Source organism: Phragmites australis, chromosome 16 (assembly GCF_958298935.1).
Source record: "Phragmites australis chromosome 16, lpPhrAust1.1, whole genome shotgun sequence".
Lineage (NCBI taxonomy): Eukaryota > Viridiplantae > Streptophyta > Magnoliopsida > Poales > Poaceae > Phragmites > Phragmites australis.
Genome location: NC_084936.1, coordinates 26,718,955 through 26,791,043, shown reverse-complemented (window position 1 = coordinate 26,791,043; position 72,089 = coordinate 26,718,955). Strand labels below are relative to the sequence as shown.

The following is a 72,089-nucleotide window of genomic DNA, read 5'->3' as shown; positions in this document are numbered from 1 at the left end:
AACGGACAATAGGATCGTCTCTTACTGGATATATATTAAAATAACATAAAAGAAGCACCGGGGAAGTTTAGCAAAAAAAAAAAAAAAAACAAGAAAACCTAAACAAGTTAACCTAAATAAGCAAACCATTGTTCCATAAGGTTTACATCCGATGAATGACTTGGGCAAATTCCTGCTTGAACTTAGCTTTTACAACCTGGATGGAAGGGTGGATAGCCTTGAAGGCTGTTTGCCCATTAATGCGAATAAAACAACACAACACAGGAAAGTGACCCTATATTGTGAAATAGTGGAGACAATTCCCACATGGGTAACATGAAGGGTTGGGAGAGGTTCCTGGATAGATCGGGTTGGGGGAGGAGGTGAGAAAATAGAGATAAATGTGTGCACCCACTAGTGAATAGGGATACACCAATCTTGTTCTGGGTAGAGTCCCTGCACCCATATTGATTCGATGTTCTGTTTCCAGCATATAAGGATGCTATGTAGTATTGTGGTGTGTGCTGCTAGTTTGGAGACCTCAGCGCTCAAGGACTTAGTTTTCAACTTTCATCAGCCCACGTTGTAAAATTCAGTTTTAGCTTTTAGGTTGACGTCCAGCATCTTGGTGATCATTGTCACTGGCGACACCTTTCTGGTGTGACCACAATTAAGCTGTTCATTCAATCTGATTGCAAGCAGCATATGATGTTAAATTCTGGTCAACAAACAGTAGTAAGATAGAAATAGTCTAAGCAACAACTAAATGAGCAAGATGGATGACATAATGTTCAATACTTAAGAGTTATCTTTGGAAGATGCACATCTTCTGCTAGCACTTATCATGGAAACGAACAGATAACTACAGCCAGAATGAAAAGATCATAATTCACACTGAATCGTTTGATTATGCAATGGAGTCTCTATCCTAGATTTTAGTGAAATGGCTCACTTCTTCTACACAACGAGATCCTTGACTATATTCATCTTTAAGGCAAAGTGAAGCCTAGGAATTTTCTTAAATAATTTTTTGATACAAGTGTGTTGTCAAATAACATTTTCTCTATCGAATGCTTTGTTGGATGTCATAGTCTCATAGTTGAATTCGAGGACCTTTTGAGTTCTGACATCTAACTTTTTTTGCCTTTTAATCAATAATAGTTTTGTAGTTCATCATTATTAATACTACTTTTTTAAACGGAAAATGGCAAGAGAGCTGCCAAATTATATTAATAAGAAGGGGAAACAAACATTTAAGATAAAAGGAAAAAAGAAAGGCTAAAAGAAACCAACAGAGAAAACTCATTGACGGTCTACTCTCCCCTCATGAAACGGCCTAAGTGCCGTGCACCTGCAAAATCGCAGCACATTTCTTCATCTTTAATACAGTTAATACTGCTTTTGGGACCTGTAATTTGACATGCTATGCCTTGTTTTCGGCAGGCCGAAATTGCGCGGCAAGAGGCAAGGCTGAAGATTGAAAGGGAGAACCTGGAGAAAGAAAAGAGCGTCCTCATGGGAACGGCTTCGAATCAGGATAACGAAGATGGCGCCCTGGAGATTACAGTCAGTGGCGAGAAGTATAGGTGCCTTTGGTTCTCCAAGGCCAAGAACTGAGGGATCAGCTAGGACATTACTGAAGTAGTTGCGGATAGTACACTGAATTCAATTTTAAGCCTAGTATCTGATCCAAACTAGATTAGGATCCTGAAGTGTCCCAAAATGAGTAATGGGATCTCTTCTGAGGTGCTTGGTAGCTACTACTAGCCTGTACTCACAGCACCCCTCCTGTTCCAAATTGATGATGCGGACCTGCCAATCAGGTGTCCTGGGTCACTGTAACATGAATGTCTGAACTGATCATCAGAAGACAGGAGCCATATTGGGTTCTAGCGTCTGTTTGCAGACTTCTCTTTGGATCCAATCTGACAGTAACTTTGATTCATCTTGAAGATAAATTCTGTGGAGGTGCCTTTTCATTTTCTAATTTTTTATTATGTATTTGTACATGTCTGTTTCAAAAGGGAAGTTTCAATTTGGATATGAAACAGATTGATTTCATCCTTTTAAATTTCTGTGCTCCTGTAATCTGTCCTGTATTAGACGTTGAGATTGAGACCACTATCTTACGATAACCTGAGGCTCAAATTGTGGGATGCATACGAGTTTCTGCTCTGCTAATGACTGTTACCAGAAAACCCAGAGGCTGCCATCTTCAGATGTTTTATTTAAGTGTGTGATGTGCTCTCCTCAACCGTCTGCCCTGTCATCCCGTTTGAGGATTTTTTGGAATACTCTCGATCCGATCGGGATCCTCTGTAGCCACTGTACATTAGACCCAATGGTTTGGCCGAAGAGTTTAGTGATCCTAAAGAAGGGCGAGATGGCTTCAACGCACTCCTCGAGATCTGCAGGCTGTCTAACGCATCAACGAAGAGGAGTTTGATGGAACTCCCTCCATCGACCAGCACACACCCAATTTGCACATTGTGCACCGTGGGCTTTATCATGATGGGGTATTGTCCAGAGCATTTGACGTATGCGGGGTGGTTGGCCTGGCTAAAGGTGAGGGGGATCACCGATCACTTCAATCGTGAACTCGGACCTGGCATGGTCGCGCATACCTCACGGACAATTGATTTGTACTCCTTATTCGAGGAATACCCCGCTGCTCCTCTAAAGATATGGTGAACCATGTGTTTAATCTGTTGGAAGCCTAGATCTGACTGGTTGGGGTTGGCCCCATCTTCTCCATCATCGTTACGCCTGGGCTTTTGCTCCCCAAGCTTCTGGTCGATGATGCCTCGCACGACCTTACATTCGGTCAAGTCGTGAGTGTCGGTATGGTGGATCGGGCAGTAGCCTCTACCCTTCTTATCGTCCTTCTTCTCGAAGCATCGTGTGGTTGGCTGGTTTACTCGACAACCATGACGTCGGGTGGTCCAGCTTTGCGCTTGTTTTTTTTCTCCTTCTGGCAGCCTCCTTTGGAAGAAGCGGGCTGGTTGGATGTCGGCTGTGGTTTCGCGCCGATCTAGCATTCTCGGTCTTCAATGGCTTATGCGAAATTGTCTGCGCGCTCAAAGAGCTCGGTGGTGCTCTAGACCTCATTGGTGGTTAACTTTTCAACCATCTTCTGGTCTCTGACCCCCCCTCCGGAATGCTGTGACCACAAACTCGCCCGTGATCTTTGGGATGGTATTCTGGCATTCGGTGAAACACTAGATGTAATCTCGTAGCGACTCGCTATGCTACTGACTGACCTGATACATGTCATCCTCGACCCCTGGTCAGGCGTAGGTCCCCTGGAAGTTAGCGATGAACTAGTCGCACAAGTTTTCCCAAGACCTACCCGACCCATGGGGTAGATTCATCAGCTAAGACCGTGCCAAATCAGCTAGGGCGGTTGGGAAATAGTTTGCTATGACCTTCTCGTCACCTCCTGCGGTCTGCACCATGGTGGTGTAGATCTGTAGGAACTCCTTCGGGTTGGTCGAGCTATCGTATTTTTCAGCTAGGACGAGCTAGAACTTGTCCGGCCAGCGCACTTCTCACAGTCGTGCCATGAAAGCGTTACACCCCATCCCTGAGTCTCGGTCTGACCGCCAGCGGCTGTTAAGTCCACATTGATCTTCTTTCTTTTCTCCTCCAGTCTCTATCTCTCCCAACCGAGCACTTCTTCTTTTCCTTTCTCACAAACTCGTGCACTCGGTGGAAACTCAGGGGAGCCCAAATCCCTTGTCCCCGGTCGATCCATGACCATCCCCGGTCCAACCGTAGACTCCTGCACCATGTTTTCTCAGCATTTCCTCGATTTCCTATCCTTTTACCATAGATTTTAAGGTTTATTTTTCATGCTTAGGATTTTAAAGAGAGGATCCATCTTATGAGATATGGATTTGAGATAAAGTTAAATGTAATGGTTTGCTATGGTCTAAATTAGCGATTGAGATCCCCTGACTTCACTCAAATGTGAAGTCAGGTGACTTCAATGCTACAGTATTTGGTGGACAGTAAAAGCGTGCTACAGTATTGGTGAACAGTACCTGCGATACAGTAACCGACTGCAAAATACTGTTCACTCAGACTCAGTGTATTGTGCGTTTCTGACTTCACGTTGCTGAAGTTAGAGGATCTGGATCCCTAAATTAGGCTATGCTCAAAGTTTGATTGATTGGAACTTTAAATTTCTTCGAAGTCCATCAAGTTGGATCTGTTTGCGCACTCGCGATCAGACCACGACCTATGCCGGTCTGGCCGCCAGCAGTGGCAGAAGCTGATTTCTTCACTGTTTCATCTTGTATCAATTCTTTTCCTCCATCTAATTCCTTGTGACATCTTATATGATCAGTGGAAGTGGAAGTAGCTTTAGGAAGAGGTTGATAAAGATTGTGGTCGGTCGGGGTAAGGCTAAGAAAAGATTGGTGGCCTCAGATTCAGTGGATGATCATTAGGACTCCGATTTGATGCCATCTCAGGATATTGGTGAGGAAACCTCATCTTTTGTCGGTAATATTGATCATAACATGGAAGATGCCAGTGATAAGGATCTTGAAATTAATCATCAACCTTATGTTGGGTATAGAAAATCTTGGACTTCAACTGAATATACTAGAGCTAGAAATACCTATCAATATGCTCTAGATAATGATGTTTCTCAACCATATTTTTATACCATAGTGTAACAAGATGCCTTCTATGGTCATATTCTGAATAAGAAAATTTTTGAACAAAAATAGATAGATTGATATTATGTGAGAAGTTAGCCTAGCATGGATGGTTTATCTGATATCTTTCAAGAGCTAGGTCTTTATAAGTTAGTGAGTTTCAAATGTAATTAGAATGTTATTGTCATCAGGCAATTCTATGCAACAGTTGAGATTTCTCACGAGTCTCGGAAAATTGAGTGGATGATAGGATCCAGAAAATATAAAGCTTCATTTAGGGATTTTGCAAGTGATATGAGAACCCCCTATGATCTTGTTTATGGCTCTATTGATATAAATTATGAAGATTGTTTGGCTGAAAATATGTGGAGTGCCTTCTATAAGTCATATGGGGTTATTCCTAGAGTCACACTTAGGACAATGACTAAACTGAAGGTATTGTCCACTACGATCAATAAGATTGTAAGAACCACTTTTGCTCCAAAAAGTGAAAACAATGATGCTATTCGGGATCATTACTAGAATATCATTAATCATATCATGGACATGAGGAAAATTGATGTGATCAAGTACATTTTGAAGGCTATTGATGATCACAGTGAGCATAATTCTAAATCTTTATTTTGCTCCATTTATAATGTCTCTTATTCTCATGAAGACAAACGTTCAGCAAACATCTTGTGATATAAAACATATAGGATACAAGCCTTTTAAAGTGAATCCCTGCATTCTGAATAGAGGTTAGGGAGATCAGGATATTCCTGCAGCTCAGGGAGGTCAGCATGAGGAATCTCAAGATAACATTCCTCCTTAGTGGGCACCTCGAGCTGGTTTCTTTGATCTTTATATGACATCCATCCAGCAGGATTTTCAGCAGAGTTTGGACTCTTTCCAGGCTAGCTTTCAGCAGAACTTCTATCAACCTATGATGACATAATTGCAATCTACTCGTCAGTCTATCTCCCTGGCTCGAGAGGATATTGCCACTCTCAATGATCAGAACCAAAAATTGAATGAAATGTTTCATAACCTTTCTCTTGGATAGCAGTGGCTTGATAATCAGTTCACTACCTTCTCCGATCATTTCTATAGTATCTATCCTCCTCCTCCTCAGGATGACTAGATATTTTGGTATTTGATGCCAAAGGGGGAGAAGTTGAAAGAAGTGAAGAAGACAACTATCTTGCATTACATCTTTGTTTCTTTAAGCATTGTAATGAACGACATTGCATCTTTATTTCTTTAAGTATTGTAATATGATGAAATATGTTTATTTGCTTATCTCCATATTCATCTCTATCTATATGTTCTAGTTTTTGTTGGATGTCTTGAGGAAAATATTCTTTGGTGATCTTATTGATTATATTGATCATATCTCTTTTCTCGGATCCATATATACAAGGTAAACTCTATCAAAATTTTAACTTGTGATATTTGTTTTACTCTAAATCTTATGGGCATATGTGTAGAGGAGCTTACCTTGACATGAGTTTTTATAGCAAATTATCTCTATTTAGTTTCATATCCGTGAATTTCTTACTATAGAAACTCACATTCGAGTCTTCTTTATGATAATCGCTTAAAGTGGACTCAAAACATAAATCACATCACTTATTAGTGTTATTGTCATCAATTACCAAAAAAAGGGAGATTGAAGCATCTAGACTCCTAATTCATGTTTTGGTAATTAATGACAATATATATTTTGTGGACTAACATGTTTGAATGAGTTATGAAAAACTTAGTCATAAAGATATTGCGGAGCTAGACGATGCATGAGTGAAAAACATGAAAATGGCTAGCTCAAGGCAAAGGTATAATTGTAGAGCACTTTATTTTACCGGTGAAAGGAGATTAGAGAAGAGAAATTGATTGGATTGATAGGATAAGTGTCGTACTATTAAGAGGGTTTGATGTGCATTTACTTGAGATATCTATAGTGCCACAATTGGTCAAACTTGCATTTCATACAGAGTGGGAAATTTAGTTTGAGAGAAACCATGGAAAGATTGTCTTTGAGATGTTTCTAAGCTGTGACGGTCTGACCACCGGAGAGGCCAGTCTGACCGCTGTATAAACTTGGTCGATGCTTAGTAGAACTCAATCCCGGTCTGATCGAAGAGTGTGCCGGTCTGATCGCCAAATGAACACAGGGGTTTGGACCCTCTGGTCTGGCTGGCAGTCTGATCGCCGGCATGGCTGGTCTGATTGCCTTGGGAACAGAGAGTTTTAGCATTAAGTTCTTTGCTCACCGTCTGACCGTGAGGGGTAGCGGTCTGACCACCCTGGTGAATGTATGAGATGTCGCCTAGAGAGGGGTGAATAGGCATTTTCTGAAATTTAAAACTTTGCAGTGGATTAAACTTTTCAGATAATCTAGGTCAACCCGGATACTTCGGGTCCGGAGGTTTCGGGTTCTGCACGGATAGTCTGGATGAAACAGGAAATCGAAGGCTATGAAATTCCAAGGGAATCTATTTGATGTCACGTGTTACCATAGGTTCCTAAGGATGTATGAAGGCTTTTCAAAGGATCACCTGCAACTAAAAACACATAAACATGTAGATCGGTGGAAATCACCCAAAAACAACTAGAACAACAAGGAAATCAAATGAGATACAAATTTGTTTCCTGAAGTTCGGATCAAATGATCCTACGTCTCTGTTGAGGTGCTCACAAAGAGTCGGGTCTCTCTCAACCCTTATCCTCAATGAGCGACCACGAAGATTGAGCTCGGAGCTTACTCAACTTTCCTCTTTCCTTGCAGAGGCGAGGATGACCTTCACAAACTTCCCGAGGTACTCCACAAGCTTGGATGCTCATCGGGTGACGCCTAGCCGTCTAGGAGCTTCAAGCTCCAAGAGTAAAGAACGTGATTTGACGGCTTGATGAAGACCTCAAGTGCTCAAACAATGGAATTTTGCTCACTAGCACTCAATCATACTTTTTCAATCCCAACTCTCAAATCCTTGCAAGATTTAATGCACTAGAGGAGTAGTAGGGCTTTAAAGTAGCTTTGAATGCTTTTGTCTCGAGTTGGTTCAGCAACAAATGAAGGAGGGGGTATTTAAACCTAACCCCCCAAAACTAGCCATTACAGTACATTTTATACTGACACAGAGTATCCAGATTAACCCGGAGACTCTGGGTTAGCACTTATCACACATCCACGAGCTTGTCCGAAACCCAACCCGGAGGGTCCAGATGAACATAGAACCCAGAGTATCTGGGTCAACCCAGAGACTCTGGGTGAAACTTTTAGGCTCTAACCGAGACTCTTTGCTGGAGTATCGTCTGGAGACTCTAGTGACCCAGAGTATCCGGGCCAACCCGGAGACTATGGGTTGAATTTGAACCATAGACCGAGAACCCCCTGCCGGAGCATTGTCCGGTGACTCCGGTCACCCGGAGTATCCGGGCCAACCCAGAGACTTCGGGTCCCGATAACTTTTTAAAATATCCGGTATTCGTGGGATGATATGTGTCTCTCATCTTTGGTCTAAAAGAGTTATTTGAGCACTGAGACAACTTCAAGTCAATCTAAACGCATCTCTTTTGATAGTACGGCGCACCTATACTCAAATTCGAAAATAAAGTAAATTTAAATCTATTGAGTAACTATATGCCGCTTCTCTTTTCTTTTTGAGGGACGCCAATGTCATTTTACTTCTTCAAAGGGACTTATACCTATACAAAACCTCATTAAACTCATTAGTCCCTTAATCATTTGTCATTAATTATCCAAAACCCACATAGGAGGCCTAGATGCACTTTCACCTGGGAACAGAGTTTTGGTATTCTGTTCCCTGGTCGCGGTCTGACTGTGAGGGGTCACGGTCTGACCGCCAGACGTGTGTCAGAGTTATCATCATGCCTTTTATAGCCCTTGTATTTGTGGCGGTCTGACCATCGTTTGAGCTGCGATCTAACCGCCCAGTGTGCAGATGTGTCAAATCAACAACATTGACAATATTCATGAGTGTGGGCTATAAATAAGAGCTTGGCCAGTTCAAGGAAGCTCTCTAGCACTTCACTACAATTCATTGGAGCTCTTTCCTTCCTCCTCTCCCTCTCTTGACTTAGTGGTTGCATTTTTGAGAGTTTGAGAGCATCTAATGCATCACTTTGAAAAGTTTGAGCATTAGGGCACTAGTGATTCTTCAAGCAAGTGTCATCGACTTGTTACTCTTGGAGGTTGCCACCTCCTAGACGGCTTGGAGGTTGTTGCGTTGTTGAGCCTTTTAAAGAAGATTGTGGAGGAGCCACAGCGGTGATTGTGAGAGGCGTTAAGCATGCCTTGCCAGAGAGGCTAAGTGCTACTCTAGTAGAATCGCAGTATTGAGTAGTTCTTATTTTATTCTGGCTTAAGATCAAGTTGCTCGGTGTGAGCCCTTTCTCATATGAGAATTGGATACTTAATAGAGAATCGGTTAGAAGCTTGAACTCATCTCAACGTGGATTAGGGTTTATCGGTAAATCATCGATACTATGTGATAAATTTTGTGTGTCATCCTTTGAGAATTTACTTTTATGCAATTTACTTTATGCAATTTATCTTTCTAGAATATAAATTGTTGCATGTCACCCTAGGATTGCAAACTTTGACATAGCTCTTAGTTGTTTTCATATTGCTCTAGTGATCTTTAGTTTATTTTTGTAAGTTCCGTTGATCGCTTAGCAATTAGTTTTAAAAACCGCATATTGACCCCTCTCTAGTCAATATCCTAGATCCTATAATGGGTAGCCCAATCATAGTATCGATACTTACAGAAATGTGAAAAAAAATGCATCCCTACCTGGTGCACCAATTGTCGGGGGATGATCCCTGATAATGATCCTAGGTATACCAAATGATGAGCGCATTGATCTACATTTCTTCTAGGTATATATCAAACTGGACTCTCAAGAACACAAAGATTTATCTAAGTTCAGGCCTTCCATGGGATAATAGCCCTACGTCCTATGTATTATCTTATGGATTGGGTGAGCTTGTTACAGAATGTCCTTCTCTACAAGCAAAGTCTTCACCCCTTTATATACCAAGGGCAAAGATGCACAAACAACTAGACCGTGTCAAACCCTGTGGCAGGCCTACCTCGACGAAGCCAACTACCCCTAGCCCATCATGATGTCGGATAGGCATGCCTGCTTTGTCCTGATCATCCTGCGCGCCATGTACCATCATCGAACACCGCACGCTCACCCGCCAGACAACCCCACGTCATTAAATGCTATGGGAGGGTCACTGCCACTCCACACCACCCCACAACCATGCCTCGCCGAAAGCAAGTGCCTGAGGAAGGAAAAAAACACTCGAGTAGGCAGTATTAAATGAGACTTGACTGGTTTGGTTAGGACCTGCTCTACGACCAGCAAGGGCTGGTCGCAAGATCTTGCTTTGCGGCCACGGGCTGATCACACAAGCCTCACCTTGGTCACGTGATGTGGTCATAGTCTTGACAATACCTGCAGCCAGCTGACACTTGGCGGTGCGAGACCCAACACGTGGGGCACCCCCTTACCTATTACACCAACAACAGGTGTAGAAGTAGGGCAACATCCAAGCATACTTGTCTCATTTAGTAAATCTAGGACATACTTTCGCTGTGATAGAATAATCCCACTAAGAGATCTTGCTATCTCAATGCCCAGAAAGTAACGGAGTTGACCTAAATCCTTAACTTCAAACTCATTCCTTAGATTCTCCTTTAATTGAGTCATCTCTAAAGTGTCATCACCAGTAATAATCATGTCATCTATATAAACTACAAGAATAGTGATATGATTTCTAGAATGACGATAAAACACAGTGTGATCCCCATTACATTGTTTGCACCCCATGCTGCATATTGCATGTCCGTGCCGATCAAACCATACTCTTGGTGAGTGTTTTAGACCATACAATGACTTCTTCAATCTCAATACTTTTCCCTTAGTTTGGTCAGTAGAAAAACTAAGTGGAATTCCCATATAAACTTCCTCTTGAAGATCTCCATGTAAGAATGCATTCTTAACATCCAATTGCCAATTGAAATTATCCGCACAAGGGATTAGTATTCTTACCGTGCTCATCTTGCAACAGGTGCAAATGTCTCATCATAATCAATTCCATAAGTCTGACTATACCCTTTTTCCACCAATCTCGTTGTATACCTCTCTATCTTACCATCAGGGTTCTGCTTCATCATATAAATCCATTTGCAACTAACTACCTTCGTACCCACAGAGAATGCAGCAAGATCCCAAGTCTTATTCTTCTCAAGTGTTGCTAGCTCCTCGAGCATGGCCTCCTTCCATCTTGGATTCTGCTTGGCCTCTCTCCAATCCTTTGGGATTGTCACTGATTGTACTAACGCCGTAAAAGCAGAAGACATCAAATCATATGAGACATAGTTAGCTATGTCATTCCTATTTCCATCATTGCCTGCATCTTCAAAGCTTCAACCTCTTCTCCCCCTGTCTCCAATAGTTGATAAACTTCATTTCCAGCAACTGGTGATTGGTGTAGCTCAGTCACTTGCGGTTGCCCCTCGTTACTTGCAACCTCATCACCAACATGAGGAAATTATATGGTATTTTCTTTCCTCCTTCTCGTATACACTCATAGATTATCTTCTGTGTGTGATCTTCTCCCCCTTTCCTCTTGTACCAGCTTGTTCACATCATCTAGACACAGGATCAAGCCAGTCATAGCTCCCCTCTCCATTCTCCTTCTCAGCACCATCCTTGTCCATGTCAGAAGATTCAAGATCAACAAATAAATAACTTAAATCTGTCTTTCCCCCATTAGGGAATAGATTCTTTGAAAGTCATATCCACGCTCACAAACATACGACGTTCAGATGGACTCCAGAACTTGTATCCCTTCTGTTCAGATGAGTAACCCACAAAGATGCACTTGATGGCTTGAGGATCTAGCTTCCCGACTGAAGGTCTATGATCCCAAATGAAGCAAGTGCACCCAAATACCTTCGGTGGAACAACAAATTCATTTTTCCCAAACAATGTTTCATAAGGTGTCTTCACCCCAAGCAATCTTGATGGCATGCGGTTAATAAGATGAGTAGCAGTCATAACTGCCTCACTCCACAAGAACTTAGGCACATTCATAGTATGCATAAGTGATTGTGCTACCTCCAAGAGTTGTCAGTTCTTTCTTTCAGCTACTCCATTTTGTGGGGCTGTACCAGGACATGAGGTCTAATGTGAAATTCCTTCCTTGGAAAGAAAGCTTCCAAATTCTTTGTTCACATACTCAATCCCATTATCAGGTTTGATAATTTGAAATTAAGTACTAAATTGAATCTTCATACATGCACATAAGTCCTTGAAGCATTCAAGTACCTCACTTTTATAGTTCATAAGATATAACCATGTCATGTGAGAGTAGCAATCAATAAATATGACAAAATATTTCGCTCCACTAACAGAAGTGACAGGAGAAGTCCACATATCAGAGTGGATTAATATAAATGGTGACACACTTCGCAATCCCCTACTCAGATAAGAAGTTCTTGTGTGCTTCCTAAACTCGCATGCATCACATACTAATTTATGCTTATCCACCTTATACATTTCATTAGGAAATATCATTCTCATGATATCAAAAGATATGTGTCCTAGCCGACAGTGTAAAAGCATTACCTTAATCTCCTCTTCACTTGCAACAGCTGACAAAGCAGGACAATTGTTTCCTCCGTCTTACTTCTATCAAGATACCATAGTTCATTATGTCGAAATCCAGTCCCAAGCCTTCTTCCCGTCTTCCATTCTTGAATTAAACAATTTTCACGATCAAGGGAAACACGGCAATCCATCTGATCAACCAATGAGCTTATTGAAACTAGATTCACAGGAAAAGAGGGGACATATAACACTGATGACAATGTAATAGATGGTGGGCATTGCACCATGCCCACACCTCTAATAGGTCGAGAGGTCCCATCAGCAGTCTGGATTGTCTCTCTATTCATATGAATATGGTGTATAAGATGCAAATTCACTTGACGTACCCATGACATGCCTGGATGCACCCGAATCTAATATCCAATCTGAATTTGAAGTCACTATCCTTTGATCATCTGATCATGAATTTTTCATTTTCTCCTTTAGCTTCCTCAATTCTTCTAACTTAGCAGCTAGGACCGTGACTAGATTAGATTCCCCTTCTTTAGTCATAGCAAGATTAAAGATGGCAACGGGTAAAATACCCGCGGATATAGGCTACCTAAACCCGTACCTGCGAGCTTATATCTGTGCCTGCACCCGTACCCGTTACCCGCCATGGGTAAGAAATGCTACCTGTGGGCATCTTATACCCGCGGGCGCATCTGTATGCCCGCCCAAAGCACGAGTTTGCGGGTAATTAGGATGAATTTTTATACCTAAGCTCCTAGATTATATACCTAGTGGTGACTTGGACCTGTAACGTGATTAGAGCGGGTTTACGAGTTTACGGGCACTGGTATGCCTTTTTCTTGCCCGCAAACTTTTGCCCATCGGGTTTAAGATCAAACCCATACCCATACCCACGGGCAAGCATTGAAACCCAAACCCGCACCCGTCGGGTTTCTTACCTGCGGGCACGCGGGTAATCTCTACCCATTGCCATCTTTAAGAAAGATTGGCTTTATAACATCTTCCTCCACCACATCTCACACCACCCCTTTGTCCACCTCTATCATTGCCTCTTCCTCTTCCACGGTTGGACTTGAAAGGTTGGTGACAATCACGACTCAAATGACCCTTCTCACAATAGTTATAGCATGTCCTGAGATACTGTCACCATAAAGCTGAACGGGGTGGAGGTGAAGCATTACCTTTTGTTACCTTTAGCCTAGTCTCCTCTTGTGCCATAGCCACTATGGCCTACTCCAAACTAGGAAGTTTAGCTTGATGAAATACATCAGCACATCTTGCCTCAAATTATGGGCCTATACCTCTCGGGAACTGAAGAAATCTTTTTTCTCCATTCACTTCTTCACCCAGGCTACACACTCGGGATGTGGCAACTCAATAGGATCATAGTGATCTAAATCAGACCATAAGCACTTCAACTCAGCAACGTACTCCATCAAAGACAACTCCCTCTGATCAGATGGTATATTCTATCATCTGTTTCAGCTAACAACATCACATTCCCAGTACATGAGTACATCTCTGATAGAGCCTACCAAATCCCAGAAGCAGTCACAATAGTATCAACTAATCCAACAATAGTTGGAGACATCGAGCTCAACAGCCATGCAACCACCAATGAATTGGTAGCATACCAAGTTTTCCATTCATTACTTAATTTATCCTTGGGCTCAATCGTCTCCCAATTGACAAAGCCCTCAAGTTTCTTCGCCTTCAACAATAGCAGTGCCCTCCTAGACCAGGTGTGGAGCACAATTTCCCTACTTGAGGATAAGATCTCATCCTTCTTCGCAGCAAGCAGCTATACCAATTTGCCAAGCACTTTGTTCAGTTCCCTGATTTCCCTCCATTTCTTCAAAAGTACAGAAAGCACCCAAGACTACCCATGTTCCTCTCGGCAAGTAATTTCAGCACAATAGCAGTTCTTCTGTCTTTCCTCTCTTCACAAATTAGAAAGGAAGTTGCCACCACCTCAATCAGCACCTACTCAACCTCGAACTCTCCTCCACACACAGCCATGAACACACCTCCTAGCACTGGTTAGATCCTTCTTAATCTCCACACGCACATCAGTAGGATCAGCTGGGAGCACCAACTCCAATGCACAACATCAATTTCTCCTCTTCACCACCAACAGACTAAACCATCCAACCACCAAGCTGTGAGCTCAAGCCTTCTGTACCAAGCACACAATAGCACTCCTTCCTAATCTCTCCTCTACTGCACACCTCCCAACGCCACCTGCTCACACGCAGTGACCACCATGACGCCTCTGATGTGCTAAATCTAGCACCTCCTCGTACAAATCCGTTGTACTCAGCTCCTCTTGCTTCAAGCTTTCTCAATTTGAGCGAACCCACGGTGGCCAAATCCACCGATCCGGTGCTCAACCTGCAACACTGCACAACCCAATCAATCACCTCATGCACAGGAGTGCCGCCCGCAAGCTACTGCTGCTCTCCTAGCAGCACCTCCGTGCAGCCTTGCTTCAACCCGAGCTACCAGCAGCTTCCTCCTTGGTCACTACTATAGCGTTTCTACAGAACCTAGCTCTGATACCATGAGGATTTTTTTGGAATGCTCTCGATCACCTTCCATTCCCTTGTAGTGTTTTTTTATCTTACATCCTTTTACATTTTACTCCCTACACTACTGCATAAGTATAGAACACATATACACACATCAATATCGTTTATCTCCATTGCAAATATTAGCAGTAATAGAAAATAGTAAACTATATTGGGCAATTGCGACGCCACCAAGATAGCATGACCATGTAAAAAATGTGATGCAATTATGCAAGCATCCAAAACTATCATATTGTATTGGAGTGGACTAGATCAAAATGATAGCTACATCTCTGTAGATCCATCATGCTGCTGCACATCAAACACAAATATACTAGAGTCACTAATGCACAAGACACTCCCCGGCCCCACACGTCAGCGGACATGATCCCAAAATGGTAACAACACGCAGCAAACCTTCTCTGGGAGAAGCAACGAGTGCTAAAAATGATTGCGTTATTGCTATGCTTGGACTGCTTACTTGTGGCATGAACAATGCTAAGTGCTTATGTAGGAATGACAATGGGTCAGGTCGAGTGCGGGTTCAGCCAAAACCCACTAGCTACGAAACCCAAAATTCAAAACCTGATTCACAGCTGAATTACTAATCGAGTTAAAATGTACCACACACCTAAACCCAACGGGAACCCGAAAACTGACGAGGACCCATCAGTTCTTACAAAAGATCGAAGCAGGTCCCCAAATCGAAGCAGATCCTGTCTGGTCCCTACTGCCATGCACCAAATCGAAGAAAATATGATCACGCCAAATCGAAGAAGAAATCATCTCCAACAAACTCAAACCAAACATGAGCCAAACGAATGCCAAACGAGCATTGTGTTCGCATCCGCATCCACAGAACAATCCAAACGGCACAACAGGAACTTAAACTCCATGGATTGGAGCCATCAGTGTTGGTGAAGGTGCATCTAGCCCTTAAGCATGGTTTTGGTAATTAATGAGAATACAGATAGACTAACAATGTTATCGAGAATTGTTGGTAGGTTATTCCATAGGTAATGCATGGAGGAGATATATGCATTAAGATAAATAAGCTCTAAGTGATGCTCGGGTAAGTGATAACAATACCTATAGACTAAAAATTATGTTGAGAATTGTTATTAGGCCATAGAAGATGCATAAGAAACGAAGCATAGATTCATTGAAGAATATCATAAGATCAAAATAAATGCATCGTTGTTATTAAGCTCTTAGTGATGCTCATAAGATAAATGAGAAGCTCAGGAAGATGGACAATAAGCATGAATGCTAAGTTACTTGTGAAGATCAAGTGACTTATGTTATAAAGTTGTCAATTAGGTTTTATGGACTAACTCATATGTTTTGTGCTTGAGGGTGAGTTGAGGTTAGGTTACATAAGAAGGCATGAGTTAAATTGAGATATTCAATATGCCAAGTTGAAAAAAGCAATATCAAGACAAGCTTAGTGGACAACTTGTATGCTTGATGCTTGCAGTTCATGCCTAAGTGGTGAGCCGGATGAAGATGATGTGAAAAGAGAAATCATCCATGCTTGGTTCATGAGAAGCAATCAAGTGAACTTCATCAAGCTTTCGAAAGATCAAGTAAAGATCAAAATGGAAGCGATGATGATCATCGTCATCAAGAGAAGAGGAGTTAATGACAAGCCTTGAAGAGCTATGAGAAGCATCAGGACTTGGATAATGTGTTCATCAAGTTTGACGGGATTGCTCAAGGCAAAGGTATAACGAGAATAGGTTTTTCTAGTTTTGCCGGTCTCAAGGAGTTTGGTGGAAGACTGGGTTATAGGATTGGTAGCCATACTATCAAGAGGGACTACCGAAACCGTTGCTCGATTGTTGTGTCGGGTGCTCAAACCATATGCTTAGTGCATGATAGATTTGTGTTGAGAGTTCGATTTAGAAGTCAAGGTATCTAAAATGTGTTTTAGATCTAACCTTTTGTGTCATTGGCCTTAGTGGTGAAAAGTGGATGTATCCAAGCTTTAGTGGTATTTGGCATATTCTGTGTGGTTCCTAGTTTAATCTTGGAGGATTAAGTTTTGAAAAATTAGAGGAAGTGTATGAATTTGGAGTGTTCCTAGTTTTGATCTAATATGTTTGAGATCATGAATTCAATAGGGATATGTATCCCTCTAAATAAGACAACATAAGAACGCCTAAGTGATTGGGTTAAAATAGGTTTGAACAAGATGAAATGCGCCATGTTTCGAAAATATTTGCAAAAGAACGCCTAAGTGATTGGTTTAAAATAGGCTTGAACCTCGTATAAGACAACCTAAGATTACAGTGTACCGAGTAACTGGCGGTCAGACCGACCCAAGCAGCGGTCAGACAGTGGGGGTCGAATAGAGAAGAAAATAGTACTAAGTAGACCTGGCAGTCAGATTGGACCCATGGTGGTCAGACCGACCCTATTCTGGTCTAACTCCTAATTATGGAGTTTAATTGGAAGTTTGACCGGCCAAGTTACAACTTGATGGTCAAACCGGCCTTAGCGGCGATCAGACCGCTGGGCCTAACCGACACCTCAACGAGGTCACCGGCGAAGGTTGCAGCGATGTCTTTGATCATGAAGGGTACCAAAACACTCTACTAGACTAGGGATATGTTTTTTGGATGATTTAGGCAATATATACGGGGCCATACTCGAGGACCCCATGGATGAAGTCCATGGCTAGGGTGAAGCCTGGGTCTAAACGAAATGGGGACTGGTTAGAGCTTAGAAACAATGGAAAAATGGTAGGGGAAGTCTCACCTCAGTGTGAGGAAGCTTTCTAAGGGTTGGCCAACTCCGGGAAAGCTTAAAACTCAAAGATCAGGCTTCAGGGTGGGGTTTGGCCTTGAGGTGGAAGAAATCACATGGAAGTGTCTCCAGTGAAGAAGATGACGAGAAGGAGCTTGAGGAAATCTTTGGGGAGCTCGGGTAAGTCCTCTCCGTCGATCTTCGGCCGTCGAGGTGGTCGAGGTGATCATCTCTCTCTCTCTCTCTCTCTCTCGGTTTGGTGAAGGGGAGGGAGTGAATAAATGAGAGAGAGCGAGTGGGAGTTGGTCGATGGCTTTTAGTGGAGCCTCTGCGCTCTGGCTGTCAAACGTAGGACTTCCCGGTGAGACCCCGAGAAGGGCCCATGTGCTGAAAGCCTTCGTTCTTTTCCTCGTTTCTTCCTTCTATTTTTCGTCTCCTTCTTAAATGACCTTGGGTCTTCCTAACTATCTCTAAATGATTTCCACTCATGATATATATATATATATATATAGATATAGTGAAAATGTGTATTAATCAATAACATAACATTTTCGATATGTGCTTAATTACTTAAATTAAAACCAACCATATGAAACATGATGTCATGATGCTTATGCATGCTTAATGATTAGATTAGGGTTTTTGGGTGTGACACGTAGGGGCACGAGACACCAACAAGGAAGACCTCCAGCAGATATACGTAGGGGCACGGATGAGTGTCGGGTGAGGTCATGCGGAGGAGCGGGGCGGGGGAGGAGGCGTGGTGGAGGTGGTGTCAAGAGTGGGCTCGGCGGCGGATGCGAATGGGGATTGGATTGGAGGCGTGAGGCACTAAGGTGTTGGAGTACTTTATGGGATGTTGAGGCTGGAGGTTATTTCACGGGTGCCTAGGTCAATTGGGTTGTCTGTAATCAACGGTTTCGGGTGACCCGATGGACACCCGTAGGTGAAAATTAAAACTCAAGCCCTACCCGACCCAATTCGGGTGGCTGATCTGACCGACCTGTGGGCGAAAAATGGAACCCGAACCCAGACTTGTCGAACACAAAACTCATAGTTACCCGAACCCACAAGTCCAATTGCCATCCTTATGCTTATGGTAAGGTGTTTAAGGAAAGAAAGTGTTAAGCACATATAAAAAAGTTGTAATTTCTAATACAAATAAGAGCATGTACAATAGTGTGTTTATGAAAAAAATCGTATTTTTTTTTCTCAACCACAGCAGCCCAAGTGCTTAGGTGAAGGACAAGGTGCTCACTTAAGCTCTGTTGTTTATACTAGTGCTAACAAGATAGTTACCATATTTAAGTATATATAGTCTTTATTTACATTAAAAATTACTATTTTTATATAGATGGTAAAGACTCCTTTTCCTTAAACAACTAGTCATAAGCACCTAATATTTGTTCATACCCGGTGCTAAACTAAGCACCTTACCCTGCATCTAAGTATAAGTGTTGGTGCCGTTGAGAAAAAAAATGATTTTTTTATAAACATTTTCTCTAAATATTTGATTATACATATTCTTATAAACTGAACATAACATATATGTAGACTAATAAGATGATACTAATTTTACCATAAGACAACAATAGGACCGCACGGTCCGAAACCAGAACATATTAATAGGCCGAGGTATTATATTGTCGTGGCAAGCTAGGTCACCAGCATAGGAGGAGATAAGACAGCCTCCACTTGCGAGTGCGCGCGCATGTCTCCTTCGCCTCGCCGACGTGCTGGCCAACGGTGGGGTGTCCCATGCGCGGCGGCGCACCTCGACGGCATCACGGCAATGCATTTGCGTCGCGCGCTCCCACAGGGACAGGGAGGACGCACTGCGCGAACCGTTTGCGTGCCACGGTTCGAGTAGGCTCCCCCCACTCAGGGTTAAAAAAACCATCGGTAACCGCTCAAAAATCACGGTTACCGACCTTCTCGGTCCGGTCCGGTTTCAGAAACCGAACGGTAACCGAAGTTTGAATTAAAATTTTTTGAAAAAATAAAACAATTCAAAAAAATCTTTAAAAAAACTAGACACAATTCTAAGACCTTCTGTGAATTTTTTTTTCAAAAATAATGTCGTTTGCATCATATTCTATAGGGAGAAAGTTTGAAAAAATGAAAAAATTGAAACATGCGGCTCAGTTATTAACTCACGTTAAGGAAAAGTGTAACATGCAAACACATATTTTTCTTGTATAAAACGTATTTTAAGAGAATCTTTAAAATTGATTTCACTTTATTTAGAGTTTTATTAAATTCTCTATGATTTTTACAAAGTTCAGAAGCATAAAGTGAATATGTTAAGAAACAACACTGTAATTAACTTTTTCATGTCTACTATTATTTTTTATATGTAAATCATAGTATAAATAAGCTAATGAAAGTGGTTTCACTAATTTTTGAGGTGTGATGGGTCAGTTATGAATTAATCTAGTCGCAACACATTTACACAATCATGCATGTTACAATAACTAATTCATGGGTTCATGTATTTTTAAAAGACATAGGATCATGTAAGAATACTAACAAACTTAGTTTCATAATTTTTGGATTAGCAAAGAGTAAACTATGCATTTAACTTGGTTTAACAAATAAAATTTCTCACAGAAAATTTTAAACTTTTTTATGAGTATAAATACTTTTATCATGTAGATCATGTTACAAGGAAGCCAACAAAATTTGTTTCACTTGATTTGAAGCTCAGATGAATTAGTTATTGATTTTACAAGGTTGAGCCCTTTTTTAGTTTTTTGTTGAACTGCGCTGAAATTCGATAAAACCGCTCGATAAATCGATAAAACCGAGCGGTTACCAACCCAAACCGCTCGGTAACCGACCAATTCAAAAATACGAGAAAATCGCTCGGTAACCGACCCAAACCGCTCGGTAACCGACCAAAACCGAGCGGTTACCGAACAGCTAAAATCGTGATTTTTTTTTCTCAAAATTCAAATTTTACCAAATGAATTTTCTCCGATTTTTTTTTTGAATTTTTAACCGGTAACCGCGGTTATCGTGCATTTTCGGTTACCGCCGCAGTGGGGGCCGCTCACACGTGATCCCCGTCGCCAATCGCGATGCTAATCTATCCGCTCATCATTTGCGTGGAACATGGTGATGGATCATGGAATAATCTCTGATCATGATTGGAGTGAAGAAGAAGAAAAAAATATTGTGAACATCAGAACATGCAAGGTAAAAAAAAAGAGGATAGGTGGTATCCAGCTTTCCATTGAGCTTCCAGACTGGGAATGTGAGATTACCGAGAGATTCTCTTATGATACTGTATCAAGTATGGCGTGCTGGAACAAGTGCTAATTACACTTTGCCATGACAGTAAATAAATCAGGGTGGTATCTTGTCCCTTAAACAATGTTACGAGGAGCATTAGGATCTGTTGATCCGTTCGCTTGAGCTCACCCATTTTTTTTTCCTTGGGAAGAAAACGAGATTCACCACGCCAGATGAAGGGACCGAGCGGCATCCCAAGGCGTAGCCGACAGGACAGCGCGCTCTCTCTCTCTCTCTCTCTCATCCCCCGGCTCCTTTTCTACGTGAGTCGAGCTGTACCAATTCATTTCCCATTTCACCCCCCAGAAACCAGGGGAGGCACGAGGCACGCACCAAGAACAACCCACGACCACCACCAGACCACCTTCTGCGTATTTGCTCAAACCAACCTCGGTGTGTTTGTGTGTGAGAGAGAGAGCCCAATTCCCCAATCCCACCACCCACCGGGACGGCAATTCGGTATCTTCCTTTCTCGCGCGTAGCCCGGCGAGTGTGAGTTCTTCATCCCTGGGTTCGTTCGTGGGCGGATAGCCAGATTTCCATTGGGAGCTGTCCACCTCGCGTTCTTGGATCGGGTCACCGGCGCTGCGGAAAAAAGCTGTCTCTTTTTTGGGTGCCAAGCTTTGATCCGGCGCTGCACGCCTGTGGTGGTTCTTATCCGGAAGGCATCCGAGGAGGGGGCGGGGCGCCACGAGCGGCACGTGACGAGCGGTTGGAGATGGAGGCGATGAAAGCGAGAAAGCGCAGCGGCGAGCCGAGGCTTACATAAGGAGGAGGCGGGGATCCCGCGGCGTGCCGGGGAGTGGAGAGAGGGAGAGGAGATCTGTGTTCTTGAGTTAGTTGAGTGGGGGAGAGAGAGAAAGATCGAGGAATGGGCACCGCGGTGGAGGCGGCGGCGTTCGGCTCGGTGGACGGGGTGGTGGGGGAGATCATGAGGCTGCACCGGTCGCTGCCGGCGCGGCCGGCGCTGGAGGAGGTGGAGGCCGCGGAGGCGCTGGCGCGCGCCGCGGACCGGGAGGAGCGGGCGCGCCTCGACGCCGTCGCGCGCCTGCGCATGCCGCCTGCCGTGCCCGACGAGCTCTTCGGCATCGTGCTGGAGATGCACCGCGCGCTCGCCAGCTTCGACTGCCGGGAGCAGAAGCGCGACGCCACGCGGCTCCTCGAACTCGACGCGCTCCACTCTCTCTTCGACGACCTCATCCAGCGTGCGTCGCAATGCGTGCCCTCCAGCTCCTCCCGCGACGCGACGCGCATCACTTCCGCCTCCTCCGCTGCAGCCACCTCTGTCGCCTCTTCATCCTCTGCCTCATCGTCGGCGGTGACTGCGAACAGCAACAGCGACCGTCACTCGTCCATGAGCACTAATGGGTTCAGTGTGCAGAGGACGGTTATGACGAGCACCGGGCGCGTCTCCATGGATGACAGCTACGTCAAGAAGGCCAAGGCGGCAATATGGGACGACGGGGTTGTGGCAGCGAGCTCTCATATGCCGCGAGGAGCCGTCGCAGCAAACTCCGTGGTGGTTCGAATGGATGGCGGTTATGGTGAGCAAATTCTACTTTGTGACTGTTTTATTGCCAAATTTGTGATTCAGTGGAGTGTTTAGTTGTACTGTCATGGAAATTGTTATCTTTTAGTGAGTTAAACGCCCTGAATTGGAAGCATATGCATTATTCCATTATGTGCTATTACGAGTTTCAAAATGGAAGTTTCTTAGCTATCAACTAGTCCATGATTTGTAAGTGGATAATTGATTGACCGTTGGAAGTATTTGCGTATTGATTGATTCATTGCTTGATGATTGGCTTTGTAGGAGACGACAACGAGAAATTGAGCCTCATCAAGGTAGCTAGCATGATTGAAGTGGCTGCAAAGAAATGCGCTCGGGATCTCAATCTCCAAGGCAAACTCATGAACCAGATCGAGTGGCTGCCTGATTCAATCGGAAAGCTCACTGGACTTGTTACCCTTGATATTTCGGAGAATCGGATCTTGGCTCTGCCAGAAGAAATTGGGAGGCTTTCTTCTTTGACCAAGCTGGACCTTCATGCTAATCGAATTGCTCAGCTCCCCGACTCCATTGGGGATCTTTGCAACTTGATATATCTTGACCTGAGGGGTAATCAGCTTACATCATTGCCCTCTAGTCTTGGCAGGCTGGTAAATCTTGAGGAGCTTGATGTGAGTGCAAATCATCTTACCTCACTCCCTGATTCAATTGGAAGCCTTGCACGTTTGAAGAAGTTAATTGTCGAGACAAACAACCTTGATGAGTTGCCGTACACTATTGGTCATTGTGTTTCACTGGTAGAATTGCGGGCAGGTTATAATCACCTCAAGGCCCTCCCAGAGGCTGTTGGGAAGCTAGAGTCTTTGGAGATCCTCTCTGTACGATACAACAATATCAGGGGACTTCCAACAACAATGGCATCTCTCACAAAGCTGAAGGAGGTCGATGCAAGCTTCAACGAGCTCGAGTCTATTCCTGAGAACTTTTGCTTTGTTACTTCTCTTGTTAAACTGAATGTTGGGAGCAATTTCGCTGACCTGCAATCTCTGCCTCGTTCTATTGGCAACCTTGAGATGCTGGAAGAGTTGGATATAAGCAATAATCAGATTAGGGTTCTTCCAGATTCTTTTGGAAACCTGCAGCGCCTCCGTGTGCTTCGTGCAGAAGAGAACCCTCTACAATTGCCACCGAGGGACATAGCTTTAAAGGGAGCTCAGGTAATTCTTACTTACTAGATATTAGCGACCATTTATGACAAGTTTTTTCACTGGTAATTTATTTTCCTTTTGTCATGTTTCGTAGGCTGCTGTTCAATACATGGCTGACCATGCCGCCAAGAAAACCACAAGGTCACAACCAACGAAGACAAAGAAGACTTGGGCTCAATTCTGCTTTTTCTCCAGGCCTAACAAAAGAAAGCATGACCGGATAGACACTGAGATTTGATTTATTGGAAGCTAGGTGAGATAAAACAGCTATTTTCATCCTTTACTTCTGCAGAAGAGGAAAAAATGAGTGCATCCTCTTCAATTGCTTGCCATTGTAAGCATGGGTCAGCAAGATGTGATGGCCCAGAGCTTGCCTTCCACGATGGTGCAGGTTTCTTTTATAGAACCAAGATGGTTAGGTTTAATCAAAACCTTGTCACTCTCCTTTCCACCAGTCCAGCTCAACTTTGAATAACCCTCTGAAGATGCTTCAGCTAAAGAATCCAGAAGTCGTGTAATCACTTGGCTTTTTCATATGGTAGGAGTAAAGAGAACTAGACTGCTAAAGTTCGTTAGGGCAACTTGTCTATATGAAAAATATAGATGAATCCATTGAAACTAAGGCCTTTTTATTTATAGAATTTGTATCAGCGCTTTTGGAGATCAGTTTATTTTTGTCTTTGAGCACGTGTTCTTATAAAATTCCAAGACACAAAAATCTGAAGCATACCAGATGTTGTATTGAAAATGACTACAGTCAATTCTTAAGGACATGTTGGTCGAACTTTATCATCTCCCTTTTGTAATTCTTACCGTTCAATGCATTCTGGGCATTTTTCTTGTAACTTATATTTAAGTGTACCATCTTGCTGGAACCATTCAGAAAACACAAACATTTTGCATGTTTTCTTCATTCTTTGATATTATTATTTTCTCTTGTACCTTGGTGCGTTCAAAAGATCCCAGCAGCTATCTGAATAATACCATCATTCTGCAGATGGTATTTGTTAACAATATTATTCTATACCAAGTTCAATCTGAGTGTGTATTTTGAGCCAAGAAAAGCGTTTTTATTTAACCTATTCAGCATTGGGTTCGAGATTATTAGATGGTGACGAGTTCGGTTCATTTGAGTAACTTTAGATGCAAAACTGAAATGATATCCAGAGGTGTTTATCACTCTCTAGCGCCCTGTTTGGAAAGGGGGTTTTGGGATCTAAATCTCTAAGATTTTGTAGAGATTTAGTGCAAGTTTGAACTTCCTAGAGCAATCTCCTCTTCTAAACAAATCCTAAAGAGAGCTTAATTTCTGCCCCGGTCTGAAGGGATCTCTAATTTGAATCACATCAGTGGCTAGTGACATGGCCCCACCCGAGCATGCAACCGGCAAACCGGTCACCTGATCTTGCTTTCTTCCATGAAACAGCAGCTACTGCTCATCACTGTCCATGGTAGCTACGTCTCCATGGAGAAGAGGACATGGAAGCTTGCAAGCCTTGACTTGCATGCCAGCTACTGCTCCCTGATCCATGCATGATAGCTATGCCTCCATGGAGAAGAGCCGCATGGCGATGCTCCGGTATGATGCAGCAGCATTATTGCTGCTGACTTCGCCGTCCCTACGCATCGTCACGTTCAGAATAATTTCAGATCAAATCGTGTTCCAGGCCCCAACAACTAATCCCGTGCCAGAGCCATGGATCTGGCTGGCGGTGGGCCCCCCATTATTTGGTGACACACTTATAAAAAATTCTGACAGAACTTGTAATATAAGCAAAGTCTTATCCTGACAAATTATTCCATCATTTGTACGGATTTGCCATGCTCAAATTCATGCTTGAAAGTAGCCAGATTCATCAACCCCAACCAAGCCGAGGCTAGCATGCTATGCACAATTTTATCTATTTATACTTAGGGAACCATCTTTGGTACATACTAAGGAATGAGTGTAAACGTGTAAATAGTAAATATTGTCCGTGTAATCCATATCTAAAGGTTGTAATTGATCCCACCACTAAATGAGTTATTTCACGATATTTCATGGTAGAACGGGGATTTTCTTCAAATCAACCCTTCCACTAGGATGGTAGGATCAACTGTATCATTCAGATGAAGATCGAACGGGCGATATTTATTGTTTGTACGTTTGCAACAAAGATGTTCCCTATACTTAGTCATGCAATAAAATTTGAAACAAACTTGGCAATATTCGAATCAAGATTCAAATTTAGACCAAGTTAGAATGCAAAATCACCGGGAGATTGCAAAATCACTGCATCTTTTGCTGCAGCCTCTCCACAGAAAAAGAGAGAGAGGGAGAGATGGTTCTAGGAGAATTGGACCAGAGCTTGGAGACAATTGGTGGTGGTGATGTGGGCCCTGGCGCGCAGCTGGACAAGGACAGACGCACCTGCTGCAACTGGGGGCCCATTGCACACCAGCCCAGCCCAAACCATCGTGCTCCGAAAACCCTAAACTGCCCATGCACGCGTACAAACAAAATCGCACCTCAATGAAAAACCGTACGGTCCTGTGCATGCATTTTTTTCATCTATCTCATATGATCTTTTGGTTCTTCTTATCTATTATTTGATTATTTTTTATCTACTTCTTTAGCACGATTTTTTTTTGAAACACTGGTAGGAGAACCGACATCCATTAAAGAACATAGGTGTTTACATTAATAGAATAACTGCCAAGCGAAATCGACAAGGAACAACAGATAAAAAGAGAATAATTAGAAATAGCTACAAACAAGAAAATTTAACACCGAATGAATGACATATAGATACATCATCGTAACAGACTTAGGGCTTATTCGGTTCTTTGAGATTTAACCCAAACCATGTAGGGAATGAATCCATTGCTTTCCCTAATCCATCTCTTGAAGAATATGTTCAGTTTTGGCTAAGATTCATTCACTAATCCATTCATCCACTAGAACCCAAGAGATATAGTGTAGATCAGCATAATAGTTGTACTAAAGCTACACTAAAGATCAATGTCCCATTATACTAAAGCTTAGGTTTACGCAAGTTACAACCATAATAGGTAGCCTAGCGGTACTGTAACTTACAAAAAGATTGAACTATAGCCAAGACATAGTTCCGCAGCTACCAACAATACTTGCATTGTTCAACAACAAAGGTAATGAGTGCTTGCTATTTGAATGTTTATAAGGTTTCTTATATCTGGATTCTAGACAAGCATCGGAGCCATGTCATGAGTATTTGGTTAAAAAATTATTTCATTTCTTAATCAAATCAAGGCAGATTCTGGATCTTCATCACAAGCATTCAGAAAAATTTCTCTACTATCTTGATTTTTGAAGACACAATATGCTTTGATCTTTTCCTCATTTGTCACTTCCATTGAGTTGAGAATTGATATGCACCTCTTGATTGAAAAATCATTATAAACATTCAAACCGGTGCAGGGACAATATACAAAGTAGACACAATATACAAGAGTAAAATCAGTTTACAAAATACAAAACAATTGCTCAATCTGTATACATGTTACTACTTGGGGACAAAAACAAGTAAGGGAAAAAAAGAAGAAAATTGCAAACCATATTCGATGTTTTTTAAAAGGACTATGCTTAAAAAAGATATAGAGCTGAAGCAATCAGCATGATTTCAATCAAAATATTTGAACTAAAAAAACTTACAATCAGAAGCATGGTCATGGAATAAAGTTTAGCCAGGACTAGAGCCAAAGATCATCGACATGACATGCTAATGATGTTACAATTATATAGTACAATACAGAAAATGGCATGTTGAGCTATACTTTCACTTTCACATTGTACTACGTCATTTGATCGTATATTTACACCGGCGTCTATACATATACATGAAAAAGAAAGAAAGAATATGGTGAATAATTTTATGGTCTGTTTGGTTGGCATATAATTTTACCGTAACTAAATTTAGACAAAGTATGATTGTCACCAAAAAATATGGTGAATAAAATGATTGTCACACTTGTGACAAAGTTTGATAAGAAAACAAATCATACGGAACAAATGTGTGCGAAAGTTTGACGGATCACAATTGTAACATTGAACTAAATATATGTTTAAAAATATGTGATAGCGCATAAGATGTGGGAGATGTGACTAGCCACCAAACGAGCCTTAGAGTCTATTTATTTTTATTCTATGGATCCTAGCTTCTAAAATTATAATCTAAAATAAACAGTGTGATTTTACAATTCACCATCTAAGATCGGATTATGACACAATCCATAATCCAGGAAGAAGCTGCTTCTAGCATATTATGACACATATTTAACCACCACGCTATTACAAAATAACAGTTTCTTTCTTTCTGTCTTCGCTTCTTTTCTTTTTGTATTCGCTTCTTTCTCCATCGAATGTGTCGTCGCTCTCGTCGTCCCTTAAAACCTGAAGCGTCGGTGCTCTCGCGCCTTTCTTCCCCAACTCTGGTGTGATGCCACACACACTGATCTTCGCCCACAATGAGCCCTGCGTCGTGACTTCGTTGCAGGAGCACCGCACCACAGTCAGGAACACACCCGCAATCTCGCCATCGGCCCTTCGCTAACAGCCGCATCTCGTCATCGTCCCACCTCTCCGTGCCATCTCTGCCGAAGCCAAGTCCAGCTATGGCTTCCTTAAGTCCGTGAGGTGCCGCAACACCCCTTCCTCGTCGCGCCTACCAATGGAATGGGCACCACCGCTGACGACCGAGCAAACCGCCGTAGCACCCGATCTTCGCCTCCGAGCGCCACCGCGTCGATCTCCCTCCTTGGTGAGCCCCTTCTCCTCCCTATTTGTCTACAACACCACCTCGACGCCCAGAATCCATTTTGAGGTCCGGCTTAGCCCCTCCCTCAACGGAGCGCCGCCACAACGAGCTCCCTCGCCGTCCATCGTCTCCCTCTCTTGTCCCACTTCCTCACTCCTCCTCTGGCTGAACCAGCGACGCCGCAGAAGATGGTGTGCCGCTTGACGCTGTGCGTGCAGGTACGGTGGCACGATGAGCACGTGGTGGAACGTCGGCTCGCCAGCTAAGTCTTCGGCTCGAGGTCGCGATACATGACGCCGAGGCCATGTAGGTGCTCAAGGACAACACCATCTTCGCCGCTCGAGGGAGAGAGCGAGTCTATAAGGGAGATGAGAGATATTTAAATATTTTAGATTGTACAAATTGGATTCTAATAATTTAAAATTTAAATTATAAGAATTAAAATCTAGATTATTAAAATCATAATAATAAATAAATAAGCATTTAGCCTTCCCAGAGAATCGGTGAACCCGAACAAGGAACAGCTGATAGGTTGCACCATAGTCCTTATTTCTTTGGGACACGGATCCTCTGCAGTAATTGCAGAGGATCTCAGCGGGTTTCTCTGACCGGATTCTGTTCTAGTTCTAGTTGGTGCTGAACTGAATTCTCAAGTTTGCATGAGCCAGTTAGTGCATGTCGTGTATACATGGCACCTGTTGTTGTCTCAGGAGAAATTACTTTTTTCAGCTCTTATTATCTAGTTTATTTTAGAGAATTGAAATTTTATGATACATCTAAATAACTATGGACTGTCAATCTAGTTAGATTTGATGGCTAGGGTTAAAAAAAGTGACCTATTACCACCTATAATTATTATATTTATTTTTATATCTATTGTTTTAGAAAGTTAACTAATCTACTAATTATGACAGGATTTTTCTCCCCAATTAGCACATACTGTTTTGGAGAGTGAACTAATTGATCGGATTTTTTTCTGAAGTCAACTAACCAAATCTCCAACTAATCGACCGAACACTTTCTTTTGGAACAAACGTTTGGCTCCTGATCGTGCACGTTACCCAAGTAGCACTGACGAACATCTTCACAAGATCATGCACGTTCATATGACCGAACACGTTCCCCAAGTAGCGCATGCATGTGTGGCTCCTTTACTTGGGTACATACGGTGTACTAGTCCCGGAGAACGTTGAGTATACATTGGTTGCCTAATTTCGTTATTACTTAAAAAAATATGTAATGGTTCATGTTTCGCTCATATGTATTCTATTTTTTATTTTTAGCATATACATTTCGCTCCACTTCCCCGCGTGGGCCTATGTCCCGTGCCCGCGCTCCCGTGCGTTACGGTGTGCTCTTGCATGGCCCCTCCTACCGCGTACGCTCTCACGCCTGTGTGAACTAGCCTGCCGCATGCGCTCTTGTCCACACTCCCACGCGCTATCGCCCACGTGTCTAGTCACGAACGAAACATGTGCACGTAATTAATATAGAAAAATTTTATACAACAAAATAATCACGACATGCACATGATGGTTCACTTCAAAAGAAAATATGATAGGTAAATAATCATGACGTGACTAAATAAAACAAGTGATCGGATTTTGCTCCCTAGACTAAACTTTATAGCCCGGAATCTCCTAGCTAATTAACAGCCGACATGACTAGTCTGTCGATAGTAACGGGACTACCAGTTAAAATATTTTATTTAGCTTTTTAATTGTTTTTTCTTTAAAATCAAAGGTTTATATTTGTTTGATATCTTACCTTGGAAGGTCAGTGTATCAACAGGACCTCCTCCTATAGATTCTACTTAGAAAATTTAAAAACTAAATAATATTGTTTAATAGCGCTCTTCTGATTCCAGAAGAACTCGGCCAAACAAGCTTTTATCCCATGCTCCCCAGAATATCCAATTCGAAGCGTGGATATCCATTGTTTTTTATTTTGCAGAAATGGCTAAGACCAAACAGACCCGATGAACTACTTTGTTGACTGCCGTTACCAACATCCCGAAAAGCAGAGGGCGTGAATATTCAATCCTCGTTTTATCTGTCTTCGTTTTGCCTGCCGCGGCGACTTCGGTGCACCTCGGAAAAGAAAAATTCTATACATCAGTGCTACTGTACCATCTATCTTTAATGTAAGTCCTAAAACTGTAGACAAGATACAGTCAACACTAATTATATATATGTTAAATAATATGTATGAAAACATTTTATGTGAACAAGATCTACTATTTTAATATCCACGTTAAAAACAGTTTACGGTCGTCCGTATAGAAATTTCTTTTCCCTCGGATCAGTCCGTCAGAGAATCCAGCAGTTCTGTTCAGAGTATCAGAGTGGATCGCGTGGCCGACACATCTGGCTGGCGCTGCCTCAGTCGCGCGCGGCTCCCGACGAGGCAACGACTCCCTGTGTGATATAATATTCTGCATCGGATCGATCACAGCTTGCTGCCCCGCTTGCAGAATCATCATGCGAGACTGAGCTCGCGTCAAGTCTATTCTGGATTGATTCTTCAGAAGTTCAGGACCAACGATGTGGTTTACGTCAGAAATTAGCATCTCCTTTTCTCCCGTTACGTCAGAGCGCAAGTATACGCCTGCAATTTGTTACTTCTGCTGGAGAGCACAAAATGAGGCTGAATTCCAGTTACAACTTACTAGCACCAAAATATGAGGTGTGACAGTGGCGGATGCAGACTTAGTAGATCTAAGATTCTCTCTTCTTTCTCCTCCGTTTTCATCTTTTTTTCTCTTTTTCTTCTTCTCATTCACCTCTAATCTTCCATGGAGTTTCAGACGGTTGTCACACGTGTAGACGTAGGATCAGTGTACACAGTTTGGTACTTTGGTGTAACTAATATCCCATAGGCACGATCAGAGCTGAATCTTCAATGGAGTTTCAGATGGTTGTCGCACGTGTAGACACGTAGCATCAGCGTACATGGTTTGGTGTAACTAATATCCAATAGGCACGAACAGAGCTGGTCCACCACTGCATGCAAAAATATTCCGAGCCTGCGGAGCAGCTGCAAAAGCTACGCGGGAATTCACCCTTCTCCGACGAACCAAACTCCCGAGGACACACACCAAGAAACCCCGAGACACGGAGCGGAGCTCAACCTCCGAGATCCCTCACCTTGTCCCTCCCAGTCCCGGGTCCTCCTCCCACGCACGCGCAATGGCGACCGACGCGATCCTGGAGACGATCAAGCCGCGGCGGAGCGCGTCGCGCGAGGACCTCCCGGTGACGACGGCCGACAAGCGCGGCGGGGAGGACCACCTGACCGGGCTGCGCCGGCGCGTGTCGTCCTTCTCGGTGCGCATCCAGCCGCTGTCGTCGTCGGGCGCCGCGGCGTTCCGCCGCGCGCGGTCGATGCCCTCGATCAAGGCGCTGGCCGCCGCGAGCGCGCTGCGGCGGTGGTGGGAGTGGGGGCTCGGGTGGGTGATGGCGCGGCGCCCGCCCTTCGCGCGGGGGCTCGAGATGACCGACGATGAGGTCGCCGCGCTGGGCGGGTGCCACTGCCGCGGCACATGGCGGCACGTCTTCTACAAGGTCCGCGCCGGGGCGCGCCGCCTCCTCGGCCGCGACGGGCGCCCGCTCCCCGCGCAGGACTTCAGGTACGACTCCGTCAGCTACGCGCAGAACTTCGACGACGGCGGTGCCTGAGAGCCACCAGGCTCTGAGATTCTCCCTCCTACGCGTACGCGCATGGGTTCTCCCGCCATTGTTACAAACCGAAGGCATATACATAGCTTGGTCGATCGGTCGATGCGGCATTGCTTAGTGCTTGCTGTAAGCTGCAATAAAGCAAGTGGTTTTGTGGTATATATGACATATATAGTCTGGTGTGTATGATCGCATCGGTCGATCTGGACGAAGATGATTCTTTCTCTCTTTTCGATTTTGCTTCAGTTTCTTCGATTCGTCCTGAAGACGTCCACCGATCGACCGGCAAATGTAAATGTTCTGTAATAATACCTCGCAATTCAAACCAATGCCACTACAGCATTTGTGGATCAATCCACACGAACAGATCAGAACAAAGTTTTTCTTCTCCTTTTCCCCCACTCCCCCTCTCGTCAGATTCAGATTCAGATCTGCCCCTGCTTCAGCTTCAGGGTCCCTTTCTTTCCAGCTGTGCGACATGGCAGCTACAGCTACTGCTCCCGTTTCGTTTCGTCCGGACTGATCCAAGTGGGGGGTGGAGACAGCAACCGGGCGCCCGACTGCGGTGGTAGGTGCCTCGTGCTTCCTTGCGAATTGCGACCGGTGTGGCCTAGGCTGCCGTGGGATGGTGTGACCCGGCGGCGGGCGGAGGCTCCGGGAGGGAAGGTGCACGCCATATCATCAGGCCGTCACGCACTCGCACTCCCCGCGCCTCATTCTAGCGCTCAATTGGCATCAGTACTAGGTTACCTGGAGGCAGAGGTTGGCTTACATTGGCATCGTTCTCGCCCTCGTGCCCGCCACATCCAAGGCATCGTTCCATTGGCACCGAGAACGATTCAAGGCCACGAAACGTCGAGCCTTTCTGATCTCTCAAGTCCCAGTACAATTCAAAGCCACGAAACGATTCAAGGCCTTTAGAATTTTTTATGATTATTTGGATAATGTTTTGAATTTTGAGAGTAATGAAATGTCATATTTTTTTTGATTTTTTATGTTGTCATATGTTGGAAAGGTGATATCTTTATTTTTTAAAGATATCACTTGTTTGAAGGACGATACCTTACCGTCACACTACTAATGAGCGACGGTAGGCTAGATGCGTAATAATTTAAAATGAGCATGTATTTGTACAAATATTGAAAAATAAAATAAAAAAGGTCTAGGTCGGAGCTGTGTAATGGGCTGAAATACCGTGGGCTGGGCTCATTCGAGTTACACAAATGTGCGGAGTGGGCCTCAACTCCAATTTCTGGGCCGAGATGATAATGCAATGATGCATATCACTAGAAGAGGCCAATCTATAAATATCCATCGGTTCAATTTGATCCATCGGCCCATATAAGCCCAGGTCACGCGAATATTGACCGCAACCCTGGGGAATCCTTGCCGCATATGGTTGATCGGACGGTGTTCACTACCCGGGTGGCGGTTCACTGTCTTGCGGGCCCGCACCAAACCATGCGTGCGGGCGGTCACATCTGTCGCCGCTGGCCGGAGCTACGCCGCCTTCCAGAGCAACGCCGGAGAGGAGACCACCGTGCGCGGTTGCAGCAAAGCGCGGGAGCAGCTGCGTTCGCGGTCGCGGTAAGGCGGCACACTGACGACGCGAAGCTGAAGCAGCGAAGCCCTTATTCTTGCTAGCCGGCGACGCCGTGACACTGACATGCACCGTCTTTCTCCCATTGGGTCCCCTCGCGAGCAAGACGAAATTCGAGTGAAGGAAGCCAATCAGGACATGAAGAAGGCGTAGTGACCCATTGTCCTATTCGGTAATAAGAAGAAAAAATTAAGCTAAGACAGTTGGAACAGGTGCTGCATTCCTGCATGTTCTCAAGAGAGAGAGAGAGAGACAGAAAGAGAGAGAGGCACAGAACTGGGAGAGGATGGATGGAAAATGGAAAAAAAGTTGGATTGCAACTGGTTCAGATATGGAATTAGTACAGAACTAAAAAAACACCAGTACTAGCAATCCTAAATAAACTCTGAGTGCATGTTTTATAGGACGCATGCATGCAAGCAGAAACTTCCAGTGTCTGACAGAGCTAGCGGGCAGGAAAGGCAGGTCTCCCTTCCTGCAGCTCCCAATCCACCTGAACGGCCAGACATGTTTGCCAGGCCTCGCCAGCCGCGCTACCGATTCCAAAAACTTCCAAGCCTTGAATGCCAACGTGACAGGACCTGCGCCACGCAGCATCCACTAGCTCTTCGTCTCTTTGCTTCTGCATTCAATCGCCTCGATCTCCTGCTGTTGATTTCGCTCGCAATCTCATGCTGGGAGCAGGATCATCAGGTAGTAACCTTGCTTACACGTATCTCTTCGACGTATCTGGTGGTCGCAAAATTGCTGCAACTGAAGAAAGGGGTTTCTTTTTCAATGATCGAGTTGAACGGAGTACATGAAGAAGATAAACATTGGCGTTCTGTTCAGAAAAGCTGTATTTCAGAACAAAAAGAAAAAAAAACTGAGGAGTTCAGAAAAGCTGTGAAGGAATGGGGGTGGCATGCGCTGCTGCCGACTTGGGGTCAGTCTGCACTGCGTTTGGGCGGCCGGGGTCAGAAGCAGCAGCAGCGTCACACGAACACAGAACTGCACATACTACAGGGTTAGCGAAGAAAACATATACAGTAGCACTGCTACTATAATGGAGTAACTGGCAGTACAAAATTTTGCTTGCCGTCCTCCTCTGCCGCCCTGTCTATAGCATCAGGTATTTGTATGTGTGTGTGTGAGAGTTTGAGAGAGTGAGAGAGATGCAACTATGCAAGCAATGCTATTGCTAGTTGGAGAGAAGTGTGGATGATGCAGAAACACACAAGGAGTAGCGCATGGGTGGGAAGGTGATGGGCAGCGGCAGCGGCAGCGCATGGCAAGAAAGCTGGAGTAGCAGAAGGAGCAGTGTAGATTGGACGATCGCGTGTGCGCACGAGCGTTCCGACCCCCGAGTCGTCACCTCCGTCCGCCGCTCTCGCACGTGGCCATGCCTACCCTGCAACTGCATGCAGCTAGCACCCCTCTCTCTCTCTCTCTCTCTCTCTGATCTCTTCCTCACAGGGGCAGCTAGTAGCTATGCAGTTGCCATGGCAGGGAGGGCCTCGGGCATGGCAGCTTGGCGCCTGCGACGCCGCGGTGCAATAATTAAGGCTGCACCCAACAAACTCGGCCTCGCGCGCGCACACGGCTTTCCTTCTCCTTCCTCCGTCCGTCCGGCCAGCCGGGCCAGGCCAACAGTGACGAACAGTGCGCGCCTGATTTGCACTGCACACGCCCTGCCTCCTCCTTCAGTCCTTTCTGCTCTTTCTTTCTCTCTTGCTCATCCGCGTGCCCCATGGGTTTCTTCGCGCACTGTGTGCTGCTGTTTGCTTGTACATGTGCTTACCCAGGGATTTTAATTTCATTTTATAATTTTTTCTTCACCGACAAAAAGACTAAAATTCACAAAAATTTACTAAAATGCCAATCAGTTTTTCGTCCTCTAATTTATAGGCCTTACATGTTTGTGAAAGAAAAATTTAAAATTAAATATTCCATTTTCTTTAAAATTTCGATAAAATTTTAATCCTAGTGCCCACTATCCTCATCACCACTGTCACTCGCTTTGCATTATACTACCTGTGAATGCAGGTTCGGCCATTAATTATAAAACGATGACCTAATCAACTTGATTCACATACCTTAGTATACGTAGAGTATCATACTCCCTCTTTTTATCTTCTTTACATTCTGAAATTAATCCATGCCATCAAACTGAGTTTTCCCACTAAATATGCTTAAACTATCGACATTAACAATACAAGATTTGTCTTTAGAGACACTTTCAGTTACATTTTATTAGCGTATATTGATATCAATCACAAAAAAGTATATGATATGAAGTTATAAAACTTTTGTAGTCAAAGGTGCATCTCAAAGTCAGTGAAAATCAACATCAAAAAAAAAAAAAGAATGGAAAGAGTAATAGAAAAAGCGTCGTGAACCATTTCGAATGCGGCGATTTATTTACATGTCTCTTAGCAAGGATCGAAGTGTGTTTTTCGGGAAACTCTTGTGTCTGAATCCAACACTGAGTAATAAGCTTGACGATGCATGAGAGGAGAGAGGAATGCCAAGAAGTTACTGGATTGTTTACCAGTCTATGTTGGAGAGCTCATCCCATGGTCTAGCTATCTTGGAATTTTTTTTATTTTATTCTATAAACTAATATTTAAAAAATCACATGAGATATAAAAAATTAGAAACTATCTCATTTTATCACGCTAAAGTACATGACGTGACTTATAACTTAATCACACTAATGTATATGATGTGATAAAGTTATGAGTCACATCATGTACTTTAGCGTAATAAAAAGAGCCACGTGGTAAGGCGTCAGGAGGAGACAACTGCGTGATTACCTTAGTCACATTACATGTATTGCCGTGAGTAAGTTATGAGTCACGTCACGTACTTTAACATGACAAAAAAAATTAATTCTTAGAAATTTTAGCATCCCGTGTGCTTTAAAAAAATATTAATTCAAAAAGACTAAAATAAAATAAAAAAAACCTTAGCTATCTTTAGCTCCATGACTTTGTGATCCTGCAATGGCAATGCTCCAATCATTGGGACACCATTAGCAAATTATTGCCTCCTATATATCCTAGCTACAATCGAGTAGCTCAATTGTTTTTTTTTCACATAGCTTAGGTAGCCCTTAAAATAATTTTACCATATGCATGCATGTGAGCATGTCGTATGTTAACCTTCTCGGAATTAGAGCTCGACCTCGACCGCTGGTAACCGGCCGGCCGGGCCCGGAATGAGTCCAAAGAATTGAATCGCGTCGGACTCTGGCCACCTTTCTTTTCCTCTCTGCTTCTTCCAACCTTTACTCGTCTCAGGTCGTCTTCTTCCTCGGGAGGCCAAACTTTTAAGGACTGGCACACCAACAGAGCAGCAGTGCCTCACCCTAGTTACCTTTGTGCTGGAGTGTACGTCCCATGCAAAACCGGGCATGCGTCTTACCATCTCTAACCATTTTCTCTTCATTTCATCCTTTTCTAATTCCTCTATCCATTCTTATTTCTTTTATTTGCTCTTATTTTCAACAGCTCTTCTTCAAAAGAATTTGCGAAACGAAAAAAGAGAGAATCCAAAGTGAAGAAAATGAACTTAGAAATACATTCGTGAAGGAAATTGTGAAAGAAAATTATTGAAGCGTCGAAGGTAACGATAATCTCTTTATGAAGGGAATATGACTCGCAAAGAGACTCTGTTAGAGATATCTTATGATACTAATTTTTTTGAACTAGAGAATGCATGTTATACTGTATGAAACTCAATACAAGGGTTTGTTTAGTTGGGTTGAGGTTTTTCTAAAAACTGATTTTAAAAGGTGTTATTGAAAAGCTATTTATAGAAAAATTGCTTTTGAATTGATGGTTGATACGGATGAAATGTATAATATATGTAATACCCTTATAACATCATTTTTCAGAAGCTACAAAAGCTCATTCAGATTAACTTCTATTTTCTAGTAATAAGCTCATCTTAAACGCCAGACGCATCACTGTAGTAGCACGAATGTTGCCTCAGCTGGCTCGTATCGTGCTCCAGCAGGCGCTGTTTCTGGTGGTACAGTGATGCCGGCATAAATCACTATAGCAGCGAGGAGCGGCAAATTTACGGGAGGGATAGAGTTCATATATCACTGTTTATGTAAGATAACTATAGGCTCGAAGAGAGATAAAAAATAATAAAACGTAGAAAATAGGGGTAGCTACTAGAGATAAAAAAAATATAGTACTGTGATAGTATTAGAAGATGCTATAATAATATTATAGGAGACAGATTTTGAAAATATCTGCTGGAGATAACTCAATACTCGCTTTTATTTTTTAGAAGTTTTTCATAGAAACAGACTGTTTGATTTAACTTTATATTTTGAGTAGTAAAAACCAACCGAACTTGAACCAAACAGGGGCAAAGTATGCCGTAGCTTTACATCATAGCATGACGCGACCATTACCCAGTTGGAGGCAGGTTAGATTCGTAGTAACATCAAATATGCCAGGAAAAGACGATTATTGATCATTCCTGGCTATCTGCATCATGGGACGCACACAGCCAGATCGATCATTCTTCTGATAAGTTCCAAATAAGAATGATAAGATCATCGCTGACCATTACCCGTATAATAGTGCCGATCGATCATTGATGTATCTATCAACCAGTATCAAGCTGTGCTGTTTTGCACCTGCAAGGAGTACGCTGTTTTGACAGCGTTATTGATCGAACTGGTAAAAGAAGTACTGGGATTCCGGGGCTCATGTACGGCGACGAGAGAAATTTATTACCGTCCTCGTGCAAACTCCCTTCCATCGTCCTCCCAAACCCCGACGCCTGCAGCACCTGCCACTCCTTCTGGTAGTCCAAAATGAAAGCATAACTAGACAAATGCTCCAAGACACCGTGCGTGTTGAGGGGAGAGACTAGAGAGAGTGTGTGGATATGGTGACATGAAAGTTATATGGTGCGAACAAAAAGGAGATGGATGCAATTTTGCAAGCAGTACTTATTGGAAAAAAATGTATGCAGCACCATCTCGATAGTTGCCATGTATCTCCAACCTAAATTTCAAAGTGGAAGACAAGATACCCTCAACGTTAATAATATATGTTAAAGTAACAAACTTGTATGATAATTTTTCATTTGGATATACTGCTTTGTTTATGTTAAGAATAAAGAAACTCACGATGAATAGGCTAATGCTGGATACCCTCATTGGTAGCAGACGATCTTGTATTTATAGATGTCTTGCAGTAGATTACAGATATAATATCTAAACTGAAGAATACAATAACAGACAATAACTATTCTACCTGACAATAGCTCTCCAACTCTATCTCTAGATTTCTATCTCCAATTCTGTTACTTCAGAGATTACAATCTCAACGTACTGACTCATATTGATCTTATCTTTCAACATCCTCCCTCAATCTCAACTCTTGAGCATCAGATTGAGATTGCGCAGTAATGCAGAAAATGACCGATATGGCAGTGGCTTTGTGAACACATCAGCAACTTGTTCTTGAGAAGAGATGAACTCGACATCAAGCATTTTACGCACTACTCTTTCTCGAACAAAATGAAAATCAACCTCAATATGCTTTGTTCATGCATGAAACACTGGATTTGCAGACAAATAGGTAGCCCCGAGATTATCACACCACAATTTTGGTGATTGGAACTGAGAGTAGCCCAGCTCCTGCAGCAAAGACTGCAGCCATACCACCTCGTCAGTTGCGTTAGCCATAACCTTATACTCTGATTCTGTGCTTGAACGCGACACATTATTCTGCTTCCTAGAGCTCCATGAGATCATATTAGAGCCAAAGAAAATTGCATAGCCTCCGGTTGATCTTCTGTCATCAAGTGAGCTAGCCCAATCAGCATCTGAGAAGGCATTGATTTGAGTCGAAACTGATTTGTGTATACCAATGCCAAGACCTAGAGAAGACTTCAGATAACGAAGAATTCTTTTTACCGCACTCCAATGCACATCGGTTGGGAACTGCATAAACTGACATACCTTGTTCACAGAAAAGGAGATGTCTGGACGAGTAATTGTCAGATATTGCAGACCACCCACTATGCTCCTGTATTTTGTTGCTCCTTCAAAATTGAGGAGTTTTCCATCTTCCTTAGACAACCTTTCTATTGATGACATTGGTGTGTTGACAGACTTGCAATTCAGCATATTTGCTCTTTGCAATAGCTCAATAGTGTATTTCTGCTGTGACAACACCAATCCTTCACTTTTCCTGCTCACTTCTATTCCAAGAAAGTAGTGCAATTCTCCTAGATCTTTGACAGCAAATTCCTCCCTCAGCTGTTCAATTAGTGTTGCTGTCATCTGATCACTGGAAGAAGCAACAATAATGTCATCTACATAAACAAGGATATATACAATAACTCCTTTGTTCTTGTAGATGAAAAGTGATGTATCAGCTTTGCTTGGCCTAAACCCAATCTCTTGCAACTTTGCACTAAGTCTAGAATACCAAGCATGTGGTGCTTGCTTTAAGCCATATAGAGCCTTCTCTAGCTTACAAAGATGATTGGGTTTGTCTGGAGCTTCATACCCAGGAGGTTGATACATATACACAGTTTCTTGCAGATAACTACGTAGAAAAGCATTCTGAATGTCCAGTTGCCTCAAGTTCCAACCATCCTTTACTGCTAGTGACAAGATCATCCTGATGGTAGTTGGCTTGATCACTGGGCTAAAAGTGTCTTCATAATCCTCACCATATCTCTGTCAAAAACCCTTTGCAACTAGCCGTGCTTTATGCCGCTCAACTTCTCCATTTGCTTTTCTTTTGGTTTTAAACACCCATTTGAAATCTATGACATTGATCCCACTCTGAGGTGGAACAAGCTTCCAGGTATTATTCTTCAAAAGAGCCTGATACTCTTCATCCATTGCCTTCTTCCAGCAAGGAATTTTGAGTGCCTCAAGGTGATCATTTGGTTCTGTGTCTGCTAAGGCTGCTGTTAGAGTTGCCAGATAAGCTACAGTACCATCAGTCCTCTTCTTTGGTTGTCTTATATTATCCTTCAGCCTGGTTCTCATCCCATGTTCTGGAGCTATTGCTGCTGGGTGATTTGCTTCTCCTCCAACCAGTGGTTGAACTGAAACAACATCTGAATCATTGTCTGCAGAACCCTGTAGAGAAGTAACACTGGTGTCTCCTGCAGATAAGTCAGTAGCAGCAATAGGTACATATGCATTATCATCAAATTGGCCATTGGTTGAAGAGGAAAGAGGAGTAGTGGTTGAGAGGGATGGAAGGAGAATATGTGACTCATCCAAATGTTGGCCAACAGATGCATTGTCGAGATGTGTGGCAAAAGGAAAAACATCTTCATCAAAAATAACATCTCTTGAGATGTAGACTCGACCAGTGGGGATGTGGAGACATTTGTATCCTTTGTGAAGATTACTGTAACCCAAAAAAATGCACTGTTTGGATCTAAAATCTAGCTTATGACTATTGTATGGTCTTAAGTGTGGCCAACATGCACATCCAAAAGTCTTGAGAATGCCATAATCTGGTTTGGCACCAGTAAGACGTTCGAGAGGAGTAGCAAAATTGATAACACGGCTTGGAAGACGATTAATGATGAAGCAAGCTGCAAGGAAGGTACCTCCCCAAAACCGAAGAGGGAGAGATGAGTGAGCTAATAATGCTAGACCAGTTTCAACTACATGTCGATGTTTTCGTTCTGCAGATCCATTCTGCTGATGTGTGTGTGGACAGGATACTCGGTGAGCAATGCCAATATCAGTGAAGAAAGAATGGAGTCTATGGTATTCACCACCCCAATCCGATTGTACCACGTGAATATTTTCATTCAATAGTCTCTCCACATGTTTTTGGAATTGATGGAACACATGAAACACATCAGACTTTTGTTTAAGGAGATAGATCCATGTGAATCGACTATAAGCATCAATGAAAGACACATAATACTTCTCCCCATTTACTGTTGTTCGAGCAGGACCCCAAACATCAGAGAATATAAGCTCAAGAGGGCGAGAAACTACATTATTTGATAGAGAGAAGGGCAATTGATGACTCTTTGCCTGTTGACAGGCATCACAAACATTATTGCTTTGGCTAGACTGACACGGGAGACTAAACTGACTAATGGTGCGCTGAACTATTTGGGGGCAGGCATGACCAAGACGAGCGTGCCACCGTGCTTGAGAAACCTTTGACGTCTGGAAGACACCTTTGCTTGGACTTTGGACATCATCCAGGACATACAACCCTTTCCGGCAGTGGCCTCTAATGATGATTTGCTTCATGTCCCGATCCTTAACAAGAAAGTGATTAGGATGGAACTCAAACAGGACATTGTTGTCAAAAGCAAATTTTCGGACAGACAACAGGTTTTTGGTGACAGATGGTACATGAAGAATGTCATTTAGATATAGGAGATGAGATTTTGTATGAATTTTGGATTGGCCAATATGATGAATATGCATACCTGTGCCATTCGCTGTAGAGACTTGATCTTTCCCAGGATACTTCTCTTTGATCGCGAGCTTCTCCAGATCACTTGTCAGATGATCCGTTGCGCTGGTGTCTGCATACCAATTTGTGTCGATGGGGAAGCTTGGTGTTGCAGTAGAATTCACGGTGTGCTCTTCTGAAGTTTTATACCCTTGATCAAAACGGTGCTAGTTTAGGGCTGCCTCATGTCCCATCTTGCCACAGATTTGACAGGTGGGCTTTCTAGTGTTCTGGTTCTGATTGCTTCCTCGTTGATAGTTTTGTTGATGTCGCCCTCGTCCACGACCACGCCCACCGCGTCCACGGCCGCGACCCCGGCCACTTGGAGCAAAATTTGCCGAGTGTTCCTCAAACTTCATGCTTGAATGTCTTGACTCAATACGAGTCTCGTGACTGATTAAGTGTGCAAAGAGGTCATTAGTGGACACAGGTTCAGCACGTGTGGTCATGGAACTAACCAGAGAGTCATATGCTTCATCGAGACCGGACAAAACATATGAGACGAACTCTTCTTCTCGGAGAGGCTGACCAATCATTGCAAGTGTGTCAGCATGCATCTTCATCTTGTTGAAGTAGTCTACTGCTGACAGTCCTCCCTTCTTGAGGTTGGCTAATTGAACTCGTATCTGCATGGATCGAGCTCGTGATGCCCCGGAGAACATCCTCTCCAGCGCGCTCCATACCTCGTGGGAGGTATTAAGAAGCAAAACTTGGCTCAGCACTCCCTCTGATAGAGAAGAAAGTAATGCTCCGAGAACCATCTGGTCCTGTTGCTGCCAAGTCAAGAACTCTGGATTTGGTTCTTGCACGGCACTGTCTTCTGTCGTCTCCGTGATGAACTCCGATGGAGCCTTGACAGTCCCATCCACTATCCCGAGCAATTGATTGCTTCGAAGATAAGGCAGGAACTGCGCTCTCCATAGTAGGTAATTTTCGCGTGTAAGTTTGATGGTGATGAGGTGGGCAAAAGATGGGATCGGTAGGGATTGGTTCTTGGTACTGCCATTGGCGACACTGGTGCATGAATTCGTTGACATGGCGCTGGTGGATCAGAGAGGCTCTGATGCCATAAAGAAACTCATGATGAATAGGCTAATGCTGCATACCCTCATTGGTAGCAGACGATCTTGTATTTATAGATGTCTTGCAGTAGATTACAGATATAGTATCTAAACTGAAAAATACAATAAGAGACAATAACTATTCTACCTGACAATAGCTCTCCAACTCTATCTCTAGATTTCTATCTCCAATTCTGTTACTTCAGAGATTACAATCTCAACGTACTGACTCATATTGATCTTATCCTTCAACAAAGAACAGATGATGACCATTCAGACAATATTGCACAAGATGCATGGAGCACCCGTTGCATAGATTTTTTTCCTACTTATTTGGGCCTACATGTCATTAGTTTGTCATAAGCCGGACATACTGCAGTGTGTTAAACGCAATAATATGCATGCCCAGGTGAAGATGCACGCAGGGTTTTCACCATCTGCGTCCTCAATGTCGCAGTGTCGCACACACATATACCTATACGAACGCACATACATAGGGCATGGCGGCACACACTACATGTACAGAGATGTACGTACATGCATGTACGTATTACACGGCGGTGCATGGACACGCATCTGCACATTTTTCTCTCCCTCGTCCTTTTCTTTTGTTTTCAAAAGTTGAAATTGCTGCTATGTAGATACATACATGCAGGCTCTAGCTAGGTAGCAGCTGAGACTTCACAGCAGCTGGCTAGGCTAGGTTAGTAGCTTGTACATGTTGGTACGTTGCTACGACGTGCAACAGTTTCCCGTAAAGCTCCATCAAGTTTCCTCATTGCTTTGCCATTGAGAGAGAGAGAGAGAGAGAGAGAGAGAGAGAGAGAGAGAGAGAGAGAGAGAGAGAGAGAGAGAGAGAGAGAGAGAGAGAGAGAGAGAGAGAGGTCATTGTGCTCCACTATATAGAGCCCTCCTTGGCCTCTTCCTCCCAGACCATAGCTAAAGAAGAGAGTGAACTTAGTTAGGGGATTAGGGCAGGGTTCTTGGGAAAGTCGATCTTTCTTCCCTGGATCCTTCTCTTCCTTCCAGGCTTCCAGCCCTTGATCAGATTCAGATCTCAGCACCCATGCACCACCAGGCCATGGGCGACGCGCTGTGGGACATTCTCGGGGAGGAGATGGCCGCGGCGGCGGGCGAGCACGGCCTGCCCCCCGGGTTCCGGTTCCACCCCACTGACGAGGAGCTCGTCACCTTCTACCTCGCCGCTAAGGTGTTCAACGGCGCCTGCTGCGGCGTCGACATCGCCGAGGTGGACCTCAACCGGTGCGAGCCCTGGGAACTCCCCGACGCGGCGAGGATGGGGGAGAGGGAGTGGTACTTCTTCAGCCTGCGCGACCGCAAGTACCCCACGGGGCTGCGCACCAACCGCGCCACCGCCGCGGGTTACTGGAAGGCCACGGGCAAGGACCGGGAGGTGCTCAACGCCGCCACCGGCGCGCTGCTCGGCATGAAGAAGACGCTAGTATTCTACAAGGGCCGCGCCCCGCGCGGCGAGAAGACCAAGTGGGTCCTCCACGAGTACCGCCTCGACGGCGACTTCGCCGCCAGCAGCCGCTCCTGCAAGGTACATGGTACATCCGTACATGGCCAGTTACTTGCACATATGCTCACACAATCACATCAATATATTGCAGCTAGCATCGTTGCCTTGCGTTGCATTACTCCATGAATTGATTTCTTCAGGTTTTTCAGGGCAGATTTGTTCAGTTTCTGGTCAGTGTTCTAGCTAGCTGTGCCTAGAAAATGCAACGGTGGGACTAGTACAGATGTGATATCATTGCAAAAAGTAGTAGCAGATGTGCTTGCATGCCTAAGGAGGGGACTTGGGTGACATATGCATGCAGATTGATAGATGCATGCTTTATACACTTGTGCATTCAATAGTGTTAGTGTAAGCATGATAGTGTACTCGTACAACTACAGTTCCAGTTCCAGTGCCGGGCACAGCAGTATGGACTAGGAGTAGTTCCATCTCTGCTCAAAATCTATTTGCACTGACACAGGATCCAAGCCAGGCATCGATCCTGCTGTGTTTGTGCCCTCAGGGTGCATGTATGGATGTACTTTGCATATCTCCAAACATTGACATACCTCACCATCCAAATCTTTCTCGTACGCGAGTCACCAAATCTTCCATCTCTCATGATCCCTTTGCTAGAATAAACTAGTAACCTGAGCATGCAATGTGCTCCTTCATGCCATTTTTAATATTTATAAAATAAATGCGTGCCATCTGCACAAGTTCAGGAGAGGAAATTTATATAGTACATACACTGTTTTTCTGTCCTGCCTATAGATCACAATCCACAGAATATATATAATCCTTTTTTTATGTCTATGCGGGTTGCTGATTTGCTGAATCTTTCTTGCATGCAGGAGGAATGGGTGATCTGCAGGATATTCCACAAGGCAGGAGACCAGTACAGCAACATGATGATGGTGAAGAGCCCCTACTACCACCCCATGGACCCCTCCAGCTTCTTCTTCCAGCAAGACCCTCCTGCTGCCTTTCCTCTCCCAAACCCTAGCAGCTGCACAAGCCTCGCTCTCCCATACCACCATGGCCACCCCACCATGCTGCCTCCATTGCTGCAGAACAGCCACAGCAGGACCAACAATGGCGGCTTCCCTGCAGCCGCCGCTTGCATGCAAGAGCCGAACAGTAACAAAAATACATGCAGTGCCGCCATGCCCATGCCCCCCTTCCCTTCCTTCACCTCCATCGTCACTGGCAGGGCGGCCCCACCATCGTCCCAGGTCGGAGTCAACGCCGGTCTACAGGAGGCGCCGCCACCACCTACCTGGCTGGAGGCTTACCTGCAGCACAGCGGCTTCCTTTATGAGATGGGCCCACCTGCAGCGCACAGGGGCGCATGATCTGGACCGTTGGTTCCTTAGGGTTTATCTATCTATCAGTTCGGTACTCTACCTTGTTGTCTCTTCTCTTGCAGTCCTTGTAATCTGTTGCAGCTTAATTTGCAAGTGTGATATTTAGACAAGCACTTGTAACTAGCTAAATCTTAGCACTTAGTTGTCATCAGTCCATGTCATGGACACTTAACTTGCATGCATGCATTTGGATAATTGGATCATTAGGACCGTCAGTACTCTTGATCCCATCCACATGCAGTGTGCATGGTAGTAATATGTATCGAGATGTCTCTTTGTTTAATGTAGCATGCTATGGTATACTACTCCTGTTTGATGTAGCATGCTATGGTATATATCATCAAGCATATATATCCATCTTGTTTTAATCAGTGTGTACGTATAAATGCACGGGATACTGTACATGCGATGCATACTATATGAACAGTGGAGTAGTTATACATGTATCAACACTATTGTTTGCACAGTAAGGTGAGGATTTGGCTACTGACTCGAGATCTGAAGGGGGCGTGCGCACGCATTATATTATTGCCCCCGGCCCTGATCATCGATCTGCATATGCACCAAAGAAGAAGAAGAAGAAATGTTTAAGTAGCGTGATCAGTGACGGGCGGACGGATGGATGGACAGGAGATGTGATTTAGGTCAGAGATCGATTCATGGAGGGCATGCAGATATGCAGATGCAGACGCAAACGCAGATGCAGGCATGCATGGCCATGGCTGGCCGGGGCCGGCCAGGCCGATGATTTTGACGGGTTACAATAATGTTTCTAGCTAGCTAGCTGTTGTGTTGGTGTGCATGCATACATGGGAATAAGGGGATCGCGCTGCATTACTGAAGGCTGTGCATGCTGCAGCAGCATATGCGTCATGACATGGTGCTCCTCAGAGGACGACAATGGATGGGGATGGGACGGCCTCGACTCGACGTGACCCCTAATCGAGCTTCACCACCACCAGCAGCAGGGAAGCGATTTCCCCGCCTCAGGTCCACGCTGCTGGATGCGCGCACTACCAATTGCTACTGCTGCTGCTTGGTTACTCCCGTCACTAATACATAAAGGTTGATCAGTGATCACTGCAGATTTCAAACCCTATTATTACTGGTTTTAGAACCAATAATTCTTACTTGATAGTAATAATCATAACTATACTGTTGAGTCTAGAATCGATAGCGACAATTGTTCTCAAAAGAAAAAAAAAAAGAGATCGAGCTGTGGCACGATAGCGGTGATGGCAGTCGAGCCGACTCACTCGGGATCCCACCACTGCTGCCGTCACTCATCCACCGCCACTCATCACTCCTGATGGGGTGCCTCAGAGCTCCCTCCCCGTTCATCGTCCCTTCACTTGGGATCCTGTCATCGTCGCAGCCTGTGCTCCTACGGATCACTGCTGATGAAGGCGTGTGGAAGCTAATGGAGCGACAGCAGCCGCCCTGGCTGTGGGCGACGAAGCGCCCCAATGTGATGAGGCAGGCTTGCTTCCCTAGGGTTCTCGTCGAGGAGGGAGCCTGGAGTGGAAGGGATGATGGTCAGGGATCGGAGGGAGCTTAGGGAGGAAGGGAAGGGTTGCCGGGGCCAGGAGCCCGGGGTGGGAGGGACGACGGACGGGGAGGGAGCTCGGGAAGTGAGTGAACTCTGCGCTTGATGGAGTGAGGGGCGGCGGGAGTAGAAGAGATAAGGGGGAGAGGCTTGTGGTGAGGAAAGAGATAAGGGAGAGATAAGCTAGGCTAGGAGTGAGGACTGATGATGTGAGGCAAAATTGTGCTGGAGGTAAATTTTAGGTCCGAACATATCAATACCGGTTGGTGGCTCGAATCGACATTGAAATGGACTATCAGCGTCAATTCGTGGGTAAAAAAGATACTGGAGTTACAGTCACAAACCGACACTGACAATTTTTTTTCATTACCAGTTCTTAACGATTCAATCATTATTTATGCATAAAAAATTAAAAAACGACACTAATACATTTTAAATTCCGGTTTTTATGTAACTGATACTGATGAACAGTTATTTTTGACTAATTATGTGATAATACGTGCAAACGCGAGTAGCCAGCTAACCGTAGATCACCGTAGTAAACTCCAGCGCTCACCACTGGCGACCGCTGGCAGAGGCCGGCCGGGCGGCGTCGTGTTTAGAGACAGTGCTCCTCCGAGTAACGTTAGGCCTCGATCTTTCGCCATGGTCGGTCCTCTGTTTTGGGTCGTGACAATATTTTTAGAGGCGATCCTTTTTTTTAACTTTTAATCCGCCGCCTCACTCTGCTTTTCAGGGATTTATGTGCGGGCTGCAAATTTTTACCACAAGATTTTAGATAATATGCAGCTGCATCAAAGACTATCTTAAAATAGTCGCTCGCTCGCTCGCTCGCTCTTTTGTATCCCCGTTATTTGTACCGAAGAACACTGGGGTTCGCTTCCCTCATCGGCCAAAGGCCAAAATTTGCTTTTTTTTTTTATGTAGGCTTCCAAGGGTAAATAATTGACGATCAGTGCTGCAAAAAATTTAGATTCAAGTTCACAACTTTTTCGTGCTAAAGTTTGGAAGAAGCCATGGAAAATTACAGATAGAGTAAATAGAGATGAAAATAAAGAAAAATTTCCAATTCAAACAAACTTGAACTAAAATAAGGGCTGGCTCCACCCCCAACTTCCAACCGTACCGGCCGGTATTACAGCCTTTGGGGTTAACGGGTCAGTGGAAGGGGCGGTAAATATGGTAACCGGCCGGCAATAAAATCCCTAGCTAGTTACCACTGTACATGAAAACAGTGCCAGAGAAGAGAGTGGAAAATGATCTTATTAAATCATATGTTAGTTAGTCTTATGGATATAATATATGAAGAACTTATCAAAATCAGGATAAAATTTGATTGAATTAGAGAAGTAACAGAAAAAAATAACTACAACGAAAGATCCAGTGTTACTGAGTTATACACATCAAATATTTTTCAGGAAGATGAAAAATTGAGTTGAAATCAGATTGTACTCAACAGAAGGTTCGATGCTTAGGAGATTGCACACACCAGAGTGTTTTCACTCAGAGGAGAAAATAAATGTCTTCATCGGATAATCCAGTAATTAGTGTGCTTTACACACCAGAACATTTGTTCCAGAGAAGACTGCAAATGTTGAAGATTGAAGATCAATACACCCGAAGGTCTGGTGATTAGATGACAGTGCAAACCGAAGTATTTTCCAAAGAGTTTGCAAAGAGATGGAAATCACCACACTGGAGTGTCCGGTTATCAGAAGATCTACACATCGGATAGTTGAACAATGTAGAAGATGTCTCGGTCAGGCTTAAGTTTACACATCGAAAAGCCGGATTATAGAATTGAAGGCAACAACAGAATATCTAGTGTTAAGAAGAAGTTTGAGTAGAGTTTCAACGGCTAATATCCACTGATGTACACACCGGATGGCCATGTGATTGTACTACTGTTCGCACCGGACTATCTGGTATTTACAGTAAAGTTGAGCCGTTGGAGCAATGGCTAATTGGTGGGTTTGAGACTATAAATACCCATCCACTCGATCATTTGAATATGCTAAAGTCCAGATAAGCCCATATATATCTGAGAAGACATTCAGGCCATCAAAATACTTAAAGTGATCATCCAAGACGATTAAACAAAAGATTAGAGAGTTAGAGAAGAATATAAAGATGATCAATATCAAGATTGATCATCCAATTTCAATTAAAGACTTGGTCAACATAATTGATCATATCAAGAGAAAGTAGAAGACCAAAAATAAAAAGGAAATAAGAGGAAGAGTCAAAGCATTTGCAAGCATAGGAATATAGGTGAGCGACAATGAAGAGTCAAGCTCTTGTGATAAAAGCCTCGACATCCTCCATTCCAAAAAAATCCTCGACATAAGTTGTCACACAAGCTATCATCTTACAAGTGTCTTATGGTCAAAGGTATGAAAAACGATATAAGTGATGATAAATCCGATAAGGATTCTCCCTCCTATTACCTCATATGAAGAACTTCTTGATTTGATAAATGAGCAACAAAGGGTCTTAAAGAAACAATATAAAGAACTTAAGAAATTCAATGCTCTCAATGACATTCATGCTACATTTGTTTCCAATTATAAATAATTATTGAGCAAATTTGAATTGCTAAACAAGGAGTATGGAGAGCTTGATGCAAAATTTGAGTCCATTGAATATCAATCTAATGTCTCTTTGAAGCAATACACCTCTCTATTTAATTTCAATTTTATGGTATATGTTTCCACTTTTTATGATGATTTAATTGTTACATCTAGCTCACCCCTTTGCAATGAGATATGCGTTGAAAATGTTTTTATAGAACCATCTAATGAACTCATTGCATAAGAGAATGATGAGTTCAAGTAAGAAGTGAAGAAGCTCAAGGAAGATTTGGCAAGATTAAAAGGTAAAAGGCATGTCCAACTTCCTCAAGATAACCATGATAACGTGGTGAACAAGCTTGTGAATGGGTCCACCATGACATTCTTTAAATGTTATCAAGAAGGCCATAAGTCATTCCAATGCAAGCAAGTCAAAAAGGAGATCAAGAAGTAGAAGATGAAGATGAAGAACCTCTTCAACAAGACCTCCAATATTTACACCAAACCCAACTACAAGAATAAGACAAAGAGCAACCACTACAAGCTCAAGAAGAAGAACAAATGGCAAAGTGGTTGCACACATAGTTTGGAGAAATGACCGAGGTGGAACCAACCCATTTGGGTGTCCAAGGAAGTCATCACCAATATGAAGGGGCTCGATTTCAAAGAAGACTTTAAGTCCACGTGGCTTGAGGATTTGGAGACTTAGTTCACAAGATGAAGTGAAGATTCAAGTAAAGAAGCCAAGTATACAAGATTAAGCGTATTGATGAAGATCATGATCATCATATACCCAAATCCCCATCCAAAGGTGAAAGGTACTAAATGTAAAATCTTTTCAATTTGTAGCTTTGCCTTGTTTAAGATTGCATGCCCTTAATTCAAATTATTGCAATACCTAGTGTAGATTTTTTATATGGTTGGTTGCTTGTGTTTCTTTCTTATAAGCAACCTACATGGTTTATTAGTTGTAGATTTCTTACATGACACTAGTTCTTTAATTGATATCCTTTATGTGGCATGAACCAATCTATAAGGTACCATTCCCATTGTTATCAATAACAAGTGTATGTTTCTCACAAGTACTCAACACTTGTTTGTACATATTTAGGAGGAGCATCCTACGAGTTGTGATTTTGAGACTAACATGTGTTTTAAGTAATATCATTTGTAGTCTTATGGAGTGATCAACAAGTCTACGGAGGTATGATATGCTTAAAGGCTTTAATTGGTATTATTGTCAATTCATTTCTACATTTAAGCTATCTTCATGCATGATATAGCTTAAACTTCATATATCTACTTATTGTCTAGTGTGCATATATTGCTACATTCTTAAAAGTGGTATTCATAAGTGAGTCTCATTATATGTATGCCCATATATAGGGAGAGTTTAGATTGTATCATGTGAGTTTCATGAATTATGATCATTATTTATCTTTTTCAATTGCTATCATTGTCTAATATTCTTATAATTGGTATACTTTTTCAATTAATATTAGTTCCTCATAATTCTTCATAAGTGTTACTATTTATATGGATCATGTTTTATGAAGCTCTCTTCCAAATGCTCTAATGTTTTCTCTTGAGTTCAACATGCGTTTATAACTTTTTTAGATTGTTGATAAAGGAGAAGAATTTTGAGACCAAAACAAGATGCAGGAGAAGCAACCAAGATGCAAGAATTATCTTAGGTAGATTGTTGACAAAGGGGATGCATCTCGGGTTGACAAAGGTGGAGAAACTCTTGTATGAGTCGATCAAGGAAGATAGTGGTAATGGAGAAAAAAGGAAGAACTATCTACATGACAGTCACAACAAAAAGGGGACATAATGTTGATAAAAAGTATAGCAAAAGAGAGATATAATGTTGGTAAGAACATGGTTGTTCCTACAATTGGTATTATAATTTGTTTTTACCATGTATCTAAATAAAGAGGTATGGTCTTGTGAACTTTTGGAATCATGTATTTTCTTAATTGATATTATTTGCCTCTTGCTTTAGTTGTGTTATCATCAATCACCAAAAATGAGAGATTATAGCGAAAATAATATTATTAGGCTATGATTGTGATTTTGGTGATTAATGATAATATGGTCATTGTGACTAACTTGTTTGTCAAGAATATATGTTAGAATATCTCATGGATGCAATATATGAAGAAGCCACCGAAGTCGGAATAAAGTTTGATTGAAATACAGAAGCCCAAAGAAAAATGACTACACAGGAAGGTCCGGTGTTACCGGAGTTATACACCAGAGATTTTTTCAGAAAGATGAAAAACTAAGTTGAAATAAGATTGTACTCAGCGGAAGGTCCGATGCTCAAGAGATTGCACACACCGGAGTATTTTACTCACTGGAGTATATAAATGACTTCATCAAATAGTCTGGTGGTCTATGTGCTTTACACATTAGGGTATTTGTTCAAGAGAATACTGTAACTATCGAAGACTGAAGATCAATTCATTGGAATGTCCGGTGATTAGATGACAGTGCATAACTGAGTATTTTCTAGAGAGTTTGCAAGGAGACAAAAATCAACATATCGAAAGGTCCAGTGATCAAAAGATCGACACACCGAATAGTTAAACAATGTAGAAGATGGCTCGATCAAGCTTAAGTCTACACACCAGAAAATCTGATGATGGAATTAAAGGGACCACTAGAATATCCGGTGTTAAGAAGATGTTTGAGTGGAGTTACAACATCTAGCATCTACTGATGTACACACCGAATAGTCTGGTGATTGTATTACTGTTGTTATTGGATCATTTGGTGTTCAAAGTAAAGTTGAGATATTTGAGCAACGGTTAGTTGGCGGGTTTGATGCTATAAATACCCACCCCTTCGATCATTTGAAGGTGTTAAAGTTCAGAGAAGTCCATATACACCTGAGAAAACATTCAAGCTATCAAAATGTTTAAAGTGATAAAAAATGATTAAGCATAAGATTAGAGAGTGATTAGTGCTTACATACCTAAAAAAAAGTGTTGCTAAGTGATGCAATCTAGATAGTGGATCAAAGAGTGATCCAACCGTGTACCGAGAGGTACACCGACGTCTTAGAGTCTTGGTGACTCGCCGGTAACTTATTGACCCTTAGATTTAGTGTGAAGCGGTGATAAGAAGATTGTGTGAGTAGACGAATGCTTTTGTCTTTATGACTAAAGCTCCGAAGTGAAGACAGCGCATAAGTGACTGGAAGAGAGGTTAGTGGTGAGACCTCGCTTTGGTGCTTGGTGGCTCATCGTGTTTGAGAGCTTGTCTTGGTGACTTAGTATCTCAAGAGCTATGGCAACCGAGAGCATATTTCTTGTAGAGCTCTAATCTAGACTAGAGGTGACTTATATGCCATCGAAATCATAGGATAAAAATCCCTTTTATCGAGTTTGTCTCCGTACATTATTTACGTTTTTGCATCTATATACTTATAATTTACCTTGCTAGAGTAGATCACAATCCTATTGAACGATATAGTAGACACACTACATAAACCTATAACATATTTAGATAAAAATTAAAATATATTTATCTTATAAAATTTTTAAATCATTAATTTCTAAATATGCTAATTCACTTCCTCTCAAAATGTTACCGTTCTCACGTATAGGCAATAAAACAACATCAATTGAATGTGATGCTCGATTGCTCAACTTCTTGTCAAATTGCTGTCGGCCGGCCGGCCGGCCGGCAGGTCGATGGAGCGGTAGATAGCTGGTACTGACGCGAAGGTCTGCATGTGGGTAGCGCGTGGCCGGCCGGCGCCTTGTTGATGTGTCGGTCCATCAGCTCCGGCCGGCCACCGACTTGTCGCTTGCTGCCTGCAAACTATACATGGTAAGCGATCCAGTCGGCAGGGACGTCCACTGTAGAAACTGGGATGGAACTGTAGCAAGGATTGTTCAACTGTTGCATGATTCGAGAGGGCTGATCGGACAATGAGTTGATTCAACTGGAAAGACAATGCGCGTGAACAGTGGTACCAGTTTGGCCATCTCGCCTTATCACGCATACCCATAAAAGAGCTACTAGCCAAAAAAAAAAAAAAGGTAACAAATTTTGATTTGAGTAAAATTTGGCCAAAATTTCTTGTGAGTCGAACTGAGCAGTTACTGGCCGGTTAGAAGAAAAGCGTTACAAAAAAAGACCGAAGGACAAATGAACAATACATTCACGCGCTTGGATCCCGAACAAGCTCCAAAATCTCAGCTCCAAGTTTATGATAAAGCGATCCATCCTGAGAAGAAGTGTGGTATCCTGTCATTACAATCTCCATTGCCTCGGTGTCTGTAGTGTATGCCTCCAAAGTACCTGTACACTGGACCAAGAAATATGTTGGAAACACGTCATCTCTCTCATTTTCCAGACTCCATAACGCACACGAACTAATCATATTCATCCTTCATACCTCTCATTACTGACCCAATGGCAAGCAACAGAAGCAAAACCAGAGCCTAAAGCTTTACAGCACATTTCAGACAAATGAGACCACAGAACTTTGGCTACCACACAATCGAAAGAGATTACAAATAGTTTCCGTTTCAAAGCAGAACAAGCAAAGATTTATCAGCAACATTTTGTCTCTTGGCCATTGTGTCTCTAGTCAATAGTTTGTTGTCAGTGAGGAGCCACAAAAACGACTGGCTTCCAAATAGCAGGAATGACGACTGGCTTGACCTCTGAAATTGACTACAGCACAGAGAGACTGGACGAAGTAAAAAGGCCATAATCAGAGAATTTCCAGACAATGGCATCCTCCTCATTCTGTTTCCTTTTAGTTCGGCATGGCCGGTCCAAGCCAACCTCCAGTGCCAGGGGAGATCAGTATTAATGCTGAAACAATTGAGCAGCTGAATTCATCAGTTTGTAAGTAATAGATCCATACTTTTAGCAATGCAAAAGCTTTTCTGTGAGTACACACTTTTTCCAGACTTAGTAGTATCACTTAGGCCCAAGTTTCAGTTCTTTCACATCGGTTCTCTTTCGCGGATCCGAAACTCGGCTTTTGAATTGTGCATTTTATAACTTTGAATATATCATTTACGGGCGTGCTAAGTATACCATCATATACAAAAGAAACATCAAAACAATGTAATAGAAACATTGAGCTTTATTCATTAATTATTGAACTCATAAAGTACAAGTTTTATCGATAATAACACTCTGCTCTATACTCATACGCACACGCTATCTGACTAGCTCTTCTGATCTGGCGACTGCTTCGTCTTGGTTCCTGTGGCCTCGTGAAGCCTTCGATTAATTACGTCCGTCTTCCGGACTACCTCCGATTAAGATGCATTGGAGGTCGTCATGTTCAGGTCATTTCCGAGTCTGTAAGGCTGTAGTCACATGCATCAAAACAGAGCAAAGTAAGCGTTAGCAGTAAAAGCAGAAACGGGATAACAATCTAGTATGAGTTTTATAGCTACAACTGGTGTGGTAGGGAGCCCAACATCATGCTTAGCTCACTAACTCCCTAGGATTGTACTTAACCTCATCAGCCATCTTTGAAGGCAACAAAGGCAACCCAACCACATAGGCAACAAGCCACGAATGCGGTAAAGCCACACAGGCAAAAGGGTAATCACATTAGCAACAAACGACCATACCCATGCTCAATAACAGAACAACATTAGGTAACAGGGCAATAAGAGGGCTCAATATCAGATGAGCCACAAGGGCCGTATGCAACAGAAGGCCCTAAAATAACATAGCCCTCACCCAGCAGAAGTAGAGCCACATCATTTGGCAATCAAGCACCCACAACTAAGCCATCACCAAGTGTACATCAAGAACATCAATATAGGGGCAGCATACTGGCCTCATCCCCACATACCCAACACCATATCAATATATCAAACGAGCAGCAACAGGCATGAAGCTCCTCACATGATTATAACCAAATCAAACATGGCCACCAGCCTCCCTGTTACTTGATCAATCAATAGAGAAAGGCAAATAAATAGGCAAGAGGATTGACTTATCGGCAGAAGTGTACATAGCAGTGGCCGACAACAGCACATGCTAATCATTAACAGGGCAAGGCTGGAAATAGCACACACACACGCGCGCTTAGTAGAAATAGAGGAAAATGACGAACTACCACGCCAGCAGACACTCATAACACGACGGCACTCAGAAGCCCAACTAGATCTGGCGGCACTCTAACTCCTAGCCGGTGGCACATCAGCATGGTGGTATTCAACTTTCCCAAATGGCATCATTCAGATTACCTAGCCAGTGACCCAAAACATGGCCAGACATCAACGACAACACGATGGTCAAAGCACGCATGAATCAACAAAACCAAAACATCTCGACAGCAATGAGGCCAGAGCATATCCGCTTCCACGACCACAGCACAAAGGCTGGCAGAAGTAATCTCCACGGCCATGGCAACAAAGGCTATCGGAGCAGCGATGACACCAAGTCAGCCGAAGAAACAACATAACACACCTCAACGGCCCTGGTGCAAGTGTCGATCGGTGCACACACAGCAAAATCAACAGCCAACGATAACATCCACATGGTGAACACAGCCACAAAACACACATCGACGGCGACTCATAAATCACCGGACATGGCAGGGACCCAAAGACAACTTGACGGCGGCGAGTACAGAGAAACATGAGCGCACCGGAGCCCCACACAATCAAAAGCACCATAGATGACGATGACCAACATATCTCCCTGGCCACAGCACAAGCATCGGCCAGGACATAACCACAGCGGCCAAATCATCTCAACGGCCACGGCATGAAGCCAACCGGAGCAAAAGACATGTTCATCTCGGCGGCCAACACATCTCAACGGCCCTGGCACAAAGCCAGCTGGAGCCACATAACATAGAGAGAAGATGGATGCACTCGTCAGCGATAGATCCCACCCAATCGGCGGCAAGCCACCAGTGGTACGGTCTACCCAAACAATGGCCCATGGCCACCCACGCACACGGCAAAAACACAACCAACCAAATCTCGTTGGTCACGACACGAAGGCTGGCCGGAGCCTAACTGTAGCATAGAAGAAGGAGAGGAGGAGGTGGGTCACAGTAGGAACCCACCAAGGGGGGGGGGGCAACCCTAGTGCTCCACCGACGGCAACGGTAAAGCTTTTGAGGCAGTGACATATATCTCCTCCTCTCTATCTCTCTTCTCTCTCTGGCCTCCTCTTCCCTCTCTTCTCTCTCCCTTTGTCGCTTCCTCCCCCATGGGCACCCCCTCCCAACCCTTTATAGCGGCGGCTAGGGCTCCCTCCGTGGAGAGATAAGGCTTAAAGGCAGTTAGGATTTGGGGAAGAAGAGTCCCGATTGGAGGTGTAGGCAAATCGGACGAAGAAACGAACCCGACGGTGGTAGTCCACCAACCAGTGGAGAGGGGAACGACGCGCGCGGTCAAGCGGCTCGACGGATAGGGATGAGAGCGGGCGACTTGGTCAGGCGGAGCGATGCTCGGGCTGGTGGAGCGGCTCGGGCACATGGGAGAGGCGGTACAAGCGCGTGGGAGAAGAAGCAAAGGAGCTCGACCGGGTTTGGGAGAGGATAATGAGAGGGGGAGCCTCGTGCTTGGGCTGGCTCGACGGGGAAAAGGAGATGGCGCTCAGGCTGGGCAAGCCAAAGAAGAGGGGCCGACCGAGGCCTCTTTTCCTCTCTTTTTTTATGAATGTATATGTATGTTGTGTTGCGCATATATATATATGATAAAATGTTGTTGTACAAGTTCCATGATCAGCATCTTGAGTAAAAAGTAGAATAGCTTTACTTTGCTTCACTCCTTTTACTGGAAAAAGGATTTGGCCCACTTCTGATCACATAATTAATTCCTAGAATGGCATGTTCGTAGCTCAATAGTCAGTATGTTGAACATCTTGGTTCATTGATATCTGTTCCCATGCTTCTCTGTTAAAAAGAACAAACAGTTAACATCCACTATTGTCATATATAGCAAAGTTTCTGAACAGAAATAGCGGTCCATGCCATTTTTGGAGACCAATAGAAATGCTCGAGCAGAATACATTAGATAGAGGCAAAATTGATGTTGTTGCCAAATAATCTATCAGAGCATTGCCACTTTTGTTCATTCACGTAAAAGTAAAGACCTGACATGCACTCAGGAAGACATATATTTGCAACATGTACATTCTGAAAGGGATTGACTGTAGAAAGATCCAACACACATGTATTGGTCAAGAGTATTGGTCCTTATATACATGTACAGAAGGTTGACGTTAGGAACTAACTAGCCTAACTAAGCTCCTAGTCAGCCGTGAGCTAGAGTGAAAATAGGATCGGCGAACTACTCAGTCAGTAGCCCTGCACGAGCAGAACTAGATAACTGTTAGCAGATACACATTCGTTAACACCCCCGCAGTTGAGGCTTCACGTGAGCCAATGCAGAGACTGTCAGTTCCTGAACGTTGTGGATGGCAGGCCTATTGTCATCACATCAGTGAATTGTTGTCTGGTAGGAACATGAAGAACTCGAACCTGTCTGAGGGTGACTTTGTCACAGACAAAGTGAATGTCAAGTTCAATATGTTTTGTTCGACGGTGGTGAACTGGATTCGCGGTCATATACACGGCCGATATGTTATTACAATATACCACTGTAGCGTTGCTAACCGAACAATGCAGCTCTTCAAGCAGCTGCCTCAGCCAACAGCACTCACCAACAATGTTGGCAACTCCACGGTATTTAGCTTCGGCACTTGATTGTGAGACAGTGGCTTGGCACTTCGATGACCACGAGACCAAAGAATTTCCAACAAAAATGCAGAAGCCCGAAGTAGATTGACACGTATCGGGGCAACCTGCCCAATCGACGTTCGAATAGGCAATGAGATCAAGTGTTGGTGAGTCATAAAGGTGGAGGTCGAGCTGAGAAGTGCCCTTGATGTAGCTGAGAACACGCTTCATAAGTGACAGATGAACATTGCGCGGATCATGCATATGAAGGCAAAGTTGCTGAACTGAGTATGCAATATCAGGGCGTGTCATCGTCAGGTATTGCAATGCTCCAGCTATACTCTGGTAATGAGATGGATCATCGGCTGGTTTGCCACAGGAAGAAGAGAGCTTCGGTTTAGTGTCCATGGGTGTGAGAACAGGTTTGCAATTGGTCATGCTAGAACGATCTAAAAGATCAGCGACATACTTTTCTTGCGACAAGAAAAACTCGTTCTTGGTGTGATGAACTTGTAAGCTGAGAAAGTAGTTGAGTGGTCTCATGTCTTTCATGGAGAACTCGGAGTGAAGGCGGTCGATGATGCGTCGAAGAAGCATCGAGGTGCTGACTATCAAGATAATGTCATAGACATACAAAAGTAAGTATGCAATTTCATTGCCGTGCCGAAGAATGAAGAGTGAGTTGTTGGAGTGTGTCATTGTGAAGCGAAGACCGCAGACAAACATGGCAAAGCGGTGTACCAAGCTCATGGTGCCTACTTCAAGCCGTATAAAGACTTGGACAGCAGGCACACGTGCTTAGGAAGCACTGGGTCAACGAAACTGGAGGGCTGTTGACAGTAGACTTGCTTGGTGATGCGGCCATGAAGAAACACATTCTTGATGTCGAGTTGGTGCACAACCCAATTGTTGGAGGCGGCAATGGTTAGGACTGTGCGGATGGAGGTCGGCTTAACGACGGGAGAGAAGGTCTCGGAGAAGTTGACGCCGACGCGTTACGAGAAGCCATGCATAACCCATCAGGCTTTATAGAGTTCCAGAGAACCATCGGGCTTCAACTTGTGATGGAAGACCCATTTGCTAGTGATGACATGAACGCCCAGTGGACGAGGAATGAACGTCCAGGTGCGGTTAAGCTGAAGCGCATCAAACTCCTCTTGCATCGCGGATAACCAGTTGGGATCCTTCACAACAGCACGAACGAACTTCAATAGAGGCAAAATGGTAGTGGCGATGTGTGCATAACGAGGGTTGGGCAATCAAATGCTAGCCATAGCATAAGTCACCATCAGGTGGGTGATTAGTTGGCAGGGCAGGTGTGGACGGGGTGGACACTAAAGGAGGGTCACACGGTCGAGCTGAAGACGAGGTACCTGAGGGAACTGGTGATGGTCAATAAGTGGTGGGCGTTAGGCGTTGCAGGAAGTGAGATAGACTCATCACATCCTGAGCTGTGTGCGGTATAAGAGTAAATCCTTGTATGTATTACTTTAATCTTTCTACAATAGTAACATGGCTACTGTAGCAAATAGTAAGGCGGCTACTGTATTAATCCCCATCATCGCCGCCACGACGATTGCGACACCGAGATCTCGGTGGACTTGATGTGGTCGTCCAGCGTGTGGTTAAGGAGGTTGGCGGCGCGACGTACCCGACCCTCACACAGAGCAACTACGCTGACTGGAGCCTACTCATGAAGGTCATGCTGCAGGTCGTGGTCTCTGGGACGCAATGGAGTTTGGTGATACGAATTTCCAGGAAAATCACATGGCGCTGGAAGTCATCCTCCGCGCCGTGCCCTAGGAGATGATCGGCATGCTCGCTGTCAAAATGAGCGTCAAGCAGGCCTGGGATGCCATAACATCGATGCGCCGTGAAGGTGGAGGTCGAGCTGAGAAGTGGCATTGATGTAGTTGAGAACACACTTCATAAGTGACAGATGAACATCACGCGGATCATGCATATGAAGGCAAAGTTGCTGAACTGAGTATGCAATGTCGGGACGTGTCATTGTCAGGTATTGTAATGCTCCAGCTATACTCTGGTAATGAGATGGATCATCGACTAGTTTGCATAGGAAGAAGAGAGCTTCAGTTTAGTGTCCACGGGTGTGAGAGCAGGTTTGCAATCGGTCATGCCAAAATGATCTAAAAGATCAGCGACATACTTTTGTTACGACAAGAAAAAACTGTTCTTGGTGCCATGAACTTGTAAGCCGAGGAAGTAGCTGAGAGGTCCCATGTCTTTCATGGAGACCTAGGAGTGAAGGCGGTCGATGATGCATCAAAGAAGCGTCGAGGTGCTGGCTGTCAAGATAATTTCATCGACATACAAAAGTAAGTATGTGATTTCATTGCCATGCCGAAGAACGAAGAGTGAGTTATTGGAGTGTGTCGTCGTGAATTCAAGACCATAGACAAATGTGGCGAAGCGGGTGTAACAAGCTCGTGGAGCCTTCTTCAAGCCGTATAAAGACTGGACAGCAGGCACATGTGCTTAGGATGCGCCGGGTCGACAAAGCTGGAGGGCTATTGACAGTAGACTTGCTCAGTGATGCGTCCATGAAGAAACACATTTTTGATGTCGAGTTGGTGCACAACCCAATTGTTGGAGGTGGCAATGGTTAGGACTATGCGGATGAAGGCCAGCTTGACGACGGGAGAGAAGGTCTCAGAGAAGTCGACGCCGGCGCATTGCGAGAAGCCACGCACAACCCATCGGGCTTTATAGCATTCCACAGAACGATCGGGCTTCAACTTGTGATGGAAGACGCATTTGCTGGTGATGACATGAACGTCTGATGGACGAGGAATGAACGTCCAGGTGTGGTTCAACGAAAGCGCATCAAACTCCTCTTGCATCGTGGATAACCAGTTGGGATCCTTCACAACAACACGAACGAACTTCGGTAGAGGCAAAATGGTAGTGACGATGTGTGCATAACGAGCGTTGGGTAGTCGAATGCTAGCCATAGCACGAGTCACCATTGGGTGGGTGATTAGTTGTTGGGCGGGTGGGGCAGTTGTGGATGGGATGGACGTGAAAGGAGGGTCATGTGGTCGAGCTGAAGATGAGGCACATGAGGGAACTAGTGATGGTCCAGAAGTGGTGGGCCCCAGGCATTGCGGGAAGTGAGATAAACTCATCGCATCCTGGGCTGTGCCCAGTATAAGAGTAAATCCTTGTGTGTAGTTACTTTAATCTTTCTGCAACAGTAATGTGGCTACTGTAGCAAATAGTAAGGCGGCTACTGTATTAATTGAGATGTCGGTGGATGCGACGTGGTCATCTAGCGTTTAGTTAAGGAGGTTGGCAACGCGACGTACCTGACCCTCACACGAAGCAACTACGCTGACTAGAGCCTGCTCATGAAGGTAATGCTGCTGACTCGCAGTCTTTGGGACGTAGTGGAGTTTGGTGATGCAAATTTCTAGGAAAATCGCATGGCACTGGAGGCCATCCTCTGTGTCATGCCCTAGGAGATGATCGGCACGCTTGCTATCAAAATGAGCGTCAAGCCGGCCAGGGACGCCATCACATTGATGTGCGTCGGCGACAATCATGTCTGCAAGGCCTCAGCGCAACAACTGCGGAAGGAATTCCAGGCAATTTCCTTTCGTGATAGGGATACTGTTGGAGGATTAACTCCTGTCGCAGGGATCCCGAGAGACCCCTTTTTAGAGATTCAGCCGGGGGGGTGATCCTGAATAAGTTCGTCGGAGAAATAAATGGGAATGAATGCAACGGCCGGTGGGGGGGGGGGTGTTGACCTAGTGCAAGAAGAAGTAAATGCTCCGGAATTTAGACAGGTTTGGGCCGCATGGGGGCGTAATACCCTACTCCTGTATGGATGCTATAACTGTCCTGAGGAAGTCCCTCAAGGATGTTGCTGGTTACAAGAATATGGGCCTATCTAAGAGCTTGGAGCTCCTTGTTCTTCGGCTGGAACTGGGCTCAGCCTTCCTCACAGTGTTTCTCTTGCGCTGTGTTCTTCGTGTCGGCTCTTGGTCTCTGTTTTGCTATTCTTCGTCTCTTGTTCTGTCGCCCCCTTGCTTCTGTGCCGCCGACTGTTTTAAGTACTCGCCGGCCGCGACATGCCCCGAACGTGAAGGAGGGGGCTCGAGTTCCGAGACGTCATAAATGGAAAGTGCGTCATCATTTCTTCTAGGCGAAGTGACCGGGGGTGGAAAATGCGTCGCACGCCCGGTCGCCCGTCACCATAAATGCCCTAGCAACGGGCGCCGTGGAGAGGGCCCACCGGGCAGCCGCAGGGCAACCCGGCGTGCTCGCCCTGTCTTGTTCCCCTGCCACAGCAGCGCGGCAGACGGAACACCTTGATCCTTACGACGTTATCCCGAGACAAGCCGGATGGCATGGGACGGGACCCGTTTAATTAATGACCCCACGCCTCTCTGCCAAAACATGGCAGGAACTGACGCTGAGCGCGGCGGGAGCAGTTGGAGGTGTCAGGCCACGCACGCTCATTAAATACGGCCTCGGGCCTTTGACTGGTTGACACCTCATCGGTAGGCCCCTCGGGGGTCTTTCTGGGTCGTCGGGGTACCGAGTGCTCGGGGGTACTGTTCACATCCCCGAGCACTCTCTCCCGAGAATGCCTATCCTTGTCCTCAGGGTGCCGGGTGCTCGGGGGTACTGTTCACCTCCTCGAGCACTCTTGCACGGACCCTCGGGGAACCGAGTGCTCGGGGGCTGCCGCGTGTAGCCCCGAGCACTCTCTCCCGAGCACTCTTGTACGGATCCTCGGGGAACCGAGTGCTCGAGAGCTACCGCACGCAGCCCCGAGCACTCTCTCCTGGAACTTAGCTCTTCTGATCGTCGGGGGACTAGGGTGCTCAGGGGTGACCATACACCTCCCCGAGCATTTTCTTCCTGGTATTTGGATTTCGTGGATCATCGGAGAACTGGGGTACTCGGGGGCCACCGACCGTGGCCCCGAGCACCTTCTCCCGAGACTTGACCTTTTCTCATCCTACAGGAGAGACCTCGCGGGATGGCGCCATGTGGCGGATGGCTGGCCTGGCCTCGGGATTCGGGGACCCCCGGTTCCTGATACACCGACAGATACGACCGATGATTTCGTGATGCGTCTCTCCAGTCTCGTCACCAACCTCGCCACGCTCGGAGAAACGATGGAAGAACAAAAGGTGGTAGAAAAATATATGCGAGTAGTCCCTAAGAGATTTTCGCAGATTGCTCTATTCATTGAAACTCTTCTTGATCTCTCGATGCTCACGCTAGAGGAAGTGACCGGGAGGCTAAAAGTGGTGGAGGATCATCTCGATCCAGAAGAATCCCATGCCATCAGCGGAAAGCTCATCACCGAGGAGCAATGGCTCACGCGCATGAAGGAGCAGAAGTAGGGTGAAGGGTAATCGGGCAATGGTAATGCTCGTAACTGTGTGTGCGCACCACGGAAGAAAGGGGAGGCGGCAGCTCTGATAGCAAGGAGGCCACACGCGATCTCTCCCATGACAGCTGCCGCAATTACAGCTGCTATAGCCACTAGGCCAAACATTGTCGATTGCCCAAGAAGTTAGCTTATTTGGCCCAGGGTGAGGAGGAAGAAGATGTGCCTATGCTTCTGATGGCGCAAGTGTGCGATCTTAGTGATGCGCAGGAGCCACCACCAAGCCATGTCCACCTCGATGAGCCGCACATAAGTCCACCTTGGTGCCAACGATGACGACGACCACCTGGAGGGCTAGTACTTCGACACCAGTACCACCAACAAGATGGCGGGTCACCACGATATCCTCGCGAAGCTCAAAGTTACTGTTGCGAACAGTATGTCGGTTATTGTTGCGAAGAATACGTCGGTTACTGGAACAGTACATCGATGTGTGGTGGGCTTCATCCGTTTTGGAGATGGCTCGATGGTCGACATCCGCGATTGTTGCACCATCCTATTCGTCGGGAAGAACGGAGAGCACAAGGTGCTCTCTGGCATATACTTCATTCCACGGCTGAAGAACAGCATCATCAGTGTGGGCCAGCTGAACGAGGGTGGCTCCAAGGTGCTGATCGTGGATAGCATCTTGCGGATCTAGGAACACCAGCCCTTCCTGACTAGTGCTCCTGGCTACGAAGAGCAACGTGGCGGTGGCGATCAAGGCGATCCAGGCCGAGGCGGAGGTGGAGAGCGATCGGAAGCTTCGCGTCCTCCGCACCAACTGAAAGTGCATCTAGCCCCTATGTGTGGTTTTGGTAATTAATGACAATACATATGGACTAACAATGTTGTTGAGATTGTTAGTAGGTTGTTCAATAGGTGATGCATGGAGAAGAGACATGCATGAACTCTAGGTGAATGGGAAGATTGAAAGTACATCAAGATGAATGAGCTCTAGGTGATGCTCGGATGTGATGCATGGAGGAGAAATATGCATCTAAATAAATGAGCTTTTAGTGATGCTCATAAGAAGAAGAAGAAGCTCAATAAGATTAGCAATAAGCTTGAATGCTAAGTTACTTGTGGAGATCAAGTAACTAAAGGTATGACTTGTTAATAGAGTTTTATGGACTAACCCGTGTGCTATGTGTTTAAGAATGAGTAGGGTTAGGTTCTATATGAAGATTGACAATATGCATGAAGGCTAATAAGTTACTTGTGGAGATCAAGTAACTTAAGGTATAAATGTTGTCATTTAAGTTTTATGGACTAACCCATGTACTTTGTGCTTCAGAGTGAGTTGGGGTTAGGATCCATAAAAAGGTATAAGTTGAATTGAAATCATATATGCCAAGAGTGAAGAACAAGAATGGACTCCATATATGAAAAAGTGAATTCCTAGAAGATGTCGAATACAAAGTGGTTTTCTATGGCAAGACGGTGAAGGGCAAGCAAGACTCGGCTGCGATGGACCATCCGTGGTGAAGGGCAAGCAAATGGCTTGGCGCCGAAGGACCAAGGCGGTGGTGAAGAGCGAGTGAAGGCTTTGCGCCGATGGACCGTGCGAGGCTATGTGAAGCTATGGATGATTCACATCAATCATATGAAGAATCAAGAAGAGATGGAGTGAAGAATATATGGAAGTTGGCAACCCTCAAGGTTTGAAAGAAAAAGAAGCGGTACTTGAAAGTTTTCAAATGCTCAAAGTGGTTCAAATGAGTTTTATCTTTGAATTTGAGTATAGGTATGCCGCACTATTAAGAGGGATGCAACGTGAGCTAATTGTCGCGTCTCAGTGCTCAAGAGTTCCCAACCAAACCCAAAGTGAGAGTTTGTTGTTAAGAGTCCGGAGCGGAAAGTGCGGAAGTGTCCAAAATGGGTTTTGGAGTGTTCCTAATTTGATCCTATGTGTTTTAGGTCATGAATTCAGTTGGGATGTGTAGCCCTCTGAATAAGCTTTCCATAGAGTCCAAAATCGTCGAAATCGGACTCCGGGATCAAAAGTTATCGCCGTTTTTCGGAGGTCAGCTGTGCTGTACTCGGAGACTCCGGTGAAGACCGGATTCTCCGGTACCTGGAAAGGCCGGAGACTCCGGTGTAGTCCGGATACTCCGGTGAAGTCCGGATACTCCGGTGCCTGGAGTGGCCGGAGACTCCGGGAAGTCTCCGGGGGTGTTTTCTGGGTTAAGTGTCGACCGGAGACTCCGGTGTAGGCCGGATACTCCGGTAAAAGTCCAGAAAAGAGCGTAACGGCTAGTTCTGACACATTCTGTGACCGTTCTGACGCCGTATTTGGATTTAGGGCCGGATACTCCGGTGTTCACCGGATACTCCGGCCAGTTCTGTCAAAAACAGTAACGGCTAGTTGTTTGGAGTGGGCTATTTATACCCCACTCACCCCATCCTTTGGGGCTGCTGCAAGGGCACGAAAAGAACATCCTCTAGAGCCAAAAGAACTCCCTCCCACTCTATTCTAGTGTGTGATTTGAGAAGAAAAGTGAGTTGGGTTGAGAGATTGGAAGATTGAGTGCAAGTGAGCTAAAATCCAATCTTGAGCACTTGAGTTCTTGACAAGAAGTTCTCGAAGCGTTTGTTACTCTTGGAGGTGAAGCCTCCTAGCCGGCTAGGTGTCGCCGGTGAGCTCCCGTGCTTGTGGTGAGCCGCGGAAAGTTTGTGAAGGTCGATCTCACCTCCGGAAGGAAAGAGATCAAGTTAGTGGAAACCGAGCTCAAGTGTGACCGAGCTTGGAGAGGAAAGCGGTTGAAAGAGACCCGGCTCGTTGGAGCTTCCTCAACGGAGACGTAGGATTCACGGTGGTGAATCCGAACTTCGGGAAACAATTCTTTGCGTCTCCTCTCTTGTTTCCTTACTTTTATATTCTTACTCAAATCTTTGTGCATATTGCTCGATCTACTTGTTTGTGTGTATTTGAGTGTAGGTTCTTCGTGAATCTACTTGGAATCATCTCCGGGAACACACGACATCACTTGGTTTGAGCTAGAACTCTCTACTCATTAATTTTATTCAGTTTCGGGCTCTGTTTTGTACAGAAACCGGAGAATCCGGACTTTACCGGAGTTTCCGGACCTGTACACACCGGAGTATCCGGACTACACCGGAGACTCCGGGGTGAACAGTAATTCCAGGCATATGAACAGTATTTTCAGCCTTTTTCAATTTAAGTTTTATTGCATATCTCTTGCTAGAATTGAGTATTTTTTTGTCACCTTAGGATTGTAATTTCCACACTTATTTAGGGTGATTGTGCACTAGTTGAGCCTAGCATATTTAGGTTTTTCTCTTGTGAAAAACTCGTTAGTTTATATTCCGCTGCAAGTTTAGGCCAACGGTAGAAAGGGTTGAATTTTTGTAAAAACGCCTATTCACCCCCCCTCTAGGCGACATCATTGTCCTTTCAATTGGTATCAGAGCCAAGTCTCTCTTTTCGGGCTTTACCGCCTAGAGAGTAAAGATGTCGACTAGTGGATTAGTGCACGTAGAGCCACTCCTTTTAGATGGTTCTAATTATTGTGATTGGAGTACTCGCATGCTTAATATTTTTAGGGCCATGGGTCCTCAAATAGAGCGAGTTGTAGATGTGAGCATTTCTCCTCCTAATGATAAACTCATATCACCCGAAGAGGAAGAGAAATGCATACATCTTAATGCTCAAGCTACTAATGCCTTATTTGATGATTTGAGCATAGATGTTATTGAATCGATCTTGCCGCTTGAGGACGCTCATCTCATTTGGACTACTCTTAAAGAAAGATATGACAAGCCCAAATGTGATGAAGAACTTCTTCCAAAGACGTCATTTGTGGAATGCTCTACTTCATCATCACACCATGAAGAGCACCAAATGATTTTCTCTTTTGTCCAAGAGGATGTCACTCCGTCATCCACTTCATCAACATTTAATAATGAGCAAGGTAATGAAATGGTGAGTGTGATAAGTGAGTGCCCAATCTCTCATTTGGACTTTAACAATACTTGCAATGAAATTTTCATATCTAGTAATGTTGTTAAACCTTGTATATCATCTATTGCTAAAATTCCTATTTATCATGATGATATAATTCTTGGTCCTCATAGCGATGCATCTATTTCCACTAGTACTTGTGAGATTAACTTTTTGAAGGAAATAGAAGTCTATGAGAGACAAAGCCTAGGTGGAGAAGCATCCACCTCTTCAAGATGCTCATCCCTTTACACCGATTCTCCATTATGCCTTATGGCAAAAGGTAAAAAGAGAGCGGTAAGTAAGGTTAATAATGCTAATGCTAGTTCTAGTGCTAGTGATAGTGATGAGCTTGAATTTGATCTTTTGAGCAAAAAGAATATGCCTAGAATGATCAAGCTCTTGCGTATAATAGAAGGCCATGAGGAAAGCCTCGAGAGGCAAGAGGAATTCCTCATTGAGAAAATAGAAGAGCTTAAGACCTTAAATGTGAAATATGAAAAACTTCAAGAATCCTATAGTTCTTTATCTAATCTTTATGGGGATCTTAAAGTTAAGCATATTTCTTTGATTGATAAATTAGATGCTATGCCTCTAGTGGATTTAGAAAAATCATGTCCTAATTGCAATGTTTTATCTAAGGACAAATCCACTATTTCTCCTATTGATAGTGCTTGTGCTACTAACTCTAATTCTTATGTAGCATCTTTGGAGAAAGAAAATATTGAGCTAAAGGCTCAAGTTGAAAAGCTTACTAGCAAGTATGTGGCTTTGCAAGAAAATCATGATGAGCTTGTGTGCTCTCATGAAAGTCTTGTGGACTCACATGCCATGCTAGAAATAGCTCATGAGGATGTGGTAACAACGGTAAAATCCTATAAACCTCATGTGGACATTAGCACATATTCTTTGCATAATATCGATTTAACATGTGCTAGTTCTAGCAATTCATTTAATGTCAATTCTATATACAATGATGAATTGCCTACTAATCTTTATTGCTCTAAAGCTAATATTTTCCCTAGTGTTGCTTGTAATATTGATAGCAAAGGGAAAAGTGAGAAGCACAAAGATTATGGACTTGATGCAAAATCCAACAAGAAGAACAAGTCCAATAATGTCATGATCAAGGGGCAAAATCAAAAGAAAATTAAGGCTTTTATCACTTGCTTCAAGTGCAAGAAGGAGGGTCACTATGTAAGAGATTGCTCCTTGAGGAAGGAAGAGAAGGACATGATCAAGAGCCAAGATAAGAAGATGGCTCATGTCAAGTGCTTCAAGTGCTCAAGCATGGGACACTATGCCTCTATGTGTTCCAACAAGGTTGATGACAATACCACACTTCCAAAGAAGAAAACAAGAAGAAGCAAGAGGAAGTGTTATGGATGCAATGAGAAGGGACATGAAATTGCATCATGCCTCTACATGAAGAATGAAGGTCTTATGTCATCAAGGAAGAGGCTCACCGGCAAGGAAGCAAGCAAGAAGCAAGATGAGAAGGCATCTTGCAAGGATAAGCACCGCATTTGCTACATTTGCCGGGCCAAGGGACATATTGGTAAAAATTGTCCTATTGGTAACATTCCTAAGCCTAACTCTTCAATTGATAATGATTTATCGCTTAGGAAGGCTAAAAATGGTACTTATGTTGCTAAGGTGATTAGTTCATCTCATGCTAATGCAAAAACCATTTGGGTGCCTAAATCTTTCATGACTAACCTTAAAGGACCCAACATGGTTTGGGTACCACAAAGTACTTAATTTGCTAAATAGGTACTTGGAGATGTATTGAAGACTTGGCTTACTTGAGAAGAACTATATTGAATATCTCATCTCAAGAATCGTTCAAATTGGGCTTTCTCATGATATTTGGAAAGAAGTGCCAAGAGTGTGGATTATTGCTTTATTTCTATCTTCAATGACATCTCGGCAACAAGTATCTAACTTAAGCCATCTAGCCACTTATCTTAGCATAGGTGCAAATGTTCACAATTTTTCATGGTCGTTAGCACTTGATTATGGCTAGGTAAAATTTGAGCAAGACTTATACTTTGTGTTATATGATGCTTTTTATGGCTCTCTAGTAGAGCAAGATCTTGTTAATAATGTAGGTGATGGATACTTTGTGATGGCTATGGAAGATGAACTTAATTTATATGATTGCATGGTTGTAAGTTCATTCTTAGCACAAGTATTTCCATTGTAAAGTTTTTTTTTACCTTAACTCAAAATATAGGGTAAACTCCTCTAGATTCTTGAATGAACTAAGTGCATATTACAAGTAATTCAAGTACTTGGATGCACATATATATGGGGAGCTCATCCTATATTTTGTGCTTTGAGACTAATATTTCTTCAAGTAAAATTTGTGTTTAGTCTCTTGGTAAAATAGAGGGTATTGGAGACTTGGCTAATTATTTAAAGATTTATCTAATTGATTAAAGAGTCAAGTTTTGTGGAATTATGTTTATTATTGCCCAATGTCACTCTATGGAGGTAACTCTCTATCACAATACCTTAAATTCATATTCTTGTTCATTGTGTTAGATTTATTGTTCTACACTTTTTCTGGAAGTTTCTAGCTCTTTGCATGTGTAGGTTATGTATCTATGCTTGTTTGGAGCTTATGCTTATGCTAGCATGTGTAGACTTTATTGCAATCTTGCCATGCTTACTCGTTTCATATTTATACATGTCTTGATTGCTTGCTAAGTGTGCTATGAATTTGTTTCTAGTGCATCTAGCTTCTCTTGTCAACTAGTATGTGTAGGATGCATTCCACTTTCATGTGTTGATAGTGGTTTTGGAGCCTTATTTGATCTTACTCGTCTTATTGAATTCTATTTGGATCTCTTTTAGAGATATTAATGGATTATCACATTATGGGGGAGTATTATGCTTTATGCATCTTAAATACCCATAATTTGTGAACATTTGAGCAATACCATTTAGAATTGATATTATTGCTTATCTAGCATCTATGTGGTATGTCAAGCTCATATAAAGCTCATTTTTGCAAGAATCCATTAATTGATCCGCTTTTGGTTTAAATTGAAACTTGAGATTCGTGGTATTTATCTAGTGACCTTTTCAATCTCAAGATTTTTAATTTGAATCATTTCTCATTCGGATCATATCAATAATTGTTTTCATTGTCCGGAGTCTCCGGTGTTCACCGGACACTCCGGTAGTTGGTGTTTTTAGTCCGGAGTCTCCGAGGTAGACTCCGGCAGAGAGTCTCGGTTAAGCATTTATTTTTGTTGAAAAAGACCGGAGTCTCCGGTGTTCACCGGATACTCCGGTAGGAGAAAATATTTTTGCCGGAGTCTCCGAGGAAGACTCCGCCAGAGAGCCTCGGTTAATATTTATTCTTTTGATAAAAAGGACCGGAGTCTCCGGTGTTCACCGGATACTCCGGTATCTGGAGAACTCGGAGAGTCTGGCAAAGATTCCAAGTCTTTTCTGTGTAGCGACTGAGTGCCACCCGGAGTCTCCGGTGTTCACCGGATACTCCGGGTCAGTTCAACAGAACTGTGTTAACTATTATTTTTATTTGTGTTTTCTTGTAATAGTTGACTTTGTGAGGATTGTGTTTGAAGCATGTGTTTAATTTCTAAAATCCTTCTTTCATGCTTCTTGAAAGAAAGTTGATCCATGCCTTGTTGCAATTACCGACTTGTGATATCTTCATATACCATTGTCTTCTTACAATTGGTAATAATACAAGTGGTAATCCTTGTTGATCATCTTTGTTTCAATTCTTGCTTTCAAGTGACTTCCTTCTTTATGAAAGATTTCATTTAACTCCTATGTTAGGAATATTGGTTTCTTCAAGGAAACTTTCGTC

At 43.8% G+C, this 72,089-nt stretch overlaps 3 protein-coding genes across 3 annotated transcripts; all 3 read left to right on the top strand.

Annotated features, from left to right (window-relative positions):
• The first annotated feature begins 21,129 nt into the window (after window positions 1-21,129).
• On the top strand, window positions 21,130-24,521 carry LOC133895688 (plant intracellular Ras-group-related LRR protein 4-like). The gene is made up of 3 exons (XM_062336158.1): window positions 21,130-22,434; window positions 22,704-23,617; window positions 23,703-24,521. Exons 1-3 carry the CDS (start codon window positions 21,762-21,764, stop codon window positions 23,844-23,846), a joined length of 1,731 nt encoding a protein of 576 aa, XP_062192142.1. The 5' UTR covers window positions 21,130-21,761; the 3' UTR covers window positions 23,847-24,521.
• Window positions 24,522-31,176: 6,655 nt separating this feature from the next.
• Window positions 31,177-32,386, top strand: LOC133894892 (uncharacterized). The gene has a single exon (XM_062335076.1). It carries the CDS (start codon window positions 31,569-31,571, stop codon window positions 32,055-32,057), a length of 489 nt encoding a protein of 162 aa, XP_062191060.1. The 5' UTR covers window positions 31,177-31,568; the 3' UTR covers window positions 32,058-32,386.
• Window positions 32,387-44,246: 11,860 nt separating this feature from the next.
• Window positions 44,247-46,057, top strand: LOC133896200 (protein CUP-SHAPED COTYLEDON 3). Its single transcript, XM_062336755.1, has 2 exons — window positions 44,247-44,744; window positions 45,557-46,057. Exons 1-2 carry the CDS (start codon window positions 44,247-44,249, stop codon window positions 46,055-46,057), a joined length of 999 nt encoding a protein of 332 aa, XP_062192739.1.
• Window positions 46,058-72,089: the final 26,032 nt, after the last annotated feature.

What these genes read in the sequence shown, in the direction of transcription:
- LOC133896200 (XM_062336755.1), top strand. Translation starts at nt 44,247, where the DNA reads ATGCACCACCAGGCCATGGGCGACGCGCTGTGGGACATTCTCGGGGAG. An exon ending in CCAGCAGCCGCTCCTGCAAG is followed by an intron (nt 44,745 to 45,556) that starts GTACATGGTACA and finishes TCTTGCATGCAG; the next exon opens with GAGGAATGGGTGATCTGCAG.
- LOC133895688 (XM_062336158.1), top strand. Translation starts at nt 21,762, where the DNA reads ATGGGCACCGCGGTGGAGGCGGCGGCGTTCGGCTCGGTGGACGGGGTG. An exon ending in TCGAATGGATGGCGGTTATG is followed by an intron (nt 22,435 to 22,703) that starts GTGAGCAAATTC and finishes TTGGCTTTGTAG; the next exon opens with GAGACGACAACGAGAAATTG. An exon ending in TAGCTTTAAAGGGAGCTCAG is followed by an intron (nt 23,618 to 23,702) that starts GTAATTCTTACT and finishes CATGTTTCGTAG; the next exon opens with GCTGCTGTTCAATACATGGC.
- LOC133894892 (XM_062335076.1), top strand. Translation starts at nt 31,569, where the DNA reads ATGGCGACCGACGCGATCCTGGAGACGATCAAGCCGCGGCGGAGCGCG.